General features: G+C 36.0%; 5 protein-coding genes across 5 annotated transcripts; 2 read left to right on the plus strand and 3 right to left on the minus strand.

Annotated features, from left to right (window-relative positions):
* Positions 1-12,129: 12,129 nt before the first annotated feature.
* LOC141673531 (uncharacterized) lies at positions 12,130-12,732 on the minus strand. The gene has a single exon (XM_074480281.1). The coding sequence runs from the start codon at positions 12,730-12,732 to the stop codon at positions 12,130-12,132; it is 603 nt and encodes a 200-aa protein (XP_074336382.1).
* A 4,790-nt stretch (positions 12,733-17,522) lies between these two features.
* Positions 17,523-19,230, minus strand: LOC141672161 (uncharacterized). The gene has a single exon (XM_074478666.1). It carries the CDS (start codon positions 18,979-18,981, stop codon positions 18,196-18,198), a length of 786 nt encoding a protein of 261 aa, XP_074334767.1. The 5' UTR covers positions 18,982-19,230; the 3' UTR covers positions 17,523-18,195.
* A 2,491-nt stretch (positions 19,231-21,721) lies between these two features.
* LOC141673532 (uncharacterized) lies at positions 21,722-23,182 on the plus strand. The gene is made up of 2 exons (XM_074480283.1): positions 21,722-22,576; positions 22,670-23,182. Exons 1-2 carry the CDS (start codon positions 21,722-21,724, stop codon positions 23,180-23,182), a joined length of 1,368 nt encoding a protein of 455 aa, XP_074336384.1.
* An 11,673-nt stretch (positions 23,183-34,855) lies between these two features.
* Positions 34,856-36,520, plus strand: LOC141673533 (uncharacterized). The gene is made up of 2 exons (XM_074480284.1): positions 34,856-35,689; positions 36,353-36,520. Exons 1-2 carry the CDS (start codon positions 34,856-34,858, stop codon positions 36,518-36,520), a joined length of 1,002 nt encoding a protein of 333 aa, XP_074336385.1.
* Positions 36,521-38,870: 2,350 nt separating this feature from the next.
* On the minus strand, positions 38,871-42,335 carry LOC141673534 (uncharacterized). Its single transcript, XM_074480285.1, has 10 exons — positions 42,318-42,335; positions 41,922-42,247; positions 41,434-41,761; positions 41,019-41,357; positions 40,739-40,879; positions 40,335-40,652; positions 40,161-40,246; positions 39,778-39,904; positions 39,178-39,677; positions 38,871-39,102 (listed from the first exon to the last, which is right to left on the minus strand). The coding sequence occupies exons 1-10, from the start codon at positions 42,333-42,335 to the stop codon at positions 38,871-38,873; spliced, it is 2,415 nt and encodes an 804-aa protein (XP_074336386.1).
* Between the last annotated feature and the right edge of the window lie 29,754 nt (positions 42,336-72,089).

The raw sequence follows: 72,089 nt of genomic DNA on the forward strand, positions 1-72,089 counted from the left end.
ATAGAAAGAGGCCCTCATGTTCTAATGAGAGCTGCAACAGGAAACGAGCCATCAGTTCCCAAGCCAAGGCATGAATGGTCTGATCCTGACATTGAAGAAGTCAGGAAGGATAAAAAGGCCATGAATATCCTGTTTAATGGAGTTGATGGAGATATGTTTGACAACATTATCAACTGCAAAACTGTCAAGGAAGTCTGGGATACAATACAAATCATCTGTGATGGTACTGAGCAAGTTAGAGAAAACAAGATGCAGCTCCTGATTCAGTAATATGAGCATTTTCATAATGAAGAAAGTGAGTCTCTCACTGACATCTTTAGTAGGTTTCAGAAACTACTAAATGCTATAAAGTTGCATGGAAGGGTCTTTCAGACAAAAGACTCCAATCTGAAATTCCTTAGATCTCTTCCAAAGGAATGGAAACCAATGACAGTCTCATTAAGAAACTCACATGATTATAAGGAGTTTACTTTGGAGAGACTGTATGGCATCCTGAAAACCTATGAGCTTGAAATAGAGCATGATGAAAGGATGGAGAGAGGAAAGAAGAAAGGAGGATCTATTGCACTAGTTGCTGAGTTGGAAAAGGAGAAGGAAGTAAAGATGGAAGCTGTTGAATCAACTTCAAGGGTCTGTGAGAACAAGGGTAAGGGGCTTGCAGTAGAAAGTAAAGATTCATTGAGCCAAGATGACATGGAGGACATTGATGAGCACCTAGCATTTCTTTCCAGGAGATTTTCCAAGCTCAAGTTCAAGAAGAACTTTGGAGCAGCCAAGCCAAATAGAAACATGGTGGATAAATCAAAATTCAAATATTTTAAATGTGGCTTAGCAGGACATTTTGCCAGTGAGTGTAGGAAGTCAGATTCCAGTAAGAAAAAGTTTGAGTCTGTGGATTATAAGTAAAAATACTTTGATCTACTCAAGCAAAAGGAAAGGGCTTTTATTACACAAGAAAATGACTGGGCAGCAGATGGTCTGGATGAAGATGAAGATGTCAGCTATGTTAATCTAGCCCTAATGGCCAAGTCTGATGAGACAGAAACAAGTTCCTCAAGCAATCAGGTAATTACTACAAACCTTGCACATTTATCTAAAGCTGAGTGTAATGATGCCATTAATGACATGTCTACAGAGTTATATCATTTGCGTGTTACACTTAAGTCTCTTACTAAAGAAAATGCTAAAATCAAAGAAAACAATTTGTTTTTGAGTGAGAGGAATAATGTGCTTGAGTCTCAGTTTATTGATTTTGAGAAATTAAGAATTGAGTGTAAGATTACTAAGGAGGAATTAACTGAGTCCTTGAAAAAGGAAGAAATTTTGAAGAAGCAGCTCGAGCATGAACAAGAGGTGATTAAGGCATAGAAAACATCCAGGGATGTCCATGCTCAAATCATCAAAGTTCAAGAAATCGAGTCCTTCTGTGATGAAGCCTGGAAAAAGAATAAATAGAAACTAGAACCTAATTTGGTAGATGGACTGCTAACAGATGTAGACTCGACGGATGATGAGGATCATCCGTCGGATAACAAAAAGTGTTATTCGTCGATTGATGAAAATCATCATCCGTCGGCTGTGAGCAAACCCGTCAGTAAAGCCAAACTAGTTAAGCTAAATGAGAAGTATGGGTCTGTTTCCAAGAACTTTATTTCAGGAGAGTCGAGTCAATTTAAGAAAGGGAAAAAGGCTAATGTTGGTCACATGACTGTCAAACAGTTAAGTGACAGACTTGAAAAGATTGAGGTAAAAATAGAGACTAAAAGGAAAAACAATAGGAATGGTAAAGTAGGGATTAACAAACATAATAACTACATACCTGATAAATATGCTCCTAGAAAAATCTGTGTCAAGTGTGGTAGTGTAAATCATCTGTCTGTTAATTGTAAATCTGCCATGCCTACTTCCATGTCTGTACAACCTCAATTTCCTATCATGAATTCCATGCATCCCATGCATGTTAATGCTATGTTTACATAGAACATGAATGCACAGTTTGCTAATATGCCATTTGCACCTAATCCTTATTATGTTGCATATAGTATGCCACAAATGCCATTTAGCATGCCTTACTGGAATAACATGTTTACACATAGCATGCCATTTCCTGTTAGTCATAATATGCATGATAATTCTGTTACAATGAATGGTTTCAAAGGCCCAACTCAAATGACTAAGGATGAATCTGAAATTCCCAAGTCAAAAGAGATAAAGTCTAAGAAACAGAAAAAGAAAGCTAACAAGGCAGGTCCCAAGGAAACTTGGGTACCAAAATCAACTTGATTTGATTTTGATGTGTGCAGGGAAATAGAAAGAATCTTTGGTACTTGGATAGTGGCTGTTCAAGACACATGAATGGTAATTCTACCCTGCTCACAGAGTTTAAGGAGAGAGCTGGCCCAAGTATTACTTTTGGAGATGACAGCAAAGGTTATACTGTGGGATATGTCTTAATTTCAAAGGACAATGTCATCATTGAGGAGGTTGCTTTAGTGGATGGTCTCAAACACAATCTTTTGAGTATCAGCCAGCTTTGTGATAAAGGCAATTCAGTAACCTTCAACTCAGAAGCCTGTATTGTGACTAATAAAAGAAGCAACAAAGTGGTTCTCACTGGTGTGAGAAAAGGAAATGTGTACCTAGCTGATTCCAACTCATCTAATGCAGAATTTGTGACTTGTCTTCTTAGTAAAGCAAGTCAGGATGAAAGTTGGCTATGGCACAAGAAGCTATCCCATTTAAACTTCAAGACCATGAATGAGCTAGTAAAGAAAGAACTGGTCAGAGGCATTCCTCTAGTGGAGTTTTCTAAGGATGGACTGTGTGATGCCTGCCAAAAAGGGAAGCAGATCAAAGCATCATTCATGAAGAAACTTGATTTAACAATTGAAGAGCCTTTGCAACTGCTTCACATGGATTTGTTTGGACCATTCAATGTATTGTCAATCTCAAGGAAAAGATTTTGCCTAGTAATTGTAGATGATTTCTCAAATTTCTCTTGGACATATTTCCTAAAGTCTAAAGATGAGGCTAGTGAAATCATCATCAATCACATAAGGCAAGTCAATAATCATCCTGATTTCAAGGTTAGAAGAATCAGGAGTGACAATGGAACTGAGTTCAAGAACTCTGTCATGAGAGCATTTTGTGAGGAAAATGGAATTCTGTATGAGTTTTCAGCAGCAAGGACATTACAACAAAATGGAGTAGTGGAAAGGAAGAACAGATCACTTATTGAAGCTGCAAGGACAATGCTTGAAAAATCTAAATTACCAACATATTTTTGGGCTGAAGCTGTAAATACTGCATGTTACACTCACAATATTTCTTTGGTTAATCAAGCAAGATGCATGACTCCCTATCAATTGTTCAAGAATAAGAATCCAACTCTAAACTTTCTTCATGTCTTTGGCTGCAAATGCTATATTCTGAGAAATTAAACTGATCAAAATGGGAAGTTTGATGCTAAAGAAGATGAAGGAATTTTTGTTGGATATGCTGTTGGTAAAGCATATAGAGTCTACAATCTGAGAACCAACATTGTTGTGGAATCAATATATGTTGTGTTTGATGATAAAAAGATTGAAGGACTGAAAGATGGAGATTACCATGAGAGCCTCAAATTCGACAATGTGGAGATGGTCAGTGATGACAGTGATGATGAAAGTGATCAAGAGAATGTATCTAAAGATAATGCAGATAAATCTACCACCAATGAAGCACAAAACTCAACATCTATCGAGTTGCATAATGCTTCATCTGTCGGAAGGCAATCTGCGTTATCCGTCGGGAGACAACCAGCTTCATCCGTCGGTGCTCAAAATTCACCATCCGTCGGGTTATCAAAAGAAGTAGGAAGTCAAGATAGATCACTTATAGAAAGTTCCCCTTTCTCAAATCAAAGATCCATAAACTCAGGGGGGGTTTCTAACAATCAAAACTCAATCACACATCAAGACAACAATGAGGTCTCTTCATCTAGAGCTAATCTACCTCAACAAAGGAAATGGAAAAAAGATCATCCATTTGAGCTTATCATTGGTGATGTTTCTTCTAGAGTTCAAACAAGAAGAGCAACTCAGGAAGAATGTCTTTACAGCAGCTTTCTTTCCAAGGAAGAACCAAAGAAGGTAGAAGAAGCTTTGTTGGATCCAGATTGGATTTTAGCTATGCAGGAGGAGCTAAACCAATTTGAAAGGAATAATGTGTGGAAGCTGGTACCCAAGCTTAAAGGAAAGAATCCAATAGACACCAAGTGGGTATTCAGAAACAAGATGGATGAAAATGGCATAGTTGTCAGGAATAAAGCTAGATTGGTTGCCAAAGGCTACTGTTAACAAGAAGGAATAGATTTTGATGAAACATTTGCTCCTGTTGCAAGACTTGAAGCCATCAGAATCTTCTTAGCCTATGCAACCCATGCCAATTTCAAAGTCTATCAAATGGATGTCAAAAGTGCCAATCTGAATGGAGATTTGGAGGAAGAAGTTTATGTCAGTCAACCTCCTGGTTTTGAAGATCCAAATTTTCCAGAATATGTCTATTATCTTCTGAAAGCACTTTATGGACTGAAGCAAGCACCTAGAGCTTGGTATGACACTTTATCAAAGTTCCTTTTGGAAAATTACTTCACAAGAGGTACTGTAGATAAAACTTTATTTTTCTGAAATGTTAATGGCTCTAGTATACTTGTTCAAATTTATGTAGATGATATTATTTTTGGCTCTACAGATGAGAAACTTTGCAAAAAGTTTTCCAAATTGATGCAAAGTAAGTATGAAATGAGTATGATGGGAGAACTAACTTACTTTCTTGGTTTACAAGTTAAGCAAGTTAGTGATGGAATATTCATTAGTCAAACTAAATATATTTTTGATCTTTTAAAGAAGTTTGATCTAATGGATTGCACATCTGCAAAAACTCTCATGGCCACTGCAACTAAGCTTGAATTAAACACTACTGGAAAGTCTGTGGATATTTCAAGTTATAGAGGCATGGTTGGCTCACTTCTATACTTAACAGCTAGTAGGCCAGATATAATATTTGCTACATGTTTATGTGCTAGATTTCAAGCTGATCCTAGAGAATCTCACTTAATAGCTATTAAGAGAATTTTCAGATATCTCAAAGGAACACCAAACCTTGGCATTTGGTACCCTAGAGATTCTGGTTTTAATCTAACTAGTTATTCAGATGCAGATTATGCAGGTTGTAGAATTGATAGAAAGAGTACAACAGGAACCTGTCAATTTCTAGGAAACAAGCTTGTGTCCTGGTTCAGTAAAAAGCAATATTCAGTTTCTACTTCTACAGCTGAAGCTGAATATATTGCTGCTGGCAGTTGCTGTGCACATATTTTATGGATGAGAAATCAATTGCTAGACTATGGTTTGCAAGTTGAGAGGATTCCTATTTTTTGTGATAACACAAGTGCAATTGCCATCACTGAAAAATCCAGTACAACATTCAAGGACAAAGCACATATATATCAAGTACCATTTCATAAGGGTACATGTAATGAATGGTACTGCGGAACTACATTTTGTTCCCAGTGAGAAGCAGCTTGCAGATATCTTTACCAAGCCACTGGATGAATCCACCTTTTCAAGGTTGGTAAGCGAGTTAGGTATGCTTAATTACTCTTAAATCTATCCGAGTTAATTTGCAAGTTGAAATGCAGCCAGAAATTTAGTTGATTTTTCAGTCTTGGATGAAATTTTGGCTAAGTCAAAATTTACATCTCGACGGATGACCCTTATCCATCGAGTTTGGTCATCCGTCGAAATACAATTTGCTAATAAAAATCAATTACTTTTCTGGAATATTTTATGTCTCGACGAATAACAGTTTATCCTCATCCGTCGAATCGTCTTAATCTTAGCCGTTAATTCCCTGAACATTATCCATCGAGTATACTTACAGTTTGTAAGCATAACACGACGGATAATGGATGGAATTTTTACAGTTTATTTTTAAACGGCTATTTTAGGCAATTTCTATTGGTTATTTATTTTACTTTATTATTTTTATTAGTTATTTTTGAGATAGTATAAAAGCTTATTTCATTGCAATTGTTTTTCTTTTATCATTCTCAAATTCAACTGCTCTAATTTCATTCTCTCTCAAAGCACTTACTCTCTTTCTCTCCAAGCTCTTATTCTCTAACAATGGCACCTGTTGTAAAGATTATGTCTCAAACTGGGTTCATTTATTAGAAGAACAATTTCACTGCATTAGTGAACAAGGGTATTCAGCAATCAGATGATTATCACAAGATGATGGACTTTGTGAAGAATTGCAAGCTCAATTTTGCCATGCTGGAATCACCCACAATCTTCTGTGAAGTTGTTGAAGAGATGTGGACCACTGCTACCTATAACTCTACAGATAAGACCATCACTCTAACCATCAAAGGTAAAGAATTCTGTATAAATAGTGATGTGATAAAAGCATGTTTTAAAATTCCTGATAACAATGTGACTTCACCACACACTGACACTGATATAATCAATATGCTCAATTCCATGCACTATGCACTTCCTACTTCTAAACTGAGTGATATTAGGAGAATGAGTCTTAGGAAAGATTGGAGTTTCTTGTGTGATTTAGTTACAAAGGTTTTCTCAGGAAAGATCAGTAATTTTGATTCAGTGAATATTTCCATGCTTAACATGCTATACATGCTAGTTACAGATAAATTTTATAATTTTAGTGATCTTGTCTTGTTTGAGTTAGGTTTCAAATTAGGGGAGTTAAATAAAAGAGGTAAAAATGTGTATTATGCTAGATTTCTTATGTTATTAGTTAACCACCTCTGTGAAGAGATTGTGCTTGAGAACCCAAACAACAAACTGGATTGTTGGGTTCAAGAGAGAAGGCTCATTGCAGACTTGAATAGGGCCAATCATCACAAGGATGTGCCAATGTTCTACTTTCCTGTAATGCAAGCACCTCAGGTAAGTGAGGTAAGTTCATCAATCCCTACAACTATTCCAACCTCCACAATTTCTTTGAGTTCAAGAGTAGCTATGGCAACTGTGTCAATGACCAAACAGTTGCCTACCAAAGCTTCCAAACCTACTATTATTTCAAAATCCAAATCAAAGAAAGCCCTCTCTGGTATCTCCCAAAAGATGCCAGTTGAAAAATCCACCAAAGCCAAAGAGGGGAGTGTGAAGGAGGGTAAGTTAGGTGAGGGAAGGGGTGAATATAAAAGAAATCCCAAGAATAAGGTTGGAGAGTTGAGTGAATCCCAGCCTAGCCACACTGCAGTTTCCCAACAAACTGCAGTGCTTAAAAAGGATAAAAGCTCATTTCTAGCTGCATCTTCCTAAAAGGATATAGCTATTGAACAAAGCTCTCAACCAAGAGCACAGGCCAAGAGGGTTAGGCACACAAGCTCACCCCAAACTTATTCCAGAAAGAAGAAATCAAAAACCTATGGGGATGCACAGGGTACACACACTGTGCAAACTGGTGCTAAACACAGTCACTGCACCTTCACAAATTCAGCTTGATGTGGCTCCAATAAATGTGGAGTCACAGCCAAAATCTCTAGTTATAGAAGCACCTCAAACACCATACTCACCAACAAATTCTCTGGATGTGGATATGATAAACACATCAATTCCTGATTCCCCTTCTTTAACTCTGTTAGGGAAGCCAAAATCTAGTGCAAGTGAGCATCATCTTTTAGATGATTTGTTGGCTCACTTGCCAATTCTTTCAGGAACTGTTGTGTCATCTGTGCCTAAAATATCTTCAATCAGCAGAGAGTCAACAATATTTTCTATTCCCAGCTCATTCATTTCTACTCTCTCGACAGATATTGCTCATCCGTCGAGTAGTGATTGTATCCCGACGGATAAGCCTAACAGCAGTTATCCGTCTGATAGCAAAACCACTCACTCGATGGATATTACTCATCCGTCGAGTATCTCTGCACAGCTTCAAACTTCAATTATTTCAAGTGCAGAAGATTTAGTGGTTGTACAGTCACTCTTAGGATTGAGAGAGAAGAGTATTTTGAGTGAGAGTCTGGGTTGCTCCCAGGAAAAAGGAGAGGAAATGAGTGAACATCTGCAATCCATTTCTTCAGGATTGACAAAAGTGAGTGAGAGGAGTCCCACCTTAGTAGGTAAAGGTGAGGGTGTGAGGGTGGGGAGCCAGGGTGAGACCCTGATGCAACAAAAGAGAGAAAATGAGAGAAATGCAGGTACTGGAGCAATAATGATGGATGTCATTGCTAGTGAGTCAATGAATGTCCAGGATGCAGACAGTTCTACTTCCCTTGATGCTGAGGCATTTACTCACCCTGTTCCAGCTTATCAAATTCTAGCTGAACAGGGCAATGACAATGCAGAAAGGATGCTCAATCTGGTGCATACCACCCAGTCTATGCAAAGGGCTAAGGATGTCATCACAGCTTTGCCTTCTACATCTGGTGATGTGGACTATGAGACTGGGGGTTCAGCTGATTTCTTTGGAGATGGGAGTGGGAATAGTGAAGATGAAGCAATGGACATAGGGGGAGAAGTAGGTTCAAGCTCAAGGTCAGGTATGCCATCATGGGCATTCTCCAAGAACTGTGATGAGCATTACTTCAAGACAACCCTGATCCAGTTAATCAATCAGACAAATACTGCTCTTCAAACCACTACCAATGCAAGCACCACGAAGCTCCTTTAGGAACATCTTGCCTCTCTGCAACTTCAGCAAATACAAGGCCTCCAGCATGCTAGAGATGTGGATTCTATGAAGGGTGATATTGAGGAGATGAAGAAGGCTATTTCAGACATGATATATTCTAAACTTCCAGAAGCTACAATGCTTGACATCAAGAGGCAATTAAGGAAAAATTCTGATCTGTCAACCAAGATAGATGCCTTGGATACAAGAATGTCAGCCATGGAAGCATCTTTGACTGCCATTCATCTCCATCAAGCCCAACAGACTAATCTACTTCAAAAACTGGTGGCAGCTCAAACCCCCTCCACAGCTCAACTTGATGATAACAAAAAGGGGGAGAAAGGACCAAGTGAGGGGGAGAAGCTTCATATACAAATCAGTAAAGTAATTGTGCCTTCAATTACTATCTCAAAGCCACCAGTCACAGATGGTATAGATCTGATTCAAGCAGCAGCAGCCAACTTGAAAGTTGCTGAGAAAGAAAAGTTGAGTTTGGTCAACTGGGAGAAGATTGATGAGGAGATACATAAGAAGTTTGAACTTGTCAAGGAGCCAGTTAAGTCAGCCATCCATCACTCTCAAGTCAAGCAAATTAGTGTGAATGAGATGAGCATGAACTATCTGGAGAGAGGACAATCTTCCTGCATCAAGTCTCCAAAGGCTGAAATGATTTTTAAACCAAGGGCAAACTACTCAAAATCATCCTTGAAGAACCCCTTGGACACTGTGTATGAGACACCCAAGCCTGATGAGAAGAAACTTCTGTCAAGATCAATTGTCTTCTATAAAGATCCAGCTGATTCAGTTTCTAAAAGGAGGATTGCTAAGATTTTCAGAAATGGGAAAGAAATTTGTGTGGTGGCTGGACACCCTCAATTTGCTCAAGGAAAGAGAGAAGAAAAAGCTAGATTGAAGCAGGAAAAGAAGCAGGTTGCTCTAGATGCTAAAAAGGCTAAACAGAAGAAAGAGCAGATTGCTATCTTGGCCAAGCTACATGCTGTAAATTTATCACAACAAATTCCCTCCCAACCATCTGAAGCTACTGAATCAAGGAAGTAAGTTGAAGAACAGAAGAAATCTCCACGAAAGAAAGAATTGGCTAAAAGAACTAAAAGGAGACTGGATATTGTTGACAAGGAATTGGAAGATCAATTTCCTAAGGTATCCACACCAACTACAACTCAGGCAACAAAGCCCTCTGTGGTATTTGAAGACATAAGGGTGGTGGATCCCTACAGGAATATTCATGGTGAACCTATTGTGCCCAAGGATGAGCCAATAGAATGGGAGAACATACCAATTCCAGACTTCAATCTACCAATCATTAGCAAGTCAAAAAGGACAAAGTTAAGAGCAGTCAAGAAAGTGAAGCTGTCACCTTTCAAATCCAAATCTATAGTCAAAGCTCAGCCTAAAGTCAATAGGGAGACTATCTGTACTTGTGTGACATCAAAGAATTTTTTGATCTAAATCTCTATCTGGATGAACTAGATGAAGTAAGAGGTATTGATGCATACAGGAACCTACCTGAAAGGTTAGTGTTCAAGTACAAAGGAGGAAAGGAGATTTAGTGGCCACTTCACAGGATTCTTCAAGAGAGCCAAGTTGTACTGATTAAAGTTTATTCATCCTTCAAGAAGAACTTTGGGTTCAATATCACTGCAAGAAGACTAGTATTGAAGAAGATTGAAGAACTAAGGAGTGTTAGCGCTAAAGATGCACTCCCAAAGACTCTAATCATCCCATACACAGGGAGAAGAGTGCATCTAAGGCCCTACTGGATGATGGAGTTCATAGATGACAAAGGTGTGAGAAGATTCTTCAAATTAGAAGACCAATTGAGCATCTCCGGTAATGAGACTCTCTTGGAAATGCAAGGAAAGCTAAATCTCTCAGAATCTGATAAATTGGAATTCCACAGGCAGCTCCAAAATCATATTGATAAAAACAACAGAAAGCTTGGAAGAAGATCCAGACCTTCAAGAAACTAGAAAAATCTGCTCAGGCTAGAGGAGCATCTTGAAAATAACTGTGAGCTAAACTTTGCACATTTTGTTATTTGAAGCACTTTTCAGTATTATCTACTTTCTTTTAAAGTTGTATGTTTAGGGTGTTTTGTTATCATCAAGTATCTCTTAATTTATGGCTACAATTCCAGTAGACATAAATTGGGGGAGATTGTTGTGCATATGTTGTGTACTTGATGTTTACTTAAACAAAACACCTAAGTAGATTTTACTTAGTGAAATAATGTAGCACTCGACGGATAAGAATTATAGTCCCGATGGATAACTCATTATAGTCCCGACGGATGATGACTTATTATCCATCGAGTGAGTAGCTTATGTAATAATGAGTCTGTAGCACATTTCTGCATACACCTTTTTATAGATTCTGAAGTAGCATATAAGTCATGTTAACTTCAACTAGATATACAGAATAGGTTATTTAATTGTACATAGATTATGTCTTGTAATTCTGCATAAATGAATTGAAGTCAAGTGCCAAAATAACTACCGACGGATGATTAACAAAGCAGTCGACGGATGATCAAATGGTTATCAACGGATGTTCAATATAGCAGTCGACGGATGATCAATGAAGCCATCAACGGATGATCATAAAATCGACGGATGATCATGTACTCAACGGATAAAGAATTCAAATATCAGTTGACAGTGACAGCATAGTCACATGCGTCGAAGTGTATGCAAATAAAATGGGGAAGCCTATTAACTGGGTAATAGAGAACAAAGTAGCAAAGCATTAGACCCGATAGTTTTTATAATGATCCTGTCTTTTGACTTTGTAATCTTGGTAATATATAAACCAAGAAGTAGCAAATAGAAACATAGATCTGAGATACAACAATAGAAAAATATTTGTAAGCAGAATTCTTAGCATTTCTCTGTATTCTCACTAGTTCAATATTTGTAAGCAGCTGTGTAACATTACACAAAGTTCTCTCGATATATAATATATATCTCTGGTGGAATCATTCAAATCCACCAGAAAGTTTTTAAAGACTCTTGTTTTTAATTACTTGTGTTTTGATTCACTTAAGTTTTATTCCGCATTGTGCTAATCAATACACTGATATTTATATTTGAGTTAGAAAATTTTATTTCTAGAAAAAGTTTCAAGAATTCCATTCAACCCCCTTCTGTAATTCTTGTCATATTGTAGAATTCTGATCACCTGATTCAGCAATTACATTATGAGCATAAGCAGTTTTAGTCTGTAGCTTTGGCTTTGGTTTTGGATTCCCAAAGAGTCTGTGCGAAGCCGGATACCCGTGCACATAGAAACACTTATCTTTGTTGTGCCCTGACATGTGACACACTTCACAAATCACAGAAGTATCAGTCACAGTTCGTTTACCAGTATTAACCTTCCCATGCCTGTTTGCCGAATAATATATCATATTACCCCTTGATTCTCCTAATTTCGCACAGATAAAGCAACAGAGTATGTAGACACTACACTGGTAGAACTAATATCCCTCTGATTCTCCTCTTGCAATAATAAACTATATGCAGCACTAAGACTTGGCACAAGTGTCATCAGCAGCAAATGACCTCTTATGGCAGTGTATTGATTAGATAGTCCCGTAAGAAATTGCGACAACCTAGTACTTTTACTCAGAACATCAAGTTTTTTATTAACTCCACATGTGTACTTTCTACAATCACAATGAGGTACCACAGAAAAGGCATCTAATTCATCATTTAGAGTTCTAAATTTTGTGAAGTACGCAGATTTCGACATATTGCCTTGATGCAGAGATGCAATTTCCTTTCTCAGATTAAACAATTTAGGAACATTTGTTTGAGCAAATCTTATCGCAAAATCATCCCAAATGTCCTTAGCTACCGTCATATACATTACACTTTGTCGTATCTCAGGTGAAACAGTGTTTAAAATCCATGAGATTACGATATCATTGCAACGATTCCAGTGTAAAAGTAAGGTAGCATTTGTAGGCTTAACATACAATCCATCAATAAAACCTAATTTAAGTTTAGATGACAACGCTATGCGCATAGATCGAAACCACTAGTTATAGTTTTGCTCATTCAATGTAATTGTGACTAGAATCAAACCTGGATGATCCGATGGATGAAGATAGTACGGATGAGATGCATCAATTATCTGCGCTTGTGTTATTGACGATGAATTATTGTAACAACCCAAATCCGGGGTCAAGATTTGGTGTCACGAAAATAATCTTTACATAAAATACAAGAATGTTCAATTAACCCCTTTAAACTGGATCGTTTACCGGTTATGATATAAAACAAGAATCTAATCTTCTACAACTTTCAACAACTAAAATACAAATGAGAATACCTTTGACCTAACGCTCTTGTCATATTCCTCTATATTCTTCAACTTCTTGCAGCGGAGATTTCTCTAACTTCTACTGTCTATCAAAGCTGTTCACTTTTATCCTTATCTGTTTCTGGCAGAAATAAAAATTTACAAAGCAAGAGTGAGCCAAAAATGCCCAGCAAGTATATATTTTGAGTTTCAAACATTAATATCAAAGAAAACTTCCGAACAAAATCTTAAAATAATTTTAAACCATTCTATTCACTTGAGTGAGTTGAGCGAATAAACGTTGGCTGTCACCAGCCTTTAACTAAAATCCAAAAATGACAAGCGATTCCCCGATTCATCTTCTGAATCAGGGTTTTGTCCGATTTTGGGAATCATAAAATCATTCGAGAGAGAATGCCGTTAATGGCGATCAACAACAAATTAGACTGGAAACTATTTCGCATCTATATTCTGCTGATCAGTCAGAATATAATGCAGATCTATATCTCAATATATAGATCCAGTCGGATATCCAGGCACTACGGCCCATCTCGAGGCACCAGTCATCCAGGTCCTCAAGATTAAGACACACTTAATCCTCAAAACATCATCATTATCCAGCCCATGGAGTATTTTGATGTCAAATCATTTTGAATTCAAAATATCCCAATTCAGGGTTCGCAAATAACCCGAAAGAATGGGTATTTGCTCACGAGAGCAATCGAATTACAGGAACAATAATGAAAGGAACGTGCATAATCAGAGTAATTGCAGCGAAATGTAAAACAATTAACTATTCTGAACTTTGAATAGGAGCGAATAAATATTTGCAGTATTTAAAAGAAAATTCAAGAATACTTACAGTATTTAAAAGAAAAATCCAGAATACTTGCCTCAATAAGCTTTAACCGCTATTGACTTTGGTTCGACTTTGATCGTTCGGCTTTATCGTCAAACTACTATCCTATTCTGGATACGATCCCAACATTCAGACCCTTCAGTTGGAACTTCGTTGATCTCGACGTCTAATCACTAGATCGTTCCTAGTCCGATGTCACGTCTTGGGTCTTCCGTTTAAACCTACAGGGTTGAAATACCCTAATTCAGATAACCGCTTAAGCTTAACATCAAATCGTTATCCTATTCTACCCATACGATTTCATCACCGAATTCATATTTATATGTATTATCGAAATACACATAGCAATTATGGTTCACATCTTCGAAACTCGGTTCAGTATTTATTTTCAGAAAATACGTATATTTGTTATTTCGAAAATAGGGTAATCGATTACTCACGAAATATCTTGTCAGGTCACGTAAATAGGTTTCATAAAGTTCAATTATATCCTCGTTCGACGTTACCGACAATTACAGGTTACGTTCCCGTATTTTCGGAATTTATTTTCCCGAAAATCGGGCAGCGTTTCCTCTATTTATCAGCCTACCCGTCAAAATCAAATCGACGTTAAATCACAACAACAGTCACAACATAATTCAATCCACAATCCAATTACCAAGTCCCAAACTCCGATTCGCTTAATTATTATTACTATTCGTATTTTGCATTTTTATTTGTATTTTTATTTTATTCGCATTTTCATTTCGCAACTAATTTACCAACTATTTTTATTTAATTAATAACGTAGGACTCAGATTAAAACCATCACGGTCCACCGTCGGCTCGCCGAAGCTCATCGCTGACGGCGATAAAATTCGCGGGTTTTCGTTTATTACGGACATCCGACACGAATTCCATCGATTAATTATTATAATATCCACACAAGAATCTTTTTATTTCACGAATTACAATCAAATGATTTCTGCAGAAAATTGAAATAAAAATATAATTAATAACAGTTTCGATTCAACGCAAGCACACGCGCACAACACCCGTCAACACAAGAGCTCGCACAACAGGGAATCACAGGGGGCATAACTGGAAAACAAAGCACGGCAAGAACTGAAAACACATCAGAACACACACATATATACGCAAAACACGCACACGCGCCGCCCAACTCACCACCATCTCGCCGTAAAACCGAGGAGAGGCGGAGATTCAAGGCAACACAGTAGCACCATCGACATATACACGCAAGCACACACCTTACAGTATACACACACACGCACTCTATACACACACCAAACGGAAACAAGCCGGAATATATAAAACGGCGACCGGAAGGAATAGGGTAAACGGAGGCAGAGGGGAAGCAATTGCGGTGAAAGAAAAGAAATTGAGAGATTGATGAATAAAGAGAGAGTAAGAGAAGAAATCGAGAGGGAGAAGAAGAGGGAAGAAGGAGAGAGAGGAGAGATAACACGAGAGAGAGAGAGAGATTGGAAGGATGAGAGAGATGAGGGTTGTAATTATCCTTTATGTTAATCATTTTTATTATAATTTCTGAATTCGTACCGAAATATAACAATTTAACGATCCATTTACGAGTAACATAACTCGAAAAATTTCCAAATTACCTTTAAAATTTATCAAAGTAATTAAAAATTTAATAAATAAAATTTTCATAATTTTTTGAAATATTTTTAATGATGCGTAACGTACCCGCATTTATCGATTATACGAATAAATGTGTGGGTGAATAAAGGCCAGAAAATTGTCAGAATCATTTTAAAATGCTTGAAATATTTGAAAGTTAATAAAATAAAATTTTCATTATCTTTGAAATATTTTGAAATTAATTATTGATTTTACAATTAAATGGAATCAGAAAATCATTTAAAATTAAATAATTGATAAAATATTGATTTCTAAATTTTATAAACCCCTAAAAATAATAAATAAAATTATAAAATAATAAAAATAATTTTAGAAATGATTTTAACATTTTTAAGAATAAATATTCAATAAAATCACTTTAAAATGAATTAAATGCATACAGCTCGACAATTATTACAAAATTAATCCTTGCGTCCAACAAATCACAATCAATTTTTAATACAACAACACATAACCAACAGACCCGTCACATATTTTATTTATATAATAATTCGATAATTACATTTACAGATTGGATCCGAAAATAGGTTACTTAGCCGCTAAGTAACTAAAATGACGATACGATTTTAATACAAAAATTGGATAATTATCAAAACATAGACTCTTATAAAATACTTTATACGAAATTAAGATGATAATGTCTCGCCTTTTGAGAATATGGATTTTTTATCGATATATAAAATGATTTGCGCATCGAAAATTTCACAGTGGGACTTGTACCGGTCAAACCGTACCCCGGATCGACAAAGTCAAAACACGGAAAGTGTTCAGAATTATCAAATTAGGTTAGGAAGGAATTTTCAGAAGAGTTTCAGGTTGTAAAAACGCAAAAACGATTGAAGTGAGACGATTTCTGATTCTAAAAATAAATTTGATAACTATGTAAGAATAATCATTATTAATTTTATAAATCCTTATAAAATTATATAATAGTCCAAAATTTACCAGAAAAATGCCAAAATTATCTATATTAAATTCTGGATAATTAAAAATTAAAATATCTACATTTTATCAGAAATAAACATCCAAATATTAATATCAATTATCAAATAATTCACCAAAATTCACATAAAAATCACATAATAATTATTTATTGATAAAGACAAGTACATAATATTTCCCAGGCGTTACAATTATTTCCAGTAGCTGCGTTCAAATATGATGGAGATGATGCCATTTCCGATTCAAATTTGCAGAAAAACCTCAACAGATTGTGTCAGAAAATGAGTAAAATACTAAACAATCGAATGAGATTACTCAAAAATTGTAAATGAATGATGTTCTCAACAGCGGAATAAACGACAGAGATCTGTGCCTCTGATACCATGTCAACTCCATTAACGGAGCTCAAGAAATATGAAGAAGAAGACTCTTTCTTTTATTGAATGAATGTGAGATAAGTTTTTTTTACATATCATTTGAATCTTAGCAGCTAAGTTTCTTTTTATGCTTTGGAGTATATGCTCCTCACTTATAGTACAGAAAATAGACAGCTAATTGACAGCTGTTATAATTAACTAATCTTGTACAAGAGTAGCTGTTGACTTTATTGATTGACTTGTTGACTGATCTTGCTGCCTTTGCTGGTTGATTTGCATAGTCTCATCACCCTATTGAAATTTGCTATATATATATGAAGACTACAAGACCCTTATAATTTTTCCGTATAAATGAAGCCCTCCTCTCTCTAAATTCCTGGATCGGTCGCTGCCTTTGCTTTAGTTCCTCTTAGAAGATGGGATTAAGCGTACGTCTTACTATCAGTCGGTCACATACTCACACGTTGCACACTCTTTCTAATAGGTATATGGATATGTTAGTTTAAGCTGAAGCCTTGACTCCTCTTGGTAGACTAGTAAGATTTTAATATATTTACTTCAATTTTGATTTGTGTTTGGCGCTAAAAATGCTCGTCGCAAGTTGCATCTTTGTTCAGAAATAAGTAAATAAGTGAAGTTGTTAATAGGCACAACCATTAGTTGAATAAAGTACCACACAAGTCACCTCATAACCTTACAATATAAATTCCACAGTTTTCCTAGAGCAATAATTTGCAGCGACTTGGTGTTATAATAGGAACTACTGATATTGATCCCGATGTAGCTTCCGAAAACAAACGTAGGATTGCTTGATTAGATTTAGATGCATCCACCCTATTGATGTATTTCAGTGACAAAATCGACTATTCCTCAACTTACAACCATCACATTCACTCTCTCCACTCCCTTGTCCATTCTACCCAAAATGGCTTTAGTTTCTCTATTATCAATATCTACTTAAAACAGCAATATATTACTTAATTAATTTTGGAAGAGTAAACAATGAATTCAAGTAAAGGATAGATCCCTCTCATGAATTCAAATTTTATGTTATATAGACCGATAGTTTGGCTTGCTTGGGCCAATATCCTTTTAATTCCTGTTCTTTCGATAACAAGAGGTTGAACGCTTTTTTCAGGCACGAACGCATATTTGTTAATAAAATCAACCAATGTTTCTTCCTCTGTCTTCTTAGTCTTCTTGACGACCAATAAGTCGGACGTAATGTAGGAATTTGTAATTGCATGATTTGATCATAAAAACGTCAAAGTTTCGATGAAAGCACTAGTGTACAAGTACTAGATTTTTTGATCACTCACAAGAACAGACACAAGAAACAAAAAATGTCTAATACAGGCCGGCAAATTCATTATTTCTCCCAGGAGAAATGTCAATTTCAATAAGACTGTCTTCTTCATCGTTAAAAAACTGGCTCCTTCTCTTCCCATCTAATGCAATCTCAATCAATTCTTCTCCCTTTTCACCCCACCTGAAAGTTTCTGATGCACCATCTGTCGACTCCCAGTTCATGTCCATCGCAAAATCATCATCCGATGAACAATCACTGTCTGATTTAGGATAATAAAGTGATAAGGAAGGATACCTCTCAATGCCCTTAAAGCGATTCTCATTTTTATCATTATCTTCTTCTTCGTCATCCTCGTAAATAATCTCCAATGGTGCTTTTACATTCCACTCAACAAACGAGTTCTCCACATTTTCAAATTTGAAATCGCATGAATCCAATGTATAAGTCTCATCATTTGAAAGCTCTGTATTCTTTGTAGTGGACATAACGTTTGTGTACATTTTACCCTCCTCCTCAGTCGGACATAGTGTGTATGCTTGGTTTGGTTTGGTTTTATAACTCGATTCATTGGATTGTAGTGCCTCCAAGGAGTGCGATTCTTTTTTATTGTCTTGAATTGCTCCTAATCTTAGAAGATAAACTAATAAAACTCCTGTCGAAACGAAAACTGGGGAGAAAACTATATTCAAGAAAATTGTAGGAAAATAAAGAAAGATCAGAATGTAGAGTGTAACGATGCTAGAAAAGAGATGATCATTTAAATCAACTGTTTGATCAAATGTAGAAACTGAATGAAGTTGAGATGATGATGACTTTAGCTCCATGAAAATTTAGTGAGAAAACAAGAAGAAAATGAAGAAAAGAATGAGAAGCAATGAAGGTGATGAAAAGTGAAAAAGGGAAGATGCTTTAAAGATTGTAAAAAAGATAGATAGTTATGGATTTATGGTGAAGAGATAAGAGAAAAAAGGTGGAAATGGAATGGTTTTAATGACTTTTTATCAAGGGAGGGGATAACTTGTGGGTTAGGGTGTTGCATGTGGTTTGGTGGGGTGGTGCGTTAGAGGAAAAGGGTTTGGAACAAGAAATATATATGAATGATATGAATGAATAATAGTGTCTAACTAATGTCTTTGCCCAGCTAATGAACTAAAAGGACCAGTTCAGTTTGACAAACTATGCCATTAGTTTCACTTGAATGGTTTATAGTTGCATGATTGTGGTATCTATGCCTAACTAGTAACTGTACATGTACAGTGATTTAACTGTTGATAGTTGGGTTTAATGTTGTTATTAATGCTCAGATTGCTCTGTGACAAAAGTTTAAATTATTGGACACATGATTAGGGGGTGTTTGACCCTAAATTTAGTTTGGTCAACATTATTTTATATATAGTGTCAATTCAAATTAATATTATCTTTAATAAAATAGTTACATAGATTTTTCTGCAATGGTTCGTCCGTTGATGTGCACTTAAACTCTATATAAACTAATAGAAGTTAAAATTATATCTTTTTTATATAATATATGTAACGAGTTTTTTATACAAAACTTTGGTCATGTCAAAATAATTTCAATTATTAATTTAATATATTAAAAAATAGAAGGTTGAGATTATATTTTATTAGAATAAGTATATATTATTAATACAATTATAAATTGAAAATGATTATATTATTCTACGAGTAATACTACCTTCCCAAAAAAATATCAAATGATGTGGCATACATATGGTGAATTTTGATTTATGGGCATATATTATATATGCGGGTCCCATTATTTTATTAGGAAAGTTTCTATGTACTTGACCCATTAGTATTTGGAAAAAAAAATTGGGCAACCCGAAATTAGAAAAATACACAATCTTAATATGAAAATATTTGGGGAACCTATCACTGGAGAATACTATTCAAATACCAATTGTGAAACAATATTTTAATACAATGTTAAAGAAAATATGATTAGAGATTTAATTAACCATTAATATGAAAAAAATACATTGTTTTACTATTGTTCAAAAATCAAAATATGATAAAATAATACAACAGTAGATAGAATATGATTATATATTGTAATATATAAAACTATAATTCAATTTCTCATTCGTATATTTCAATATATGCATATTTATTGTAGCAAAATTACAACAAACCAACAATAACAAAAATAATATTGAAACATAGTCGAAAATGACAAAATATATGTACATTAAAAAAATTTAGAATTAAATTTTAAAAATTTTTAGAAAATATAAAAAATAATAAAAATCGTATATCACACAGGTAATAAGCGAGTTATTAAAGATAAATTTTCAATCACCGCTTGAATCGATAGATAAATTAAATTACATAAGTCAACAATAGTCAGGACGTGTTTGCTAATAATAGCTTATTTCATTTTTATTATTAAAAAATTCATTTTCCCCTCCCTTTTTGACTTTTTTCTCTCACCTCGTTTCTTTATTCTTCGTTTCTTTTCAAAATAATTATAATTATAATAATAAGAAGTGGGTTTACAAATCATTATTAGATTTTAGAAATAAATTAATATCTTAAATCATTAAAATTTATTATTTTATATATACAAGTAACACTGACGACTGACGTTGGGCTTGCTTGCTTAAGTAGTGTTGGGCCAAGACATTACAGCCCAAATGAGTTATAATTAGAATAATTGTGAAACATAACGTAAAGCCCAAGAAGGCCCATTTTGTAAGAAAAACCCATTTGGGACTTGGTATAAATATAAGACAACAACCTCATTTGAAGGGGTTGGAAAATTAAAGTAAAGAGATCATATCCTAAAATTATAGTCTTAATAATATAATAATATTGTAGACTTATCATTTGGTGCTAGAAGGAGCTTTGCTTTACAGATCCAACTGGAATATGATTGTGGAAGAGCTTGATCCGGGAACGGCCGGACCAACTCAAGTGAAGGAGTTGACGGCAGAAATTGCCGCCGACCCCTCGACCTACGATGGTCGTGAGCTTCCCAAGCAACCGACATTAAAGCCGAAATATTTGTTTCCTCCACCTAAAGGCCCTCCTGAGGATCAGCCGGGGAGCTTAAAAGATACACGTCAAAGAGACAAGAAGAGAAAGTCCGTCTCAGATCAACGTTTCAGAGTACAAACCTCCAAAGGTAAGAAGGTTCTCTCAAGCGACATACGACTACATCTAGAAAAGAAAGAAAGGTTAAAGGCTCAAAACCAAGAAAATCCAGAAGAACCAGAAGAACCATTTGATTCAGATGTAGAGCTAGAACTGCTAGAACGTGAGACTCGGAGGCTGCAGGCCAAACTCGAGCGAAAACGTGAAATTCACCGTCGCCGTCGAGAGCTCTAACAAACAACAATACAAAATAAAGAACAAGATGATGAGTTTTATGATGAAGACGATGATGCTGAATATAAGTATGAGTCATCGGCAGAGTCGACATATTCACAACCGCGTGAACGTCGACAGCGGACAGTGTCATCCGTCGAGGTCTCGCGTCAAACTGAATCCACAGAGTCCATCTCCCATGAAGAATTTGCCAAAATGCAATAAGAAATCGCCCAAATGCCTAACATCATGAGGAATCAATCAGGATTTGAAACTGTCTCTGAAAGCCCTTTATCTATCGTCCTCGAGAAAGCGCGCATCGACAGGACATTAAAAACTCCTTCCCTCGATCACTTCGATGGATCTTCAGACCCGTTGGCATTTCTCAACACATTCGACGGACGAATGGTTTTCTTCGGCCACTCTAAAATCGTCCGTTGTCAGTTTTTCTCTACATGCCTTCAAGGCACAGCACTCCGATGGTATAGCAATTTGCCTCCTCGGTCCATCGATTCATGGGTAACCTTAAAAAGCAAATTCCAGGCCCGGTTCTCCAGTAACTACAAAGGCATCAAGGTCACAGCATATTTGATGATGATGCACCAACGCTCAGGTGAGAGCCTTCGCAGCTTTTTAACCCAATTCAGGGAAGAGATCGCCGAGATTCCAGATTTAATTGAACAAATGACCGTCAACTTCTTAACGACAGGTATCGATAAGTCACGACATGGATTACTCCTAGAAGAAATTTTTGAAAAAAGGACAAAGACTCTCCAAACAGCATTCCAAATTATCGAACATCGTATGATGCTACAAGAAGCAGTGAGCTGCATTCAGTCACCCCGACGCTCTTCAAGGCATGAACGTCGTCGTAGCTATAGCCCGCGATCTCCCGCGCGAGAGAGACGCCATGAGCGTCATCGAACACCACTGCCACGTGTGGATGATCGCCTTCTGAGGGATAGAAGGGAAAGGGACTGGCAACCCCGCACTCGACCAGAAAAAGAGTTCACTAAATTGAACACAGAGAAGACAAAAATTCTGGCAGTTCTAAAAACAGAACCAGACTACAGACCACCAAGGCCCATGAAGGCTGGTAGACCCCCCAGTTCCAGATATTGCGACTATCACGAGGATACCGATCACACTACAGAACAGTGCTTTCAACTTAGCAACCTCATATAGGGAAAGATCTGTCGGGGACAGTTAGTACATTACGTACAAGAAGAAGACAATCCTAGATATCACCATCGAGATGAAGAGGATCGGGTCATTGACGTCATATTTGGAGGAGCAGCTGCCGGAGGATTCTCTCACAACTCCAGGAAAACATACGCTCGAGAAATCTTCAACGTCAATCCCTCGACAGTTAAACGCCCTCGCGCGAACTCGACTCCGGTCATTTCCTTCTCCGATGATGATTATCATCCGGGGCTCATTGAGGGTCATCAAGATGCTCTTGTCATCACAACCCGAGTAGGAAATAATACTGTGAAAAAGATGTTGGTCGACAACGGAAGTTCTGTCGATGTTCTCTACCATCACACCTTTTCGTGGATGGATATCGGAGATCGACGACTCGAAAACTCCCGAGCACCGTTGTACGGATTTACCAGAAATGAGGTCCATGTAGTGGGGGCCATTGATATGCCAGTCCTCTTTGGCTCACCACCTTTGCCAAATTTGGAAGGTCGTTAAATTTCTTGTGATCAGTGCTTCTTCCAGCTTTAATGCCATCCTAGGTCGTACTACAATCACAGCCCTAAAGGCAATGACCTCAATCTCCCATTTGAAGATGAAATTTCCCACCGACTTCAGCATCGGAGAAATGATTAGAGATCAGGTGACCGCGAGACAGTGCTACTTGACAACAGTTTCCCCAAAGAAAAAGGGGGAGGAAGATCTAGGAGTTAACCAGGTACTCGAGATCGACCCCCGCAACTCAATTGAATCTACAAGCCAGAATTCATGCTTTCCTACAGAAGAGACTGAGGAGATCGAAGTGGTCATCGGCAACCCAACAAAGACAACCAAGGTGGGAAAAGGACTCCCTGAACATTTGAAGCAAGAGATCATTAACCTTGTTAGAGAATTCGTCGATATCTTCTCCTGGGACCCGAAAGACATGCCGGGAATTCCCGAGGTCGTCGCACGCCACTCCCTTCACATCAACAAAAACATTGCTCCAGTACGGCAGAAATGTTGAATATTCTCCGACGAAAAGAGGGCAGCTATCGATCAAGAAATTGACCGACTCCTCGAAGCTAAATTAATCGAGCCCGTCCAGTTCCCCGCATGGATTTCTAATATAGTTTTAGTCAAGAAACACAACGGAAAGTGGCGAATGTGTGTCGACTATTCTGACGTTAACAGAGCTTGCCCCAAAGATTTCTACCCATTCCCAAACATCGATCGGCTGATCGACTCTACAGCAGGAAATGAACTCCTTTCTTTTATGGATGCGTTTTCAGGGTACAATCAGATAAAAATGGACTCTCATGACTGGGAGCAAACGACATTTATTACTCATAGGGGGTATTCGGATATCGAGTCATGCCTTTCGGGCTAATAAATGTCGGCGCAACCTTTCAACAGATGATGGACACGATCTTTGGATCGCAAATAGGGAAGAATATGCTAATTTATGTGGATGATATGATAACTAAATCCAAACTCGTCGTTAACCACTCGTTTGACCTTCGTGAGACCTTTGAGAATGCCCGAAAACATAGCTTGCACCTTAATCCCAGCAAATACTCCTTCGGACTTACATCTGGAAAATTTCTTGGATTTCTGGTCACACAGCGAGGCATCGAGGCCGACCTCGCGCAGAAAAAAGATATTCTAGAAATGGACGATCCAAAATCCGTCAAAGACCTACAAAAGCTCATAGGATGCATAGCGGCCCTTCGAAGATTCATCCATCAGTCGTCCAAAAGGTGCCTCCCATTCTTCGCCATCATAAAAAAGGCTTCAAGATCAACACCATTCGAATGGAACAATGAGTGCAAATCTAGCTTCACGGAACTCAAAGAATTTCTGACAAATCCTCCCATCCTCACTCGGCCAATCCCGGGCGAAGCTATGCGTGTTTATCTGTCGGCATCCGACGAAATAGTCGCAGCTGTCCTTGTCCGAATCGACGAAGGAAATGAGGTTCCCGTATATTATATTAGTCACTCATTGCGTAATGCTGAAACTCGATATCCTCAAGTTGAAAAGCTCGTGTACGCCTTAGTCATCGTCAGCAGAAAGCTTCGACATTACTTTCAAGCAAGGGAAATACACGTGTTGACAAATGCACCTCTCAAAAGAATCTTGCACAAACCTGATATGACGAGAAGGCTCGCGGCATGGACTATTGAACTGAGCCAGTTCTACATCGAGTATAAGCCACGAACCGCCATAAAAGCTCAGGCCCTCTCAGATTTTGTAGCAGAATGCCAATTCAAGGCTAAACGGTCGAACCCCGAGGAATCTCAGCTACGACCATGGATATTGTTCGTTGATGGATCATCGACCATGAATTCGGGGGGAGCAGGGGTAATTCTTATCAGCCCAGAAGGATTTAAGATCCAGCAAGCCCTTAAGTTCGAATTCCAAGCAACAAATAACGTGGCCGAGTACGAGGCATTAATTGCATGTTTAAAACTGGCACCGGACCTTGAGGTAGACATTATCGACATATTTGGCGACTCCCAGCTGGTGGCCAAACAAATAAGCGGAGAGTTTAAAACTCACAATGAAAACATGGCTAAATACCTCACAATCACACAAGAGCTGCTCAAGAAATTCTCCTCATGGAAACTCTCAAATGTTGATAGAGCGGAAAACCAATGGGCAGATTCCCTCGCCAAATTAGCCTCATCTAATTTAAAAATAAATCTCGACCCGGTATATGTTGACACCCTGACATCCCCAGCTATCGACGCACCAGCAGTTCACTTCGTTCAGAATAATCCTGACTGGCGAAATCCTATTCTCGAGTATATCCTAGAAAATAAACTTCCCACAGAGAAAAATGAAGCTCATGCGGTCATGTTTAAGGCAAGGAACTATTGCATGATTGGTTCAGTGTTGTATCGACGCGCTTTAACTGAACCACTTCTCCGATGTTTAAGCCCTGAAGAGGCCGACCAGGCAATCCTCGAGGTTCACACGGGAATATGCGGCGAACATCCCGGGGAAAAGAGCTTAGCTCTCAAAATCATGAGACAAGGGATGTATTGGCCCACACTTCGAAAAGATTGTGAAAGTTATGTTCGCAAGTGTCAGGCATGCCAACAACATGGAAACGTGAGTCATCGACCCACGACAGAGCTCAACTTGATTCTCACCCCCTGTCCCTTCTATCAATGGAGGATCGACATCGTGGGACCTTTTTCATGGTCCAAAAGCCAGTGCCAGTACATCGTGGTCGCAGTCGACTATGCAACAAAGTGGATCGAGGCAAAACCTCTCTTCAAGATTAGAGAAAAAGAGATGATTGAATTTTTTATGGAATATGTGGTGTTTCGATTTGGAATCCCAAGGATTTTAGTCTCGGACAACGGAACGCAATTTGTAGGCGCACAGTTCGAAAAAGCCTTAAGCGATTTGAAAATCCAGCACATCAAAGCCTCGGTTGCGTACCCACGGGCCAATGGCCTTGCAGAAGTGACGAACAGAACCATCCTACAGGGGTTAAAGAAAAGAATAGAAGAAATTCCTCATTGTTGGGTTGATGAGCTCCCAAATGTGCTGTGGTCCTACAGAACAACTCCTCGAAGTGCAACAGGGGAAACACCTTTCTGCCTCGCATATGGCGTCGATGCTGTTTCGCCAGTCGAGATTAGTCTGATCTCCCCGAGGATCGAGGTCTTCAATACTTCTCTCAAATATCGAAGGCTTACGCTTTCACAATGACCTGCTTGAAGAAATAATAGAGGAATCTAGACTGTGCATGATCGCAAAACAGGAAAAGACAGCAAAATACTTCGACAAAAAAGTCAAAAACAAGCGACTCGAGGTTGGAGACCTTGTCCTTTGAGATTCCGCCGCGTCACAGCCCACCATCTCAGGGAAACTTAAACCAACATGGGAAGGCCCATACAAAGTGTCGAAGGTCGTCAGCGCAGGAACCTACGAGCTCTCGCACCTCGACGGTCAGCCAATTAAGAACGCCTGGAACGACATCCACCTCAAGAAATTTTACCAGTAGTGAGCTTTTGCATGTAATGCTTGAAACTTTATGGCCATAACGGTCCTACCAAAAACCAACCCTCGATGCAATGAGGGTCGTTATGAGATCCCCATCGAGGGACTTTAAGTTATGAAAGCTTTAAGTTAAAAAAAAACAAGTTATAATGAACTCCAATAGACTCCAAGTAATACAAAAATCTTACACTTATGCTCCTGTCACGAATTTTTTTGGTAAACTAGCATAAAATTCTCAAATATTGCAAACGGAGAGGATACACCAAACCGCAAAATCGATCTCTCGATTGATACCGCAAAATTCTCAGATAGATGACTAAATATCATAAAAACACACACCATATAGGAAAGATTAAGACAAATTTCTTAAACAGCTAAGGCCAAAAGCACCTCATTAAAAATACGACAGATAACGTATCATCAAACAAGAAACATCGCCGTCCAACACATAAATGAAAGTCTTCGAGTTATTTTGAAGAACATCAAGTGGAATTATCTCTATATTCTATCTTTAATAGATTCGACCGCAAGAGAAACTCAGTATTATAACAAATGTCAAATGAAACAAATATTCTTAATAACTACGAATTGAGTGCAATTTAACTATCACAACACAGATTTTTCAAACTAACATTTATGAAAAACCTACATTATTCATGAAAGAAAAAGTAACATTCCATGGATACGCAAAATTAGCACGATTACTTTAAATAAGGGCACCATGACACAATATATTCCTAGAAAACGAACTTTTTAACTACAGGAAGGTTATAACGCAACACAAACAGCTTAGACATGAACGCAAGTCAAACGAACATTTTAAGCACCTACGATAAAAAGATCTCCTTCATCACAACACACGGAATACCGTCAATTAAAACATGAAATCCACCGACCGCGATTAACAAGAAATATCATAAGTCTAAAGATCAATAACAGAAAAACCTAAGTTCACGACTTCACAGAAACCACAAACCCAAAGTCAATAAATAAAACTTAAAATCCATACATCATCTACGGGGCATTCCCCGCCTTCAAAGTTTATCCGGCTGCGAAGCAGCGAGGTCAGCAATGTAATCCTCAAACGAGTGCCCTGTGGTATCCAACCCCACCCCCTGCATCCTAGCAACGCAACGCCCATAACCATCTCCAAGGGCGTTAGCAATGTCCTCGATCCCTTTTTGGACTTCTGCCTTCAAAACAGTATTCTCATCGACAATCGGTTTGTACGACGCATTCATTCCGTTGACGTGGCGCTCCCAGTCTTCACATTTACTTCTTAGGTCATCGCGCTCTTTCTCAGCTTCTTGAAGCTTCCGCTCGAGCTCCGACACCTTCGCATCCTTCGACTGCCCTAAAACCTCCATTTCACCACCTTCTTGGTCAACGCGGTATTCGCAGTAACCAGTTCCATAGATCTTTTCTCCAACTCTGAATAACTCGTCCCAAGCTTTTTCTTCTCAGCCTTAAGAGCACTCACCTCCGCTTCCAGTCTCTTGCAAGCCTCATCATTACCATCAGCACGAAATTCTTCCACGATATGCATGAAATCTGTGAGGAACTATCGCAATCCACAAATTCAAAGTTAAAAAATAAAAAAAAAAGAAAGAGAGAGAAAAGAAGAATAACTCAATGAAAAACAATACAAGAAAACAAAATTCACATACCCTCCCGGCTCGACTCTTACACCTGTCAGCAAGATCATCCTGACGCCGACCATCGAAGGCAACCGCGTCTTGGGGAAGATGAAAGAGATTAAAAGCCCTCAGTGGCACAGTTGTTCCTCCTGTCCAGCGCTCGCTGGGTTGAATCTCGACCCTCACAGGCTCCTTTTTAGATCGATGCTCGGCAGTATTGGACATCAGGACCCTACTGTTGATCAATGTGATGGTCTTATTCACTCCGCTACCCGCCACAGCTGGCTCCACAAACTCTCCACCTCCTAGGTTAACATCCTCTACCTCACGACGCCCTCTCTTCCGAGGATTCAACTCCGCCAGATCAGCATCAGGCACAGTCTTCCCAGGATCCTCCACAACTTTGTTTCCTTGATCATCTAACAACTCGATGGACACAGAGTGCCCAGCTCCAGATGCCCCAACCCTAGAAGGACCAGGGTACATTCCATCGGCATTCTTCCTCGATGTACGCTGAACGAGCAACATCATAGCCTTATCCATCTCCTTCCTAACTCCGTTGTCTAAAATCTTCTGCAAAGAGGCTCCAGCCACTGAAACAAAGCAAAAGAAGGGAAAGAATTAACACGTGATACAAAAAAAGGGGGAGAGACAAGCAGTAATAATAAAAAATGACAGAAATAATTAATCGATTGGAAATCCCCTCTTACAATCATGCATTTCCAAAAAATCGGGTTCGTTTAACTGAAGATGTGTATACATCGATCTCAACCCGTGAAACTCATTCAAATACCTCGCATCGTACTTCTTGAGGTTATTTAAATAATCGATAGTAAGCTGACTCACTTTACAACATGGTTTTACAAACTCTAAATCAGGCCCCCAAAATACAACCACTTAGTATGGTACCCAAAATTGGAAGATCGAACACTGACAATTTTAACCCTCTTATAAGGACAGTCAAAATAAATCTGTCCGTCGTGGTATCTAACTGCATATATCGAAAAGAAAAGTTTAAAAGAAGGAGTCCTATTCCTATCACAGCAAAGAGCGACGAACCCACTAAGTTGGGCAATGAAGTTGGGCGTCAACTGACTAACCCCACATCCAATAGCCTCGAACATCGCCAAGAGAATATGGATGCATAGGCAACCGAAGTTCGAAATGAAAAAGTATCATCCGTATCCCGTGCTTCCCAAATTCTGGCATCATCCACACTCGCTCATCAGCTGTCGGTACTCGGTAGCGATACCCATTTGACAAATCCACATACGACTTTATCTTATTCAACGGAGGGTCCTTTGTAATATAATAACTCAAATAGTTTAAACTTGTTCTTCCCTCGAACTCTTCCCTACCCAACTGAAGACCATCTTCAACAACATGTCGTCTCTTTTCTAAGGTCCCGGGACTCGGGGGAGGCGAGGGAAGAGGCCCCATAGGAACACTCCCCAAGAACTCATCCTCGTTCATAAAATCAAAGGACCCACACTGCTCTAAGTCAGAAATCTCCAAGCTATTTAGATTCAAGAAGGACTCTTGATCACCTTCCTCGAGGGGTCGCTTACCGAGATCTCGATCAAAAACAGTATCGATGGAAGATGAACTAGATTGATCCATTGAACGATTGAAACCGAATAAACTAATTGAGAAAAGCAAGATGTAAAAAAGCAAAAAGTAATACAGTAGGAGGGAGGAAGACTTACAGGCGATTACTACAATAACCGAGGGTTTAAGGTGGAATAAGGATTATCCGGGTAGCCGCTGCGTTTTTGTTAAGAGGAATGGAAGCCGAACAGTTCAACTCTCCAATCAGTAATCCCCAGAAAATAAAAACCAAAATACTTATACGTTTCAAAAAAAAAAAAGAAGAGAAGAACTAAAGTAAAAGTAAAACAATATGCACAACACATTCATTCCTATTTCAATATCCCTGTCTTTATTTTCCTATTTTTTTCACTAACATTTATTTTTCTCATTATTTTATTCTTTTTACCACGTTTAGCTCATTTTCTCAATTCTCAGGTCCCCGAAATAAAAAACGCAAATCTAAAGAGAGTTGCTTAAACTGGGAGGGGGACAAATGTTGGGCCAAGACATTATAGCCCAAAGGAGTTATAATTATGATAACTGTGAAACATAATGTAAAAGCCAAGAAAACCCATTTTGTAAGAAAAACCTATTTGAGACTTGGTATAAATATAAGATAAAAACCTCATTTGAAGGGATTGAAAAATTAAAGTAAAGAAATCATTTCCTAAAATTATAGTCTTAATAATATAATATTGTAGACTTATCAACGAGTTAAATCAATAACCCAACGAATCCGAATTGGCTTAATCACAATGTCAAATCGGATTGTGTAATACAACATCACATCCTGCATCTTCATTTTGACTATCTATTGAGAAAAATTATATGCATAGTATATATTTATTTGTTTTGCGGCATAGAAACTAAGACTATTATTATAAAATAAATTTATGTATTACTAGTTAAAAGGACATGTTATCGATCGAGCACGCCTTGGCGAACTCATGATTCAGACAATGATATGAAATACTGGGGGATACTAATTTCTGGTGATGGGGTATTATCTTGAGGGGCACTATTGGTTTGCTTTGTAAGAATATTTTTTAACTTTCGCGTCATTCATATTTGTTGGCCCTTCTTTTCTTTGTGTTCTTCCATCAACTTTTTTCTTGATGCCAAAGTTGTCTGTTGATAGTTCGAATTTGTTTATTTTTGTTGTCTCTCAGGCTTATAATTATATATTTTTTAGGTTTTTCAATTTACACTCATGACCACATGTTAAATTTATAAATTTAACTTATTCTGATTTATTATTATTTATTATTATCCGTAAATCTCCCACATGCACAAAACCTAGATCAATCAGTATTATAAATTAAATTTTAGTGCTTATCATATGTACTCATATTTATTTGGCTACAAAAATTAAATATTATTTAGGGTGAAATTAACTATCTCTCTGCTAATTTTCTTTATTTCGAAACTATGTCTCTGCTAGTAACAATGTGAAATTTATAAAATCAACGCAATAACTCTGAATATTTGAAATAATGTGAAATGAATCGCATGGGATATACTCCATAAATGTATACAACCTTTTTAAGTTGTGGAATATGGACTGTGAGTCGGTTGATTGTGTCCAGGACCATATCTCTTGTGCATATACAGATGTATGTAATAATGATTGAGCACTTTAGGAACTTGGGGTCAACCATCAAATCTGCAGCTCCACTTTTAAATAAAACAGGACAATTCATATTTAATTAATTTATTGCAGTACATGAATGTATCCTATGTTGGCTCCCAAACATTTTTGGCACGTTTCAATTAAAATTTATTTAATTAAAACAGGGCAATTCATATTTAATTAATTTATTGCAGTACATGAATGTAACATAATGTTAGTACAGGTGTTCTGGCACATACGCTCGTGAAAATTGATATATACTCCCTTTATTTCACACATTTTTTAAATGCTTTAATCGTGTATTTTATATATTTTTTAATTTTGACTGAATAAAAATTATATAATTTTTGCTAAAATTCATTAAGGAAGATTTTAAAAAGAAGTTATTAAATTTAATATACATGATTAAACAACTTATATTATGTGCATAAAATCAAATGATAAAAAAATAGAGAGAGCATATGAATTGTATTTGTAAACGCAAATATACATAGCTGAAATGAATAAAAAGATGTTAAAATATTGAGAAATGCTCAGGTTCAAAAGATATTTCAAAAATTGTTCCAAAATTTTTATTTGTATTCATTATTGTCTCATTAATGTTATGAAACCTCGTGTATGAATAGGAATGCATACGAGTTCCAATAAAAATCCTAAAGTTAATTTTAGGAAAATTTTCTAAGTTAATGATTGACTTGAGTGTATTATATATATTATCAAATTACTTAATTTTCTAAATCAAAGACATGTGAAATATATGGTAAATAAATAATTAAGATTATTTATTTACTTATATTTATGATGACCTTAGAAAAAATATCATAAGATTAACTTTAGAATACTTATTCTCACAAAATTATGTCATGTGTTATTTTGAAACTATTTTTCCGTCAGAATTTTAAAATTATTTTTGATTATTTAATGTTGCTTTAAAAATATCGACCAAAGTTTTATTTTAACAATGTACATTTATTTTAGACCAATTACCGATAAGATTGACTAAATATTGGATAAAATTGAAGAAAAAATTATATATTTTTTGTAAGTCAACCAGAGTTAGATAAATATGCTCTCGTTCTTTCTCATCCTTATATTATGTAATAATTAATTTACTAACTCGTGATTTGCAACGGTCTTCTGAAATAATTTTTCGTTGTTTTGTATTTTTTATTCGATCTTGGTTATTTTAAAATTATGAATAATAAATAAATACAATTAGTTCGTTCTCTCGTTAAACATGTTTGCTCTCTAGGCCTTCTAAAATAATATTCGGTTCTTTTTGTATTTTTTTATCCTATTTTAGTCATTCTAAAATTATGAATGAGAAATAAATATAATAAATTTGTTCTCTCGTTAAATATATTTATTTCAATTACCCTCTCTCATTATTCACAAATCTAATATCATATAAATTTATTATTTATTAGTTAATAACCAATGTAATATTTTATCTATTTAATAATTAATAAATTTGAGAAAATTATAAAAACATGTTGAAATAGTATGAGAGACGCTATCTCGACGCCCTCGTCTTTTCATTTAAATAAGTATAATATAATATATGATATAACGATTTTAAAAAATATTGAGAAAATATATTTGTATATACTTGTCTTTATAATTTCAATAGGCTAAAAATTAAAAGATTTTTTTAGAAAAATATATAGTAAGTTGATTTTCGAAGTAATGGTATAAAAAGAAACTTAAGTGGATATCAAGATGATAAGTTGATTTAAAAAGGGAAAAGTTTTAGGAGAATATTATTATGTTAAGTTGATTTCAAAACTTTTGTAATGGAAGATGTTGTAGAAATTTTAGGTTGAATATTACGAATGATGATAAATTTAAAGAAACTCGTCTTTGTAAATTTTAATATTTCATAGGCTAAAAATTAAAAAAAAAAGTTGTAGAAATTTTAGGAGAATATTATGAATGATGATAGATTTATAAATACTTGTCTTTGTAAATTGCAATATTTCATTTGCTAAAAAATTAAAAGAAAGATAAAAAATATAGGGCTTTTATATATATATATATATGTTGTATATATATATTTCACAAATAATGTAAAGATAAATTTTATTTACAAATATACCTTATTTCTCTCTCAATTTTCAAAAATACATTATTTCTGTTTGAGCCCAATTGAATCCCATTCCCTCTGCACTCCCGCGCTCCGATCTCAGCGGTTGTTCTTCCTCACTCCCGCAGTCCGTCATCATCAACTAACCCTCTGTCATCATCAACTAGCATCTAAACGCTTTAACAAGGTATAATCTTGGTTTCTAAAATTTCAATTCTAGTTGCATTTAGTTAATTCGATTTTGTAGATTTGATTTGATTTGATTTGTAGATTTAAGTTATGTATTGCTTACGATTTCAGATTTCAGTATGATTTTCAGTTTTGAGATTACAATAGTTTTGTAGATGTTGATTTCATAAGTTTGTGTTGCATATATGTATATTCGAATGTTACTCTGAGTTGCAATTGAAGTTTATTCTGATTAGAATCATCATTGTTGTATTTAGTTGTTATTGAATTTTATTATCCATTTCTGTATTTAGTTGCTAGCTGCAAATCGGTTGATTTCAGTTGCAATTGAGGTTTCTAAAGTTGATTTAGTTGATGATTTAGTTGTTTTTGCACTCATTGAAGTTGCAATCAGGATTTAGAATTATTTTTGGAGGCTTTTAGAAGGATCATTGTTAAAATTGATTAGGTTGATTAGAAGGTTGGATATTAGGATGTTAAGTTGCATATAGTGTTGCTAATGTTTAATCAACATTATAATTCTTTATGCACACACGAGACCATTATGAAATACATTGTTTGTTGTATATTGTTGAATTTGGTTGATTGCAATTGCAATTGGTTATTGATTTTTGGTATTATTTTCTGAAGTATAAATAGAAAATATCGCGGTCATAATACAACATGGTGGCCAATGGAATGAAAATCAGAACTACATCAACTTTAAGGTATGCGGATTGTTGAATCCAAGCAACTGCAGTTATAATAACTTGGTAGGACTTATTCTCAATGAACTGATGTTGTCTACAGAACCATCTACAACAAAAATCGAGTATCAAGTTAGAGATAGTTATCCTCCATTTGATATTGCTAATGATTGTCAACTTATGTTTTATATTGAGTTGAAGAAAAGAGAACCATAATTTATAAGATATCCTCTGTGTTTGACAATCGGAGAAAGTAATGCCCAAGACACTATTACGTCACCGAGGAGTGGAACAACAAGTGATTATGTGTGTATTGAAGCCGTGCAACATGAAGTTGCAACATTAAGTTCACTTACTGAAATGGATAGCGAAATGATTGCAAATTATATTGACTATGCGAAACTCATATCTGGTCAACTTGTGGATATCTCAAATGAGTTTGAAAATATTGGAGATGCAACTCACATTGAGAAGAAGTTTGTCATTAGCAACAAGCAACATGAACATATTGAATTGGATCAAATATACAAAGACAGAGAAACACTGAAGATAGTTATGAGTCATTATGCCATTCGCAACAATTTTCAGTTTCCTGTAAAAAAGACTTGCCAGAAGGAGTATTTGGTTGCTTGCCTCGACAAAAATTGCAGCTGGATGATGCGAGCATCACGAAATGGAAAAACAAGTCAGTTCATAATACGGAAATTGGTTGACACTCACACCTGTGATCTGGAGTTGAGATTTAAAGATCAAAGGCAAGTCATTGCAACCGTCATTGCAGACATCATAAAAAACAAATATACCAATATCAAAACAAAATACACAGTTGCGGATATAATAAGAGACATGAAGCATGGTTATAAAGTGCAGGTGAAGTACGGCAAAGCTTGGAGATCCAAGGAAAAAGCACAAGAAATTGTTAGAGGCAACGCAACCAAATCTTATGCTCAACTGGTGTCATATTTGTATATGTTGCATCAAACAAATCCCGGATCAAATGTTAGTTTTAAAGTGGGAGACGATGGGTGTTTCTTATACGTCTTTGTTGCATTGAATGCTTCAATGAAAGGATGGCCTCATTGCATACCGGTTGTGATTGTTGATGGTACCTTTCTAAAATCAGCTCATAGAGGTACATTATTGGTGGCAGCAACTCAAGACGTAGGGGGTAAGATCTTTCCATTGGCATTTGCTGTAGTCAATTCATAAAATGATGATTTTGGGGACTGGTTTTTTGACAAGTTCAGACATGCTTATGGATTGAGAGGAGACATGACTATAATATCTGATCGTCATGAGAGCATAATAAAAGCTGTCAGCAAAGTGTATCCGGAGATACCACATGGATTTTGCATCTTTCATCTCCTGAGCAACATTAAAAGTAAGTTCAAGAAGAACTCAAAAAATGTTAAAGACTCTTTCTTCTCAGCGGCAAATACATACACTATTAAAAAGTTTGAGTATCACATGAGAGAACTTGATAAGGTTGAAAACAGAATAAGAACATTTTTGGAAGAAGTTGGGTATAACAAACGGGCAAGAGTTCATTCACCAAATAACAGGTACTCAAACTTAACATCCAACATTGCTGAATCTGTAAATTATGTAATCATAGCAATTCGAGAACTCCCAATTTGTACTATGCTAGAGAGTTTGCGTGCTTTGATCCAAAAATGGAGTTGGAGCAATAGAAATATAGCAAATGCAACCTTGACAAGACTGCCTAATAAGTTTGAAGATATCTTGAAAGATAATTACCTATACTCCATTAATTTGACAATAAGATTTTAAATTTTAGAGTTTTTTTAATATATTGAGTATTGAGAAGCAGTGACTTATTTATTCATATGTGTACAGGTGCATCTGACAAATGATATTTTGTTTGAAGTTCGCAATGATGATAGAAAAGCTATAGTTGATATTAGTTTGAGAACCTGCAAATGCAATAGATTTCAACTGGACCAACTTCTTTGTGCTCATACAATTGCTATTTTACAAAAGGCTAATCATGATCCATATGATTAATGTTCACCATATTTCACAAAGGAAGCAATAATTCATGCATATGAAGAGACAGTGTTCCCTGTTGGTCACGAAGACACGTGGGAAGTACCCGAAAATATCAAGTCAATAGCACTATATCCTCCACAAGGACGAGTAAGAGTGGGCAGACCAAAAAAAAGAAGATACAAATCTTCTTGGGAGATGAATGCAAAACAGCGTGAACAAGTCAAATGCAGGAGTTGCAATCAATATGGACATAATAGGAGAACTTGTTGAAATCCTCCACTCAGACTTGCTTGAATTAGTTACTTTATATGATTACATTGATTATTTTTTCTCAAGCAAAGACATAATTCTCGTTTTATAGTACACAGAATAGAACTACTAGTTTTTTATATTTGACTTTGAGGTTAAGGTATCAAGTGACTTTCAGTTGCATTTGAAGTTGATTTTTGTTGCATATTAGCATTATAATGTCTGTTAAACATTAGCAACAGTGAATGCTACACTATATGCAAATATCACCTAATTTGCAACCTTGTGATAAACTTTACTCTATTTCTAAAATTTAAAGTGTAGCTTCATTAGGAGCTGAAAGGCATATGTCATAGCCTATTTGTTTATTCGAGGATTTAACTCAACTCAAATAAAAATGTAACAAGTAAATAGTGGATCTACCGTCAGAGAGATCTCACAAAGTAACATCTATCAAAGGATTCAGAAACAATGTTCATCTACAAACTTGAGGAATTACTTCACTGGAAGAAGTTCAAGAAATTGATCAAGCCTCAGTGATACAAATCAAGATTGTGGATTTAATCAAGTGACAGAGATCTCGTCAGGGTATCAGAGAATTACAAGGATTTAATCTGAAGAAAATCAAGTTGTCAAAGTCAAGACATGAAGAAACGTCATGGAAGTTAGTCACTCATGAACCAAACAGTACATCGAGTGTCAACATTGAAGTGGTGGAATTGATTCATAATTCTCAGTGATTTTCAGAAGATTTTCAGAAGAGTGGTTGCTGCTCAAGATTAGTATTAATTCTCTATTAATTAAGTACGTCATATAATTTAATTAAGAAAATAAATTATATCTGCAAAGATTAATTTATTGGTTAATTAAATTAATTGATTAATTAATTCTGAATTAATATTAAGAATTTTCAGAATTTTAATTGGATTAAAATCAGTTTTAATTCAGCAAGACAATTGAAATTGAACTAGCATGACAATCTGGATTGTCATACCGATTGTCATGCCAAGTCATTTCAATTGTCTCACCGAAAGTTCTACTGGAAGGAGATTGTCTTGCCAGCTCAGTTTGATAGTCTTGCTAGTTCATTTGATAGTCATACTGATTGTCATGGTAGCACAAATGATTGTCTCACCGATTGTCTTGCTAGTACAAGTGATTGTCATGCCGATTGTCATTCCAGTTCAAATGATTCTGTTGATTGAATTATAAATAGAACAGAAGCGGCAGAAGACTTTTATCCATTCTCAACAAACCAAGAACACAGCAGAAAAAGAAGAAGCATAATATTTCATTTTCATCTGCTAAATTCAAGATCACAATTTCTAGTTTCCAAGTTAAATCCAAACAACTAGAAATCATTCTCTTGTTCTTGTGTAACTATCTAGAGGATCAAAATCCGTAGAACTTAATCTCAAATTGCGTTTAGCATTTGAATCTTTTTATTGCAAAAATAGAAAAAGTTCATGTCGAATTTATTCTAGATTTGTGATAATTAATTTGAGATTAATCCCTTGTAATCGATACCGTTGTTGTAACACCTTTCAAGTTTAATAATATTTTTATTTAACTTGAATTTTGTTTCAATTTTTTATCCCGCACTAAATTCGATTATTCGGTATTGTTTGTATTCAACCCCCCTTCTACAAACACATTGGGACCTAACAGGAGCCCCTGCGGGGCCACCTATCCAAATGAATTCAATCTTATCATGCCAGTGCATGATAATCCTTATAAGAATGTATAAATCTACAATGCAACAACACATGCAACATTATATGCAATTAAATACCCAATTATAGTCCTAAATTGTTGAAGTTGCTACTATGCAACTTCATAATCCAATATCTAACATCATATGCAACTTAGTAAATAAATATGCAACTTCAGCAACTTTGACAATTTATGATTTTAATATGAAACTTAGTGCCTGATATGCAACTAACAACTGAATACAAACAAAATAATTCGTAAACGAACACATACATAAGTTTTCAAACCATATCATTTACATAATTCTTAATTCCATCATATCAAATCATGTTACATCCCTAAGTACCATTACACAGTTCCTTTCAAGTACTTAGTGGCGCAAAACAAAATTAACACAAGAAATTTATTTCATAGATCTCATCTTTCTATTCTTCGTTATGGTCTTTATCGCCTTCTTATCTCCTTTTGTATCATCTCCCTCGCTCTCGTAACCATATATCTGTTTATCCATGCCATATGAGTAAAACAGGAAAGCAAGTCTGCTTCTTTGAGCGCCAATATCCAAGTCTGCTTGGGGAATTTCCTTCTTATCAGCAAGATACTCAGCAAACGAAACCATGTATATACCACTATCACTACAGCAAACATAACATAATATAATTATACAAGTTCTACAAACTTTAACAAACTTAAAAAGTCATGCGACTTACATAGATGATGACTTAACGCAGTTATGATTCAATACCAGTCCAAGAGGATCAGCATCTGACTTGTTCAAATAAGCCTTGGATGAGAAATCAATATCATCACGTTCGTAGAAGCCAGTAATCCTCATATAGTAAGGTAGTAACTTGCAAAATGGACGCAAATTTTTAATAAGAATCTCCCTCACATCATCACATTTTAAGGTGTTATACACATGAACTTCCCTATTTGCAAACCTAAGTCTTCCAAGAAGCCAATGTTTTTGCTCTCGAATGAATACAGGAAACAGGACATCAGCAACCAAAGCCCAATGAGTATTGTAACGAATGTCATCGCCCATCATAACTCTAGCAATCTCTTCCTTAATATTAACTGTAAAATTGTTCTTCTTGACACATGCATCATACATGGTAGAAACTCTATTCTGAAAGGTGGAATCCATTGAAAGAAGTTCAAAATTTTTCTTAACCTTCTTCCTTAAATGGTAAAAGAACACATCAACATGCTGCACAAAAGAATAAAAGGACATTTTATCAATATAAACAAGAATATTGTAGTACAATTTGAGTAATGCAACCTCATATTCAACAATCATTAGAACTTACAGAGTTCATGAGACCTTTGCTACCGTACGCCCAAATATGGAACCAAGTTTTCTGGGATACCAAATCAACCCCTAGATTCGGAGCCGGGTTGATCTTGTTGTCTTGTTTTGAATAGAATGTTGTCGCACTACAAAAATTTAAAAGACACAAACATTAAAATCAACCTAAAACTCAATATACATATACAGAAACAACTATAAAAGCCTTACTTTTTCTTTGTAATCATGCCATGATCCAACCATTCCATGAACTCTCCAGTAATATTAAAGTCTGGCAATTCTCCAATCTTACCATCCAATGCAGAAATTCCTTTAACAGTCTTGAACACTTCTTGAATAGCTAAGGAGTCAGTACTTTTCCCCGATGTCGAACCAAAATTTTACAAAAAAGGAGACTGTAAATATGAAGGGAGCTTAACCATCCGTTTAGGATTAGCAGGAGTTGGCTGAATAGGTTCAGTAAAAGTTCCCTGTAACAAAATAAATAAAATTTACTGATTTCACAGGATTATACATAAATTAGAAATATTTACAGCGGACAAATTTATTAGCATTTACCAATATGGGATTCCCTATTTTGCTGGCACTTTGCACAACCAACTCCAAATCACTCAATTCTTTGTCAGAGAGGTTACCAAAAAAATTATCATCAGCTCCGTCAACTCCTGCATCTTTTGAATCTCTTATTGCAACATTTTCATCCTTCTCTGCAGTCTTTACAAGGTTCCCTGCAACTTCTCCATCAGCTGCTGCAACCTCTGTGTCAACTATAGCAACCTTAGTTGCAACCTCTGCAACCTTAACTGAGACATCTTCATTTGCAGCAACCTCTCTTGCAACCACATTTTGGGGACAAGGGTCCCATCCTTTTGTATCCTGCATGACATAATGAATAACATAATTATGCACTTATATAATATGACAATAATTCAATAGGAACAAAAGAAATCAATGATGCAAACCTGATCAAAATCCTTTATAATTGGAGCATCTTTTTCAGGAAAGCTAGCACGGTAAAATGATTCATGTATGGGATTGGATAAATCATCTCCAGTGTAATTATCAAAAAGAACATCATCATCATTTTCATTCTTCCTCCTAACCTGAGAAATTTAATTAGTTTTGCATAAAATATCATCAGTAATGGAGTTTTTGAATCAAAAAAGGTATTCCAAATTAATATAAAGGATCAACTATATTGATTTAAAAAAGGTTACTGAAACTAAAAAACAAGATACATACTTCTTTCATGATAGTTTCTTGCAAGTTTGAGAAGACCGATTCAAAATATGAACGAATCTCGGTCATAGTTGTCTTCAAAGAATTAACCTCAATAGTAAGATTATTCTGATGAGTTTCAAATGTGCAAAGTTTCCTCTGCATTTCAACGAGAGACATGTTATCTTCATGTGCATTTGCATGTGAAGAAGACATCCTCAAAAGCGGGGTTGGGGGGTTGACAAAGTCATCATCGCTGTTGTCATTATCCTGAACACTCCGCTGATTGGAAGTTGGAAACAATTCCTCCAACTTAAGTTCCTTAATCTCACTTGCAGTAGCAGTTAGGTTGCTCAATTCTAGCTGCACAAATAAAAACAAATGAATAAAACATTATTATATAATTGAAACGAGAGCAAGGTAAATTTATTAGTTATACCTCTTTTACGCTCAATGACAGTGTAGTATACACATCCTCAAACTTCGCATTACCATCATTTGACCAGCTAAGCATACATGGAATACATCCACTATTTGCATCACAATACTTTTCATTCAAATATGGACAACACTCGTAGAACCACAGTTGAAAAGCATAGGGAAAACCATTCAAACGATAATAGTTGTCTTTGGAACCTGTTCTTACATTACATTTCAGTGACTCTAAGGTTGTCTTATAAATTTCCCTACCCCATGAAAACTGATCAAAATCTCCCCTATCCAACATATCAAGGTCACCCTTAGGAATCACAGAATCACTACTGGAGCTAAGAAAAAAATGGTGAAGTAAATACAATTTTGCAAACTTAATTGCATCCTCATCAGTTTCCATTCTTTTTGAAAAAAGGACTATTTGACAGACTCTTGGTTATACTATTAGCACCATGATAATATTGCTTGACAAATTGATTCTCAGACCTAAAAAACCTTTTCTTATATAAAGCACCAACGCAACCCAAACCAGTGATAAACGCAAATTCACGCATGCCAAAACGAAGCTTTGTCCCAGCAATACCAATCCAAATTTCAAGAGGGTTTGGTTGTTTCAACTGTCTAAGCAAGAGGTTATGGATAAGTTGGTATTGGATTTTAAAAGATCTTAAATGGGTAAAATGGCCAAAACAGGACGCACGAAGATCGTCAAGCTGCTTTAAAGATAATGTTTGCAGTAAATCACTAATTAGATCATACTTATTATTGGTGTTAATTTTCGCTGTCCCATGCTCTTTAACAGGAATAACATAATGCATCCCCTGTAAAATAGAAAATAATGAATACAAACATATAATCAACACCATACTAGTATGCAAAAAAATGCAGTACCTTAGGAGGTGGAATCATGTTATCTTGAATTGTAAAGTTCGTCTTCTTCCATTTCCCCTTTCCCCTTTAACTTTGACTTTTTCATTGCAACTTCCTTTAGGCTCATCTTAGATTTCCCCTTTGAAGCAGAAGCACACTCCGAAGGAGTCCTAGACACCGAAGAGAACCTCGCATGCACCATTATAAACCTACAATGCCATAATACATGCAACACAGTACTATCATTTGTAACATTACATGCAACTTAGTACCCACTTATAGTCGTAAATGTAACTTAAAATGTTAGGTCACACACACTGTAGAAGGGGGTTGAATACAGTGTCTAGCACAATCAAATCGAATTAAGAACACAAGTATGAAACACATAATAATCTTATTAATAAAACAGTATTACAATGGAACCGTCCTCTCTCAGTGATGAAAAAATATCACGAGAGCTGCTAGGATTACAATGAATAATATTCTCAAATTGGATAACACATATAGTGTAAATCTTATATTGTGTTTATTTAGACACACAGTTACAAGATAATCTTCTAATTGATATCGAACAAAAGTCTGCATCCTAAAACATATCAACTAGTTATCTTTTCTTCCAAGTATTCTATTCTTCATAAAATTCTTCTCCATGCATATCTCTTCTTGTTTTAATCTCGATCTTCTTTCCTTTCAATCAACCACCTTCCTTATCTGAAAGTCTCCTTAAGTCCTGATATTATCTTCTGATAACTTAAGTTTTGATAACTTAAGTTCTGATATCTTAAGTTCTGACTTCAGTATAAGTACTGATTTCCAGTTAAGTCCTGATTTGTCCTGTTAGTTAAGATCTGAAAACTAAACACAAATCATTATTAGACATGACATCGCAAATATATCTAACAATCTCCCCCAACTTGTAAATTAGCATAATATACAAGTTTAACATATATTTGATGATGTCAAAAACATTAAGTACAAATGCATATGAGAATTTGACTAGATAACTATAACTTACAGTCCTTACAGCTTTACCATCCTTAAAGTTTGATATCAGCTTCAGTCTGTATATCCTTCAGAATTTAAGCAGTTGTAGATCTTTGACTTGGATTCAGTATGTGATCTCTTTAATATCAGGAGTTGTTCTAAGTTATTCATCTAGATAAAATATCACACATGTCTGTAGTAACATCACGCTAATTCTACTAAACTTTCAATTTCTGCTAATGCCATCACTTCCTTCAACTTGCTAACCGCTTTGATTTCGGATCTGAAAATCATGCTAGAGCTTGACTCAATCTAATTGGATTTGATCTCCATTTAACTAACCATTAGTTGGTAAAGTTGATCAATTAACTCTTTTAACTGATCACTTAAACCAGTGCTGACTAGCTAACTGGAATAAAAGACCAATTATATAAAGTCGGTTTGGGCATAATAACTTTCTCAAGAACCGAGATTGCAGCTATTTGGTGTACTGATGAGAACGACAATATACTTTTTTATCCTTAAATTTAGGGTAATTTCTGAAAATTTGGGCAGCACTTCCCCTATGTCATCGACTACCAGTCGGACTCAAGCCGACACCATCAATCAATCAAAGCATCCATAATCATACCCATCCACTTCCATCAACCAAATTCATCAATTCAACATATTAGAATACACCACGCTGATCATCAGATGTACTATTAATAAAACATATGTCTTTTAATTGGAATCTTGCACAAAGACAGGTAGCATACATGATATCAGGTCTACTAGCAGTTAGATAGAGTAGTGAGCCAATCATACCTCTGTAATCAGTAATATCTACTGATATACCAGTATCCTTATCCAATTTTATTGCAGTGGCCATGAGAGTGGATGCACTTGAACAATCTTGCATTCCAAATTTCTTCAGCAAATTTCTGGTATACTTGGATTGACAAATGAAAGTGCCTTCTTCATTCTGCTTGACTTGAAGGCCCAGAAAATAGCTAAGTTCCCCCATCATACTCATTTGATATCTTGACTGCATCAGTTTGGCAAACTTCTTGCAAAGTCTGTCATTTGTAGAACCAAAAATGTTATCATCAACATATATCTGCACGAGTAAGTCCTTTCCATGGTTGAGATAGAATAAGGTTTTGTCAATAGTTCCTCTGTTAAATCCAATTTCTAGAAGAAACTGAGCTAAAGTCTCATACCATGCTCTTGGAGCTTGCTTAAGGCCATAAAGTGCTTTTTCAAGCCTGTAGACATGATTTGGAAATTTGGAATCTACAAAGCCTGGAGGTTGTTCAACATATACTTCCTCTTCCAATTCTACATAGAGAAAAGCACTTTTCACATCCATTTGAAAGACTGTAAACTTTGTGAGCAGCATAAGCTAAAAATATCCTTATGGCTTCCAATCTAGCAACTGGTGCAAATGTTTCATCATAATCAATTCCCTCATGTTGAGAATATCCTTTTGCAACCAGCCTTGCTTTATTCCTTGTAATTATGCCATCACTATCAGTTTTGTTTCTGAACACCCACTTTGTACCAACAACAGATCTATTCTTTGGTCTTGGCACTAGGGTCCAGACTTTGTTTCTTTCAAATTCATTTAACTCTTCCTGCATTGCTTGCACCCAATCAGCATCTTGAAGAGCTTCTTCCACTTTCTTTGGTTCAGTCTAAGAAAGAAAAGAATTATAGAGACATTCATTTGAAGTAGCTGTTCTAGTTCTGACACCTGCATCAGGATTTCCAATTATTAAATCAGGTGTATGTGATTTAGTCCACTTCCTTGCAGATGGAAGGTTTTCTCTAGAACTGGATGCTCCCCTATGATCCATGCTATCTTCATCAACATTTTCTGATGCTCCCCCTGAAATTATGCTCTCTGAGTTGGATCCTTCAGAAATTGAGTTTCCAGAATTATCAGAACTTGGCTCATCAGAACTTGATGAATCAGAACGTGAAGAGCCAGTTGTAGATTCTGATGCTTCTTGAGATGTGATTCTATCTTCAGTATGCTCCCCCTGCATAGGTGCATCTTCCTTTGGCGTAGTCACCACAATTTCAATAACATCAGAATTTAATCCATCAGAGTTTGCAGTATCAGGATTTAGACTGTCAGGATTTTCAGTATCAGAATTTAAGTCTTCATTTTCAAATCTCAGCTGATCATGATCATTGAAATCTTCAAGTCCAGTAATCTTCTTATCATCAAAGGAGACATTGATAGATTCCATGACAACCCTTGTTCTTAAATTGTAGACTCTGAAGGCTTTTGTGGAAAGTGGATATCCAACAAAAATTCCTTCATCAGCTTTTAAATCAAATTTGGATAATTGTTCAGGATGAGTCTTAAGAATAAAACACTTGCATCCAAATACATGAAAATACTTCATATTTGGCTTCTTTTTCTTCACCATCTCATATGGTGTCTTTCCATGCTTGTTAATGAGTGTAGCATTCTGAGTAAAACAAGCAGTCTGTACAGCTTCAGCCCAAAAATAGGTTGGTAGCTTTGCTTCATCAAGCATTGTTCGTGCAGCTTCAATAAGAGTTCTATTCTTTCTTTCAACAACTCCATTTTGCTGTGGAGTTCCAGGAGCAGAAAATTCCTGCTTGATTCCATGGTCTTTGCAGAACTCTTCTATGATCAAATTCTTGAACTCAGTACCATTATCACTTCTTATGATCTTCAAAGAATCTTTGACCAATTTATCCAGTTGCTTGACATGATCAATCAAGATAGATGCAGTTTCACTTTTTGTGTGCAAGAAATACACCCATGTGTATCTGGTGAACTCATCCACTATGGCCATAGCATATTTCTTCTTTGCAATAGACATGACATTCACTGGACCAAATAGATCAACATGTAGTAGGTGATAAGGCTCAAGAATTGATGATTCAGTCTTGTTCTTGAATGAAGATTTTCTTTATTTTGCCTTCTGACATGAATCACAAAGGCCATCAGGAGCAAATACTGATTTTGGCAGTCCTCTCACAAGATCTTTCTTGACTAGTTCATTTATATTTTTGAAATTTAAATGAGAGAGTTTCTTGTGCCAATTCCAGCTTTCTTCAATTGATGCTCTACTTAACAGACAGATTGCAGAACCATCAGAACTTATTGAAAGTCTGGCTTCATAAATGGTACCATGCCTGTAACCTTTCAGGACCACTTTGCCTGTAGATTTGCTTACAACTTCGCAGTGTTCTTCAAAGAAATCCACATGATAACCTCTGTCACAGATTTGACTAACACTCAGCAGATTATGTTTAAGTCCTGAGATCATAGCTACTTCTTTAATGATGACATTCCCAAGATTGATATTTCCATATCCCAGTGTTTTTCCAATATTTCCATCTCCATAAGAAACACTTGGGCCAGCTTTCTCCACAAAGTCTGATAGCAGGGCGTTATTTCCAGTCATATGTCCTGAGCATCCACTGTCCAGAACTAGGATGTTTTTCCTGTTGCCCTGCAATCACAAAGACCACTAACGATTAATTTTAAGGACCCAGACTTGCTTGGATCCTTTGGCCTTATTAAGTTTGTTAACATTTACAGCGGATTTAGCATCAGAGTTTATGTTAACATTTTTCTTATCAGCATTTACACTATCAGACTTTGTATCAGAACTTACACTAGAAGGAACAATGTTAACTTTCTTTAAAGAAGGTTTTATTTGATAATAATCATAGTACAAACTATGATATTCCTTACAAGTATAAATGGAATGCCATAAACTACCACAATGAAAACAAGGATTTTGTGGCCTATATCTAACAGACTAACTCTTAACTCCTGACTTTGAAGGTAAGGAGTTTATGTTCTTATTCTTCCTGCAAAAAGAAGCCAAATTGTTAGAACTTCCACAGTTATGACATGTTTTTCTAGGAGCATTAGAAACAGGCTTATAATCATTACTTTTATTTACACCTTCCTTTCCATTCCTATTTTTCCTAGGTGACTTTACCTTGTTTACATTCTTAACATCTTTCAGCTTATGCTTAAGTTGTTTCTTTGTCATTAAGCCTACGTTTACTTCAGTTGACTTTTCCTGTTTTAGTTTGTCTGAAGTTAATTCCTCTTTAACTTCTGATTTTTCATTATCAGACTTTACAGCTACAAACTTAACAGGTTTTACCTTTGGCTTTTGTTTAACAACTATAAGCTTAATTTCTACAGTTCTTTTATCATTTTTATCATCTCCATAACCTAAGCCCTCTTTCCAGTTTCCACTACATAACAAATTCTGAGTTGTTCTGCCAGAGTTAGTCCAAGTCCTGATAATCTCTCTTTCCTTTTCTAACTCATTTTTTAGAGATTCATTCATTTTAAGTACTTCATCCCTAACATAGAAAACATCATCTCTATATTTCTGAGTTTGATGGAACATGACTAACTCTTTTTCTAAATAATCATTCCTCTTTTTACAGGAAAGATTTTCAGAAGTTAATCTTTCACATGTTAAAGTTTGATCTCTATAACTAATGAACATGGTTTTAAAATTTCTTTCCCTTCCTGAATTTTCTGTATGCAATCCTTGTGATTTCTTTCACCATAAGAGCACACAGCTTCATCATCTCTTCATCAGCATCTATCTCAGGCAAGCTTTCAGTTTCTGAGTCATCATTACTATCAGAACTTGATGACTCAGTATGAGACTTTGTGATGAGCGCTTTTCCCTTGCCTTTCCTTGAGGTAGCTATTTTGGGGGATTCTTCCTCAGCCTTAAGAGCAATTGTCCTTGACTTTCCTCCTTTCCTCTTGCTTCTTTGTTCCATCTCAAGTTCATGAGTCTTGAGCATCTCATAAATTTCATCAAGAGTTGTTTCTTCAAGATTATAGTTGTCTCTTATAATTGTGGCCTTCAAATCCCAACTTTCAGAAAGAGCTAACAGGAATTTAAGGTTTGAATCTTCAAGATCATACTCCTTATCAACTAGTGACAAATCATTCAAGAGTTTGACGAATCTGTCATATAAATCATTCAATGACTCATTAGGCTTTGAGTCAAAGTGTTCATACTCTTGAGTGAGTATAGTCTTCCTGTTCTTCTTAATTGAATCAGTTCCCTGGCATCTTGTCTCCAAGGCATCCCATATCTCCTTTGCAGTCTTGCAGTTAATTACCCTGTTTGACATTACATTATCAATGGCACTATGCAGCAAGTGTCGTACCTTAGCATCCTTAGCAATTGATGCGATATCTTTAGCAGTGTAGTACTCTTCTCCTTTGGTACAGACTTTGCTGCTTCACCTGCAACTGTAACATCGATTTTGGTTGGCTTGTGAGGTCCTTCATCGATTCTGTCAAGATATTCTGGATCTGTAGCTTCCAGAAATATAGTCATCCTCACCTTCCATATGGGATATTCAGATGGTTTCAGTATGGGAACTCTAATAGCCTCATATCGACTATGGATTTGTGTCTTTGGAGGTTCTTCAGTTTTGGTGGGCTTGGTTGGAGTTTCTGCTTCAGACATGATTGTTTTTGGATTTTAAACTGTTTGTGTGTTAACAGATAGGTTCTGATACCACTTGTTAGGTCACACACACTGTAGAAGGAGGTTGAATACAGTGTATAGCACAATCAAATCGAATTCAAAGAACACAATTAACAGAAAACATACTTTATTAAAATCTGTTACAATGTAGAATTATCCTCTCTCAGTGATGAATAAAATACTACGAGAGCTGCTAGGGTTATAATGAATGTTATTCTCGATAATGATAACACATGTAGTGTAAACCCTATGTCTGTGTTTATATACTACACAGTTACAAGATAATCGCTAATTGATATGGAATATAATTCTGCTTCCTAAAATATATCAATCAGATATCTTTTCTTTCAAGTATTCTATTCTTCATAGAATTCCTTCTTCATGCATATCTTTTCTTGCGTTTGTCTTGATCTTCTTTCCTTTCAATCAGCCGCCTTCCTTATTTGAAAGTTTCCTTAAGTCCTGATATTATCTCCTGATAAATATCTCCTGAACCTTAAGTACTGATAACTTAAGTTCTGTCTTCAGTATAAATGCTGATTTTCAGTTAAGTACTGATTTGTCCTCTTTAAGTAAGATCTGAAAACTAAACACAAATCATATTAGACATGACATTATCAAATATATCTAACATTTAAAATAACATAATTCTTGTGTACTAGTTTTGGTTAATATGTTGCTTGCATAGTTAATACGTGTATGCTTAATTCTAAAAAAAAAGTGAACCCTATATTAATTAATCCTGCTAAGATGTGTTAAAAAGAAATAAAGTTAGACAATTATTAATGTAGTTTTGGAATTAAATTTATAAGCATGAATTTTAGCTACCAATATGAGTTATTTGAATCAAATGAAGAAGGTTGTTTTATTATTAGAATATAATTGTGATCTTTACTTTTTATTGAGTAGCTTGGTCATTGACAACAATTGCCATGCATGTATCGTTAGTTGAAATTAAGACAACATATATGGATTATCATGAGTAGAGTATATGCTCATTAATTGTTACATGACTAAGTGATGTGCTAATTAATTAATTACTTATTTGTTTCGATTTAATTTATATAGAGGATTTGTTCGTGTTATTTTTAGAGTTATTGTCGCATTCGAGGTAAGTGATTTTTCATTGCTCACTTAAATTATAATCTCTGCTTTGTAATTTATATATTTGATTTGATTCCGAAATTTGTAATATCCATCGAATCATCGAATATAGAGTCGTGTCGCTGGCATAGTGTGATCATAATTTAGAACTGTGGGAATAAAATATTTTTGTTCTGTTAAAGATTATTTGATCGATTTAGAAATTCAGAATTTTTGAACTTATTGAAAATAATATTTTGGAGGCGTCATACGATGGTTACTTATTGGGCTTTGCAACTCATTATTTTAACATATTTCAGGTTTGGCTTTGGAAGCTAAATATGTGAACTACGTGGATTTTGATGATATTTGATTTAGATGCAATTTATTGGAAAAGACCTATCGTAATTATCGAATAAATTTGAGTTATCTATTAGACATTTATTTATCGGATTTGTGGAGCTGCGTCTTCGATTTTATGATTTTGATTTAATAGGTTTGACCGCTGCTTGACTTTTGTGGATATTTTATCTAATAAAATTGTACTTTATTTAAGTTTTTATTTAGAATTAATAGTCCGGAACTGCGGGTTGTTACAAATAATGTTTACTCTCTCTTATTTCAAACTATTGATCATTTGTAAACAAGAGGCCTACGTATGGTTCGTAGAGAACAAGTTACTCGGATAGGCTTGGTTTTGGTCCATTCCATCTAGGCCCAGATTCATTAACCGTTGGGCCATTTGTAAAAAGCCCATATTAATTTATCCATGGCCCAAGGCCAATTAGATTGTAATAGGCTGTCGAGGAGTTAGGCAAATATATCTCGTTGGTGAGGCATGTGCACACCTGTAGGCATGGCCTCACATGCGACCCATTAGAGTGGTCATGCGATGTGCCGTATAGAGAGTACGTGCGATCACAGGAGACCTGCCCACGTATAGCGATCCTTCCCCCCATGCGACCCCTTAAGGCCTGGTCATGGGTCTTCAAGTCAAATAAAGAATATTTATATAAGTCGATAGCGAATCATCTCTTTTTAGGGCTAGCCTTTCATGTCTTTAATCCTTGTATTGTAACAGATATTGTTTTTATGTGATGTGATCTCAAAAATATGTAGTGAATATTGACCTCGAATTGATCTTTCCAAGTATGATATAGTGTTGCAAGGACTCTACGATGTGGCCCTAGAATCATGTAGTCATATGTTGTTGTAATTATATTTTCTGTTCAGAATGCACGTGAGTTTGTACTCCAACTGGTCTCTTCAAGTCCCTTTATTATTTGAGGAGAAAACTCATCTCTTGTTGAGAAGTGGACAGGACTCCCTTCTGATAATATAGGGGCAGGCTGCCCCTCATGGTGATATGGTGGGAGGCCACCCCTCCTAGTAATTTGAGGACATATGTGATATGAGAAGAGGAATCCCCTCTTAGTAGTATGAGAACCCCTCTTGTTGAGAGGTAAACATCACTCATATCTCGTTGAGAGGTGGACAGGACTCCCTTCATGATGGAGAGGTGGATAAGACTCCAATATGTTAAGAGGTAGACATGACTCTCTTTCTTGATATATTTCCAAATGTTAGCTTGTAGGCCTTGGTCAATATAGCGAGACACGACTCTGGTCAATATACCGGTACGAGAGTTCAACTATATTTTTGGACCCAATTATTTCAGCCCAATAATATTAACAATTCTCGTAATGGGTCTGCTTAGAGCCCATATCAATTTTCGGGCATAATAAAAACCATGAATTTGTTGAAGGGAAGAACAGACACGAGATCAATGCAACTTTATAATGATGCAGCAAAATGGTTGAATAAAATTTACATCGAGCAAGAGGTCTTTTGAAGACAGCGATGCAAGCAGTTGTGGTTATGTGAGGGGGATTCAAATAGTAAGTTCTTTGATGCTTCTACCAAGGCTCATATGAAGGCTAATAAGATCAACGCGTTAATTAACAATGAAGGGGCTATAGTTGGATGGGGATCAGGATTGGAGGAAATAATGATAGATTATTTTAAAAATCTTTTCACAGCAACAAATACGGATGGGGTAGAAGTAGTTCATTGTGTCCATAGATGCATCATAGATGAGCAAAATAATGAGATGTTTACACCAATTGAGTCAAGTAAAGTAAAGGCTACCCTTTTCACTATGCACCTTGATAAATCTCAGGGACAGATGGAATAGCTTCGGATTTTATCAAAAATTTTAGAGTATTGTGGCTGATGACATAGTGCAACTAGTTAAGCATGTTTTGTGACTGGAAAGTTTGAGAGCTTGTTAATGAATATGATTCTTGAAGCTGATAATCAGGAGTTCAATCTTTATGCTGTAATTAAGGTCCTGGAATATCTCTATTTGGCTTATTATATGGCACCTATCTGTTAGAGGATTTTATTATAAAATTAAAACTTTATTTTCTGCACTGATGTAGCTGCTATGCAGTATAAAATAAGTTCATGCCTATCAATAAAATATATCTCTCTATATTCTACAATCATGTTTTCTCTTACATACTAGTCTGAAGTCTTATATGTCAAACAAAGTGGTATCAGAGCAATAGTCTTAAGGGACATGTGCTATTAAAAACAAACTGTCAAACACATCTCCTCAACACACACCTCAAAGAAACACAAACACACACACAGGAAGAAAATCTCTGATTCAGAATAGATTCGGAACATTTCAACAGCATTGCACCACCTGAGTTTGATGGTGAAAACTATCATATATGAGCGGCTAGAATGGAAGCATACTTTGAGGCAAATGATCTGTGGGAACCAGTAGAAGAGGATTACGAACTTTATCATTTGATTGATAATCCAACCATGGCTCAATTAAGGTATTATAAGGAAAGGAAGACGAAAAAATCGAAGGCAAGAGCTACTTTGTTTACTTCTGTCTCATCAGATATATTCACACGGATTATGACAATGAAGACAACTTTTGAAATCTGGAATTTTCTTAAAAGCGAATACAAAGGAGATGAAAGAATTAAAGGAATGCAAGTGTTGAATCTAGTCAGAGAATTTGAGATTCAAAGAATGAAATAATCTGAAACAATCAAGGTATATTTAGATAGACTTATTGTAATTTCTAATAAAGTTAAACTCCTTGGTAAAGAATGTCCAGATTCTAGAATTGTTCAAAAGATACTAGTTACACTTCCTGAGAAATTCGAAGTTACGATTTCATCGTTGGAAAACTCTAAAGAACTGTCAAACATTACGTTAGTAGAGTTGTTAAAAGCATTAAAGGCACAAGAACAAAGGAGGTTTACGAGGGAGGAAGGATCTATGGAAGGTGCTTATCAAGCCAAATCATTCAGCAAAAATGGTGGGAAAACAAAAATTGGCAGGATAAAATCAACAAACCTGGAGATTTATCAAGCAATGAAAGCAATCAAAATATCAACCCTCAGATCTTTCCACCTTACTCCTATTGCAAAAAAAACTAATCATCCTCCAAACAGATGTTGATGGAGACCAGATGTTAAATGTCATAAATGCGGTCAGTTAGGGCACATGGAAAGGATTCGCAAGTCTCAACAAGAGGAAGCCAAGGCTGCTGAAAATAAATATCAAGATGAGGAGCAGTTGTTTGTAGCATCATGTTTTTCTGCTCAGAATACAACAAAAAGTTGGCTTATAGATAGTGGTTGTACAAATCACATGACATATAATCGAGAACTCTTCAGAGATCTTGATGAGGCTGTTGTTTTTAAGGTCAGAGTTGGAAATTGAGCATATATTGCAGTAAAAGGCAAAGGAACAATTGAAATTCAGTGTCATACAGGTTCGAAATTTATTCCTGATATCTTATATTTTCCCGAAATTAATCAGAACCTGTTGAGTGTTTCTCAATTGACAGAAAAAGGTTACAAGGTGATTTTTGATGACAACAATTGTGTTATTAAAGATGCAAGAGGTGTAGATATTTTCAAAGTTCCGATGAAAGGTAAAAGTTTCGTCCTGGATTTGACAAATGAAGAGCAGGCTGGTGTACACAAAGAGGATAATAACACAATGTTGTGGCATAAAAGATTGGGGCACTTTCATCATGCTTTTCTACTGTTTATGGAGAAGAATAACATGGCGAGAGGGTTGCCTGCATTAGGAGATGAGCCACCTAAATGTGTTGCATGTCTGTATGAAAAAAAAATAGACTCCCTTTCCTATAAAATAATTCTTGGAGGGCCACAGAGAAGCTGCAACTGATACACACAGACGTGGCAGGACCAATGAGTACACCATCTTTAAATGGAAGTAAGTACTATATTACGTTTATTGATGACTATTCGAGAATGTGCTGGATATATTTTATGAAACAAAAATCTGAAGTTGCCGATATTTTTGGTACTTTTAAGGCTTTGGTTGAGACTCAGAGTAAAAGCAAAATTATGATGATCAGATCTAATAATGGAACTGAATATACCTCTGAAAAGTTCAATAAGTTTTGTAGAGATGCAGGAATTGAACATCAGTTGACAGCACCTTATACTCCTCAACATAATGGTGTTGTGGAGATAAAAAATTGGACAATCATGGAGATGGGAAGCTGTTTACTTCATGACAAAGGGATGCCAAAGAAATTTTGGGTTGAGGCTGCGCATACATCAGTTTTCTTGCTAAACAGATTGCCAACAAAAGCTTTAAGGAAGATGACTCCAGTTAAAGTATAGACAAACCCAAATTTTCTAATTTGAAAATATTATGTTGTCTATGTTTCTCTCATATTCCTCAAGTTAAGAGAGACAAGTTGGATATGAAATCAGATGCTGGAATATTTGCTGGTTACACTCCAAATGCCTACAGGATCTATCAACCATAGAATAACCAAATTAAAATCAGCAAAGATGTTCATTTTCTTGAGTCGGAAAAATGGAATTGGGAAAATGATGAGCAAGTCAAGATCCAAGAGGATGATAATGTGGATGATGATCATGTTAGAGGAACTAGGCTACTTTCAGAGATTTATCAAAAATGCAATGTCGCTTTGATGGAACACGCAGACAAAGCGGATGCAATTGATCAGAAGTGGGTAGTTGCAATGAAGGAGGAACTTAAAATGATTGAAAAAAAATCAGACATAGGAGTTGGTGGACAGGCCTAAATATAAAAAAGCTATAGGAGTCAAGCGGGTTTATAGAACCAAGTTCAATTTCGATGGTTTTGTAAACAAGTACAAGGCACGACTTGTTGTTAAGGGGTATGCTCAGATATATGGGGTGGACTTTTCGGAAACATTTGCTCCAGTTGCGAGGATGGAAACTATAAGGATGTTGTTGGCTCTAGCTGCACAAAAGGGCTGGACATGAGTACACCAAATGGACGTCAAATCAGCATTTTTGAATGGTTTATTGGATGAAGAAATTTTTGTCGAACAACCAGAATGGTTTGTGTTAGATATGAATACAACACAGAGGGGGGGTGAATGTGTTTTAGCTTAAATGTTTACTTTTTGGTTTTTCTCTGAGTTTAGCAGTTGATTGTTATCAATGATTTTGTGGAGTAGATGTTAAACATAAATAACAATGCAAATATGTAGAACAAAGATCTTCAAAACTCACTTAATTTTATATTAAAAATCAAGCAGTGTTTTGCTACAAAATCTCTAAGTTCTTGTTTTAGAACTTAGCTTCTTTCTTGAGAGAGAATACTAGATTTTCTATCTTGATTGTTTTACTTAACTAGAGGACCAGTGTTAACTTTATAACTCAGTTAACTGCTGGTTTACACAGTGGATAATAAACATGCTATTAGCTTTTCTAAACTGTCACTTATCATTTCTATTTATAGAAAAACAAATCTTCCATTTCTGGCTTAGCATATCTTTAGCATCCCGTGATTACTTTAATCTCCTCTGTCAGTTAATCTTTGTCATTGATCTTGCACATCTCTCAAGCTGCTTTTTGTAGACTTGTCAATCCAGTTATGTGAATTGTTTGTTGATTTGCAACCTTGGATATTAAACTGTTCTGCAATTCTGTACTTAGAGAAATTTCTTCACTTCGAGATCTCCAATTAAGTTATAGAGAACTCAACATCTCGATAGGCATGTTGGCTTGTCGATATCTCTGAAACTTCTTTGTTGACTTGACTTATCGACAACTCTGAGTTCTCTAGTGAATTTTGGTTTATCGATAACTCAGAGTTCTCTAATGAACTTTGGCTTATCGATAACTCAGAGTTCTCTAATGAATGTACATTTGTCGATATCTCTGAGTTCTCGAATAGGTATCTGACTTATCGATATCTCCAATAGCATTTCCTGAGTTCTCGATAGACAATTCCTGAGTTCTCGATAGGTCTTTCTGAGTTCTCGAATGACTTCTCTATAACACTAATTATGTGACTTGTAGAGATCTTGACTTAGAATGTTTTTCACCAAACAGAATTATTCAACTCCAAGCTTCTTCATAATTCTTCTGAGGCATGATCTTCTTGATCTTCTTCCAGATAGAATTCTTAGGCTTGACACTGTTTAGAGAAAAATGCTCTAGTCTGCTCCATTTACATTTTACAGACATTAAGTGTTACAAGTATAAATTACAGATTAAGGTTACAATACAACTAATCTTAGGGTTGTCAATATGACTTAGTCTTGTTATGATACAGGCATGTCTTGCACAACAATCTCCCCCAATTTGTGAGAAGATTTCTTATCACAAATTAATGCCTTTTAACAAGACTAACCCCAAGTTAAAGAATGAAAATAAAATAATACAAAAGCTGATACAACACTTGTACAATGAATATTTGACAGTTTACAATAATTAAGTAAAGACTGAGCTGTCTGATTATTTCTCAATTATGTTCTTAATTTGCACAAGTATTTCCAATTCTTCTAAGATGGGGGTGTCAGTTAGAGCCTCTATTATTTTCAGCAAATCTGGATTAGGATAACTAGCTAACATCTATATCCTGTATCTTGATAAAGAGCTGGCTTTTATATTTAGAAATCTTCCATCCTTTGATATTTTGTTCTTGCCTGCTGCCTTCAACTCTTCTGATCTTCTGATATACTCAGATCATAGATGTTGATGATTTTTATTAGCTCCAGTAATCTTTGACATCATCTATTATATATTACAATCTCCCCCAACTTGTTCATTATGAAATTATGCACAAGTTCTGATTGATGATGTCAAAACTTTATCCAAATGCAGAAACCAAAACCAATCTTCCCATCAGGTCTTCTTTTGTTGAGTTGCATTTAGATTTATTCAACATCCATTAACTGTTTTGGCATTTAGATATATTCTCCCCCTTTTTGACATTATCTCCAGGAAGAAAGATCCAGCTAAATGCACATTGTTCAAGCTGCTGTCATTGTCCATTTGGAGCACTGTCTGCAGCTTCAAGCTTCATTGAGATTCATGGTGATAAGTTTTAAAAAATAGAAGTTTCACTTACATCTGCAGAAAAGGTCTGTTAGTGATAAAAGTCCTAAGCTCTCTGTTCTTTTGAATAAGTAGTCTCAGAAAATCTCACTGCACTAGTCTCATGACTTTTGAGAGTCAGAGTTCCTTCACAAGGATTACTAAATCCATACATTCATCTACCTCTCCTTTTTCCAGGAAGGATCCTGCCTCTCTTATTATGTGTTTTTCACTCAGTCTTTTCTCTTATACTCACATGAAAGGCTCAAATGTTGTTTGACCTACAGAAATAAGAGGTGGATGAGAAGAGGTAATCTGTGATCATATGATTAGAGAAGACCATATAGGGATAATCATACTCATTTCACCAGAAAAATGAGTGCATTAGCATCTATGACTGGGGTCACAGTTTGACTCACAGATTGCTCTGTGGTTGTGACAGTGTGTTGTCCTCCACTTGTAGTGGGAACCTCCATTGGAATTGGAGAGGATTTGAATGGGTTACTGTCATGTACACCAGCCTCAAACCTTTGTGCACCTTGCAGAGCACTGTCACATAAATGTGATAAGATTTCCCTTCTTATGACATTGTCATAGGCAATTATTCTTCTAGCTTTGACTGCTGAGACAGCTTCTGCTAGAGTTATGAGGGGAGTTGTTCCTTCTTGAGGAACCTCCAATTGAATTGGAGAGGATTTAGATAGCTCCCCCTCAGGAGTACTACCCTCAAACCTTTCAGTCTGTGAAGACTGTTTGTGCACATGAAGGTGCAAGAGAAACATTCATGAAATATTCTGTAAACTAATAAACTTTCATGTTTGGTGGATTCTTTTCTCAAACAACCGAACCAATCTGAAGGTCATCAAGAAATTGTTGTCCTTTTATAAAACATGTGGCTTTTGAGAGTCACCTGAGTGGGATTGTGTTTGAGTTTGTGTTTGAGTTTGTGTTTGTGTTGATGTGCTTAGGTAAACCACAGTTTGGTTTTGAGGTGTTTTAGCTGCAGTTTTAGCACTAATACTTGTGAATTGATTATTTGAATTCCCTGTTGATGTCTTGTATTAGACCTGAAATGCATTGAGCAACTGTATTTCTTTGGAGTTTCATTAGACAAATACATTATAAGATATTTTAGTTGCAAGCATTATTGCAGAGAAGACAAAATTTAATATAGATATAAGCACATAGTAATTATTACACAAACAAGAGATTTCAAAACAAGAATCAGAACTTTCATTAAATATGGAAACATAGTACATTAAGACATAGATTTAACGAGTAAATCCTAATCCTGACTACTCTAATTCAGACTCCTTCTTCTCGGCCTCCAACCTCCTTGCCCTGCGCTGGTAAGCCCTGGACATGGAGTGTGCAAGAGAGATGATCCTCTCCTGCAACTCCAAAGCAGCAAGGCGTTGCTGCTCAGCCACCCTGGCTCGTCTCTCCTGCTCAAAAGAGGCTTCCATCTCAAAGAAAAGAATGTCGATTTGATCATCCCACGAGAGTTCGTAAAAGACCTCAAGTGGAATATCAAAGGGGCTATAAACAACCCCCTTGAGGCGGACACGAAGTCCGAAAGGATCAAAATACACTAGATCATCATCCAAATGATGGACCGGTTGATAAGCTCCATTAACAAGTCTGTAGAAGACTGGGGCATCCATTTGAATGAGAGAGAGAGAGAGAGATGAACAGAAGGTGAGTTTGAAATTTGATGTTTGTTGAGAGTAGGAGAGTGATGAGTGATAAAGAGTGAAGCGTTTTAATTTATAGAGGGTGTAAAGATAGAAACCAAGAGACTCTTGAGTTGCCCGGATAATAAGAGTAATAATCACATAAGCCTACTAGACAGCTAGAAATGACTAGTGACTATTCCCCATGCAAGTACTCAAGAATATTAGTTTATTTTAAAGAGTAACTATTCCCCATGCAAATAAGCACGTACTCCCTACACAAAAAGTAACTCTCCCTATCAGCAAACAATCAGATAAAATTATCACTATCAGCATACTCAAAATAACAAAAATAATGTACTAGTCTACTAACATTGGACTAACATATTTCCATGTAAGCAAGAAATCATATAAGCATGTAAATGTGTCAATAAGTCAGAGAAATTTAGAGACAAAGTATGTCAAAAGTATTTTTATGAACAGAATTTATGAATTAAATTTGTTCAGTTTTTCATACTTTTTGCTTCTTTTGATCTGTTTTTTATTAAGTTCACATACTGAAGATATGACGTAATAAATATTCAGTTTACTTAGAATTTTGAGAAATTCCAAGTTAAGATTAATGGAGAAGTCTGGGTATTTATAGAAAAAGTAAAATACATATCGAGAAGTCAAATAAACGTTTGATTTTAAACTTATCAAGAAGTAATTTTGAATTTGAAAGAAGTACATTTGATAAGTCATTTTATTAATTCTTTTCGAGAACTAAGAAATGATTTATCGAGAACTCTGATAAATGCCCAGTTTGTCCGAAAATGGACTAAAAATGATTCTAATTTATTTGAATTGAATCAAATTAAAATCAGAATAAATTTTCCAAAAGTATTTGTCTAAAATAATTCATTGAATTAAATTATTTTAGTTCTGAGTTATTGATAAGTCTCAAAATATCCTTGTCGAGAACTCTGTGAATTAACACTATTAGAGAACTCTACATGGTCTTATCGATAAGTCATAATAGAGTTTATCGAGAAGTCATTCGAGAAGTCTGTAAATAGACTTATCGAGGACTCACTCGAGAACTCTAAAATGACTTGTCGATATCGAGAACTCAGTTCTCTATACCTTTGAGTACTGTTATTCTGCCTTGTGTTAATTTTACACATTAAAGATGTAAATTAACAACTAAGCAGTTTACTTAGAATTTGAAATATTCTAAGTTAATTTTTGAGTTTTTAAAGAAAAATAAATATACAGAGACTCTGAAATATTTATAATTCATATTTTAGTTAATTTCCAATTAAATCAAAATAGGTTGATTTATTAGAAATTAATCTGCTGCAAGACATTAGCTGAGTTCTTGCCTTAGGATGAAGAATTGAGCATTCCAATTTCACTCACAAGTCTAGTGAAGGTTGCTTCATCCAAAGGTTTAGTAAAAATGTCATCTAATTGTTTCTCTGTTGGAACAAAAATGAGCTCAATGGTACCATTTGCAGCATGTTCCCTGATAAAATGGTACCTAACATCAATGTGCTTTGTTCTAGAATGATTAACTGGATTAGCTATTATAAATATGGCACTAGTATTGTCACACATAATAGGAATTTTGTGTAACACTAGACCATAGTCCATTAGCTGATTTCTAATCCAAAGCACCTGAGCACAACAACTTCCAGCAGCTATATATTCAGCCTCATCTGTGGAGGTTGACAAAGATTGTTGTTTCTTACTATACCAGGACACAAGTCTTTGACCAAGAAATTGACAGCTTCTACTAGTACTTTTCATATCAACCCTGCATCTAGCAAAATTTGCATCTGTATATCCAACAACTTCAAAACCAGTTCCCTAAGGATACCATAGTCCCAAGTTTGGAGTTCCCTTTAAGTATCTGAAAATCCTTTTGACAGCCATCAAATGTGATTCCTTTGGATTGGCTTGAAATCTGGCACATAGACAAGTAGAAAACATGATGTCTGGTCTACTGACAGTCAAATACAGCAATGATCCAATCATCCCTCTATAGCTTGAAATATCCACACTCTTGCCTTTCTTGTCTTCACCCAACTTCGTTGCAGTAGACATTGGTGTAGATGCTGGTGAGCTATCCACCATACCAAATTTCTTCAATAAGTCATTCACATATTTGGTTTGGCTGATGAAAATACCATCACTTCTTTGACTAACTTGAAGGCCAAGGAAGTAACTCAATTCTCCCATCATGCTCATTTCATACTCACTCTGCATTAGCCTAGAGAATCTTTGACAAAGCTTTTCATTTGTAGATCCAAAGATGATATCATCCACATAGATTTGAACTAGGATCATATCTTCACCATGCTTCTTATAAAAGAGAGTCTTATCAATAGTACCTCTAGTAAAACCATGTTTGAGTAGAAATTCTGATAGTGTGTCATACCAGGCTCTAGGTGCCTATTTTAATCCATATAGAGCATTAAGTAATTTGTAAACAAAGTTAGGAAATTCCGGATCTTCAAAGCCAGGTGGGTGTTGCACATAAACTTCTTCTTCTAGTTCACCATTGAGAAAAGCACTCTTGACATCCATTTGATACACCTTGATATTTGAGTGTGCAGCAAATGCCAGAAAAATTCTTATTGCTTCTAGTCTTGCAATAGGAGCAAAAGTCTCATCATAGTCAATTCCCTCTTCTTGTGAGTAGCCTTTAGCAACCAGCCTTGCTTTGTTTCTAGTAACAATTCCATTTTCATCCATTTTGTTCCTGTACACCCACTTAGTTCCAATTATGCTTCTGTTCTTTGGTGCAGGGACTAATTTCCAAACTTTGTTTCTCTCAAACTGATCCAGCTCCTCCTGCATGGCACATATCCAGTCAGGATCCAATAGGGCTTCTTTAGTTTTCTTGGGCTCTACTTGAGATAGAAAACATGCATGTAGGCATTCATTAGCAGTTGCACTTCTAGTTCTCACACCAGCTGAGGGATCACCAATAATAGCTTCTACTGTATGACTCCTGTCCCACTTTCTGGTGTGTGTCTGTTGACTAGTGCCTTCATCATTTTCTTCAGTATTACCATTACTGTCATTGCCATTCTCTCCTTCTCCCCCTGAGTTTGTGCCATCAAATTCAGGTGTCTGAAGAGAGCTTTCATTCCTATGATTTTGTTCAGAGGTCTCTTCATTTGTCATTTGTTGTGCCATAGCTTCATCTTCCTCATCAGAATCACTATCAATGGTTAGATTCTCAAATGCAAGGGCTTCAGCATCATTTACATCAAGGCATTTTAAGCCTGGACACTTGTCATCATCAAAAGTCACATATGTGCTTTCCATAATTTTCTTTTGATCAATCACATAAACTTTGTAGGCTGTTCTTTCCAATGAATATCCCATAAAAATTGCTTTAAAAGCTTTATAGTCAAATTTTCCCACATATTTAAAGTTGTATTTTAGAATATAACACTTGCTTCCAAACACATGTAGATGTTTCACTGTAGGCTTTCTGTTAGACATGATTGAGTAAGGTGGTTTGCCATAAGCTTTATTGATGAGATATCTGTTTTGAGTGTATCATGCAGTATTAACAGCCTCTTCCCAAAAACTAGTTGGCAACTGAGCATCTTGTAGCAAAGTTCTAGCAGCTTCAATTAATGTTCTATTTTTCCTCTCAACTACTCCATTCTTTTGAGGTGTTCTAGCTGCTGAAAATTCTTGAACAACGCCTTTGCTTTTGCAGAATTCACTTAATGTTGAGTTTCTGAATTCTGTTCCATTATCACTCCTCAATCTTTTCACACTAACTTTTCCTTCAGCTTGCTTCTCAATTTTCTTGATGTGCTCAATTATAATGTTTGGAGTTTCATCTTTAGAGTACATGAACTCAACCCAAGTGTATCTTGAAAAATCATCAACCATGACAAGGGCATATTTGTTCCTTGAAATGGACAAGACATTTACTGGCCCAAACAAGTCCATGTGAATAAGTTGCAGAGGTGCACTTATAGAATTCACAGATTTTGACTTGTGACTTGATCTTTTCATTTTTCCTTTCTGACAAGCTTCACAAACTTCCAGTTGAGCAAATTCCAGATTGGGCATGTCTCTCACAAGCTCCTTCTTGACTAGGGTGTTGATTGCTTTGAAATTCAAGTGAGATAGCTTTTTATGTCGCAGTTTGCTTTGCTCTTCTGATGCCTTGGTGTAGAAACAACACACTCCTTCCTTATTTGTTGAGTCTAAGTCTGCAACAAACAAGCTTCCCTTTCTTACTCTTTTAAGAGCAATTTCACCAGTCTTTTTGCTAATAAAAACACAATCTTCTTTGTTGAAAACAACTTGAAAACCTCTATCTGCAAATTGACTAACACTTAGAAGATTTACTTCTAATCCAGCAACTAGTGTTATATCTTCAATGACAGCATTTCTAGAAACAACCTTGCCATATCCCATTGTGAATCCTTTGATGTTGTCTCCAAAGGTCACCAAAGGGCCAACCATCTCCTCAAATTGTGATAGCAGGGCCTTATCACCTGTCATATGCCTGGAACATCCACTATCAATGATCCATATGACCTTCTTTCCTTTGTCCTGCACACAATGAGGATTAAGTGTGTTTAGCTACCCAAGCTGTGTTGGGTACTTTCTTCTTGTTAACTGATTTTGCAGAAGTAGAATGAGAATTTTCAGATAAAATGGAATTCATAGGCTGTTGAGCCTTTTCCCTTTCAGATATAGAACCAATTTTTGATTCTATGACATCAGTTCTCAATTTGTGGAAACTCTTCATCACTTTCATGTTGCAGGGAATGCAGTCAAACTTGTCACAGAATGAATAGGGATCATTAGCCTTGGCTTCTTTGTACTTGCAGACTCCTTCAGGTGGATTGCTAACAACCTTTTTACAAAGATGAGTTAGGTGATTCATTGATCCACATTTCGCACACCTCTTTCTAGGAGCATCTGCAACATAAGAAAAGTTATTGCTTTTGCTTATCCCAATCTTTCCATTTCTATTCTTCTTTTTCTTTTTGACCTCTTCAGCTTTAATCTCCTTCACAAGCTCCTTAGTTTCTTGATTGGCTTTTGGTGTTTCAACAGGGATGGAAGACTGAGTTGTCTCATCATTTTTCTTTTGCTTGTCCTCATCAGCTATCTCCTGTTTGATGATCAACTCTTCTTCACTGGAGTTCACCTCACATGCCTTGAACAAAGGTGATTCAACTTTCTTCAACATTATTGGAACATTCTCAGCTTTAGTTGATTTTTCTTTGTCACTGACAGACTTCTTTTTACTGTTCAAACCCTCATAGTCAAGACCAATGGCAATGTTTGCACAAGGCTTGTTCTTTTCATGATATTGGCCAATCAACTCAGAAGCATTTTTGAAGGATTTCAACTTCACTTCATTGGAGCCTTTCTCTCAACACTGCTTCAATTTCACTTGCATACTTTAATTTATTCTTTAAGTATGCAATTTCTTGTTTAGCAGCATCAAGCTCAACCAGCAATAATTCAGCCTCTTGTTTTTCACTCTCAAGTTGTTCATTGATCTTCTTCAATCTGCTAACTTCCTCATTTGCAGCAACCATGCTTGTATGAATATGAAACATTTATGTGCTCATCTTTTCAACAGTTTCCTTATATTGACTCACATTTAAATCAATTGTGGTAAGAGTTGGTACCTGTGATTTAGAAGATGAAGAATCTCCTTGCTCCAAGGCCATGAATGCATAGTTTCCAACTTCTTCATCTTCATCATTATCTGAATCATCCCAGCTCTTGCCCTCAGCAATATAAGCTTTCCCTTGTTGCTTCTTTATAAGAGCATCATACTTTGCTTCCAATTCAAGATAGGCTTTATCTTTCTTTGCCTTCTTGGGTTTCCTACATTCTGTAGCAAAATGGCCCAACTCATCACAGTTAAAGCACCTTATTTTTGATCTATCAACAGATCCACTTTTGTAGCCAGTTTTGCTATCAGGAGTGTACTTCCCTTTTCCTTTCCAGCTGCTGTCTTTGTTGAAGGACTGTCCTTTGCTCTTGAAAAATCTTGGTTTCTTTACTCTAATATTAGAGAATTTTCTAGCCAAGTAAGCCATTGATTTGTCTAGCTCATCAAGAGTGTAGAACTCACCTTCTTCATCCAATTCCAATATGACTTGCTCTTCAGTGTCATTGACTCTTTTCTCACTTGTAGAAATTGCTGGAGTTGGGGATCTTTGCTCATCATTAGAAGTCTGGCCATCATTCACAATCAGTGCACTTGAGCCATCCATTACATATCCTTGACCAGCCCTTAATGACTTCTTTTGAATCATTTCAAGTTCATAAGTTTTCAGAACCCCATAGAGCACTTCCAGTGTGATTCTACTCAGATCCCTTCCTTCTCTGATTGCAGAGATTTTCTGTTCTAAGTGATCAGGGAGAGTAAGCAAGAACTTCAAATTCACTTCTTCGACATCATAAAATTTATCATGAAGCTGCAAGTCATTTATCATCTTATTAAACCTTTCAAACACATCAGTAATACCCTCATTTGGTTTAGCCATAAAACCCTCATACTGAGAAATCAATATCCTTCTTTGATTTGACCTAACCTCCTCAGTTCCTTCACAAAGTATTTCAATCTTTTCCCAGATCTGTTTAGCAGTGTCACAGTTGACAATGTTATTATACATTACATTGTCAAGTGACTCAATTAGTATCAGTTGCAAAGCACTGTCTAGGGAAACTTTCTCTCTTTCAGGTTCAGTATACTCAGAAGGATCCTTGGGAGCATAATGAGCTGGAATAACCATATCTCCATATGTGGTTTCCTCAACTCTAACTACAGGAGTGAAGGGCCCATTCTTGAGGATACCAATGTAAAGATGATTGGCCATTCTTATAAACAGCAACATTTTCTTTTTCCATAAAGTGTAATTGGCCTTATCAAAGGGAGGAATCTTGATACTGCTGATTTTCTGTGTATTCATTTTTCCAAGATCTAATCTGTTTACTTTCAGATTTGGCTCTGATACCACTTGTTAGATATGAATACAACACAGAGGGGGGGTGAATGTGTTTTAGCTTAAATGTTTACTTTTTGGTTTTGCTCTGAGTTTAGCAGTTGATTGTTATCAATGATTTTGTGGAGTAGATGTTAAACATAAATAACAATGCAAATATGTAGAACAAAGATCTTCAAAACTCACTTAATTTTATATTAAAAATCAAGCAGTGTTTTGCTACAAAATCTCTAAGTTCTTGTTTTAGAACTTAGCTTCTTTCTTAAGAGAGAATATTAGATTTTTTATCTTGATTGTTCTACTTAACTAGAGGACCAGTATTAACTTTATAACTCAGTTAACTGCTGGTTTACACAGTGGATAATAAACATGCTATTAGCTTTTCTAAACTGTCACTTGTCATTTCTATTTATAGAAAAGCAAATCTTCCATTTATGGCTTAGCATATCTTTAGCATCCCGTGATTACTTTAATCTCCTCTGTCAGTTAATCTTTGTCATTGATCTTGCACATCTCTCAAGCTGCTTTTTGTAGACTTGTCAATCCAGCTATATAAATTGTTTGTTGATTTGCAACCTTGGATATTAAACTGTTCTGTAATTCTGTACTTAGAAAAATTTCTTCACTTCGAGATCTCCAATTAAGCTGTAGAGAACTCGACATCTCGATAGGCATGTTGGCTTGTCGATATCTCTGAAACTTCATTGTTGACTTGACTTATCGACAACTCTGAGTTCTCTAGTGAATTTTGGTTTATCGATAACTCAGAGTTCTCTAATGGACTTTGACTTATCGATAACTCAGAGTTCTCTAATGAATGTACACTTGTCGATATCTCTGAGTTCTCGAATAGGTATCTGACTTATTGATATCTCCAATAGCATTTCCTGAGTTCTCGATAGGTCTTTCTGAGTTCTCGAATGACTTCTCTATAACACTAATTATGTGACTTGTAGAGATCTTGACTTAGAATGTTTTTCACCAAATAGAATTATTCAACTCCAAGCTTCTTCATAATTCTTCTGAGGCATAATCTTCTTGACCTTCTTCCAGATAGAATTCTTAGGCTTGACACTGTTTAGAGAAAAATGCTCCAGTCTGCTCCATTTACATTTTACAGACATTAAGTGTTACAAGTATAAATTACAGATTAAGGTTACAATACAACTAATCTTAGGGTTGTCAATATGACTTAGTCTTGTTATGATACAGGCATGTCTGGCACAACAGTTTATTTGTAAAGGACAAGAGGACAAGGTATATCGACTGATAAAGGCCTTGTATGGCTATAGACAAGGTCCAAGGACGTGGTACAGCAGAATCGACACTCATTTATTAAGTTTGGGTTTCACTAAAAGTCTAAGTGAAGCCACACTTTATGTCAAGAAATCGGATAACAAAATTCTGGTTGTATCATTATACACTGATGATTTGCTTGTAACAGGTAGCAACTTGAATCAGATAGACCGCTTTAAAGAAGAAATAAAACATGCGTTCGAGATGACAAATCTCGGAAAGATGTCATTTTCTCTTGGCATGGAAGTGCAGCAAAATACGAATGAGATTTTCATATGTCAAAAGAAATACGCCAAGGAAATTCTGAAGAAGTTTAATATGGATGAATGCAAGTTTTCTGCGACCCTGATGAATAACAAAGAGAGATTATGTGAAAAAGATGGTGCTCCTAAAGTTGATGAAGGGCTCTACAGAAGCTTAATCGGATGTTTGATGTATCTAACCATAATAAGGCCAGATATTATGAATGATGTGAGTATCCTTTCAAGGTATATGAATTGTGCTAGTGAAATTCACTTACAAGCAGGTAAAAGAATTTTACGATATGTTAAAGGTACAACTGATTTTGGGATAAAGTTTAGTCAAGTTCAAAATTTCCGACTCCATGGTTATGTTGATAGCAATTTAGCTGGATGTGAAGATGACATGAAAAGCACATTAGGTTATTATTTTAGCTTTGGTTCTGGAATGTTCTCCTGGAGTTCAAAGAAATAGGAAATAACAGCCCAATCCACAGCTAAAGCTGAGTTTGTAGCTGCTATTGTTGTTAATCAAGCCTTATGGTTAGGGAAACTGATGATGGACTTGCACATGGAGCAACAGGAAGGTACGACTATATTTGTGGACAACCAAGCTGCAATTTCAATTGCCGATAAACCAGTGTTTCATGACAAGACAAAGCATTTTAAAATTAAGTTCTATTTTCTAAGAGAAGTCCAGAGAGAAGGGGAGGTGCAATTGATTCACTGCAATTCATAAGATCAAAGTGCCGACATTCTCATAAAGGCACTTCCGAAAAATAAATATGATTTCCTGAGACATAAGCTTGGTGTTTGCAGCTCCAGAATCAAGGAGGAGTGTTAATGAATATGATTCTTGAAGATGATAATCAGGAGTTCAACCTTTATGCTGTAATTAAGGTCCTGGAATATCTCTATTTGGCTGATTATATGGCACCTATCTGTTAGAGGATTTTATTGTAAAATTAAACTTGATTTATTGCACCGATGTAGATGCTATGTAGTATAAAATAAGTTCATGCCTATCGAGAAAATATATCGCTCTATATTCTACAATCATGTTTTATCTTACATACTAGTCTGAAGTCTTATATGTCCAACAAAGCTGCATTAATAATACCAACATAGCCTTAATCCCGAAGAACTGCGCCCCATTTCTCTATGCAACGTATCTTATAAGATTGCTTCGAAAGTTCTAGCTAATAGGCTAAAAAAGTCATTGATAGAGTGATATCAGAGACCCAAAGTGCTTTTATTCTAGGGAGATTAATATCTAAAAATATAATTATTTCATATGGAATCATGCACTACATGAAGAGGAGAGAAAATGGTAAAACAGGGTGGATGGCGCTCAAAATGGATATGAGCAAAATGTATGATAGGGGGGATTGAATTTTCTGCGAGCAATGATTGAAAACTAGGGTTTGATAATAAGCCGATCAATCTGTTCTCATAGTGCGTCATTTCAGTCTGATACAGAATTACTCATTCAGGTATGGAGTTTGGTTTGATCACGCCTGGTCGAGGGATTAGACTAGGAGATCTACTCTTCTCTTATCTTTTCCTCATCAGTATAAAAGCACTTTCAGGTCTGATTCAAAAGAATGAAAGAAAAAAAGTAATAAAGGAAATTAAGGTAGCAAGAGATGCTCTAGTTTTATCACACATGTTTTTCGCCGATGACAGTTATATTTACTGTTAAGCAAATGGGGAAACTGCTATTATGGTACTCAATATGCTTCAAATTTATGAAATTTCCTCCGGGAAAAAATTGAACGCAACGAAATTGAGTGTTTTCTTTAGTTCTAATATGAAGCAAGAGAAGAGTGATGAAATTTGCAATGTTCTGCAATGCAATGAAGCAGATGAAAACACAACCTATATGATCTTCCTAACATTGTAGGAGAATTAAGAATGATGTCCTTGGATACTTAAAAAACCGAATGCAGAAACAAATTGAAGGTTACGGCAAAAAGCTTTTCTTAAAAGGTGGAAAGAAAATTATCTTGAAAATAATGGCACAGACGCTACCAAACTATGTTATGAGTCTTTTTCTGCTACCAAAGCAACTGTGTAATAAAATGGAAAATTGGATAAGCAAATTTTGGTGGAGAAATTCAGTAAACAAAAAGAAATGAATACATTGGATGCCTTGGGATCGTATGAGTACAAAGAAGTTTAAGGGTGGATTTGTGTTTTGTAGATTGCATGAGTTTATTTTGGCTTTTATAGGCAAACAAGGTTGGAGATTGATTACGAAACCAGATTGCTTAGTAAGTAAAACCTATAAGGCATGATATTACCCTGAAGGTAATTTTCTTACTACTTCTATTGGTAGCAACCCGAGTTATATTTAGCGATGCATAATCGAAACTCTAGTACATGTTAAAACTTCACACTGGCCATCGAGTTGGTTTTGATATTGATGTAGAAATTGTCCATGATCCATGACTTCCTTGTGTGAATGACCCTTACGTTCATACAACACATGAAGCTCTCAATGGTAAGAAAGTGGATTCCCTAATGTTAACGGGTAAAATTGTTAGAAAATTGGATTTTAGATCATAATTTTATTATGTTCTTGATGATAATCCTAAAATCTAATGATTGGAAGTTGTTCCATGATATGTGAACTTAAACTTTTATATATGGATCTAAGTATTTTCTTAGTAAAATCCATAGAGAAATAGAGTTGAAACTAGTAGCTTGTAAAAGTTTGAAATGGAGAATGTGTCATTTATCCCACATTGAAAATAAATAAAGTGAGGATTTTATTTATTTGTGATTTATTTTTTTTTAATTAGAATTAATTTATCAGTCGGGCTGGGTTATTGTTTCTGTTGGGCTTGGTTACTTTGAGTAGGCTGAGTCAAATTCAATGAATCTGGACATGTACCTGATAATATATATTCATAATTGAAAACAATAAAACTAATTTAATGTGTGGATTAAATACAAAAGTTGTTACATTTTTATTTAAATTCAAAATCAGCAGTTTTGATTTATGTATTAAATGAGCAGTTTTGATTTCTGAAATTAAAGTCTATTAAAGTCTATTAATGTCAGGGTGGTCAGTTACACTTAGCCTCTACTATAAATAGAGGCCTAAGTTGTTGATGAAAATACCACACCTACATTCTCTTCTTCTCCTCTCTGCTCTCTTTTCTATCCCAAAACACAAGTTCTGAGCTTCTGATTTTTCCGGCAACTGAGGTGTTAGTTGAAGTTGGATTTGTTGTTGCTGTGAACATCAAGTCCAAAGCTGTTTTATCTTAGAGAAGACATTACAAGCATCCCAACGCAGCAGGTGGGGGCAATTATCTCTTCAAGAGTAGTCAGGGCTTTGAGCAAGGCCTGATGACTCAGCTGGTTTTATTTTGGTTTCTATTACATTGTACCTGTTGGCTACCACTGCTTTTCTGTTTGTTTATCATTGTGTTAAAGCTATGGTTACCGGTACGCTTTCGTTTCTTTCTTTGTTCTTTTAGTTACCGATATGCATGTTGTTTACCTATATATTTTGTTTCGTTAATTGTTATCTTGGCCTTGGCTTACTAAATATGTTATATAACTGTCTCTATATTGCTGTAATAGTGAATATTTCCAACATTCTTGAAGAGATAATTAGTTATATAGTATTTAGCGTAATAATAGTTAATGAAGCTGAGGTTCCCGTTTGTGGTGGTAGTAGTTTGAGTGCAAGTGCTGAGGTCATTAATTCAACCACTTATAGCTTTCCATAAGCTGTTGAATTAACTGGTTTACCGGAGAAATTCAACGGTGGCATCGGCTTTTCTCGCTGGCAAAAAAGGATGAAATTGTGGTTGACTATAAAGGGTTTGTGGCCAATTGTGGAATATGAGAAACCGGTTGTAGATCAAGAGAAGGCTGAAACGGTTAAGGCTTTTGCGAAGTGGGCTGAGAAGGATGGGGTGGCTTAGGCGCCCATTTTGGCTGCTCTAACAAACACATTGTTTGATGGCTATTCTTCTGATTCCTACTCCGCAAAACTCTTATGGGAGAAGCTGGACCAAACACATAATACTGACTCACAAGGTCCGGAAAAGTATTCTGTTGCAAGGTTCCTTGAGTTCAAGCTGATGGAAAATAAGTCCATAACTGAGCAAGTGCATGAGTTCGAGATGATAGTGCATGCTTTGAAGGAGTCTGGAATGGACCTCCCTGAGAAGTTCAAGGTTATGAGCATGATTGAAAAGCTCCCGAAGTGTTGGGAAAAGTTCTCTCTCTCTCCATGAAAAGATAAAAATGAGAGATCACCTGGACCAACCTTATGCTGGACATCTCGGTCCAAGAACAATACTAGTCCGAATAGGGACATGTGATGCCAACTGAGCACGGTACCTCGAAGGTAAACGTAGCAACTGTAGGACAGAAAAGGAAGGTTGTTGCTAAGAAAGTTAATAGTAATAAACCTAAGAGTGACAAGGACAAGGCCAAGAAACCCAAGGCAAACAAACCATGTTGGTCTTGTGGGCAGATTGGGCACTGAAGTAGGGACTGCCCTACAAAGAAAGTGAAGAAAACCGAGGTGGTAGCTCTAGCGAATGCTGTGCTTGGAACTGCAAGTGGGCCCGTAGTGAACATGGTTGTTGGTAAGGCTATGGCTT

Source organism: Apium graveolens, chromosome 7 (assembly GCF_009905375.1).
Source record: "Apium graveolens cultivar Ventura chromosome 7, ASM990537v1, whole genome shotgun sequence".
NCBI classification, from domain to species: domain Eukaryota; kingdom Viridiplantae; phylum Streptophyta; class Magnoliopsida; order Apiales; family Apiaceae; genus Apium; species Apium graveolens.

Excerpts from the sequence above, each read along its gene's own strand:
- LOC141673531 (XM_074480281.1), bottom strand. The coding sequence starts at position 12,732 with ATGCGCATAGCGTTGTCATCTAAACTTAAATTAGGTTTTATTGATGGA.
- LOC141672161 (XM_074478666.1), bottom strand. The coding sequence starts at position 18,981 with ATGGAGCTAAAGTCATCATCATCTCAACTTCATTCAGTTTCTACATTT.
- LOC141673532 (XM_074480283.1), top strand. The coding sequence starts at position 21,722 with ATGCCTAACATCATGAGGAATCAATCAGGATTTGAAACTGTCTCTGAA. Across the intron at positions 22,577-22,669 it reads GACCACCAAGGCCCATGAAG|GGAAAGATCTGTCGGGGACA; the intron begins GCTGGTAGACCC and ends AACCTCATATAG.
- LOC141673533 (XM_074480284.1), top strand. The coding sequence starts at position 34,856 with ATGGATAGCGAAATGATTGCAAATTATATTGACTATGCGAAACTCATA. Across the intron at positions 35,690-36,352 it reads TCTTTCCATTGGCATTTGCT|GTGCATCTGACAAATGATAT; the intron begins GTAGTCAATTCA and ends ATATGTGTACAG.
- LOC141673534 (XM_074480285.1), bottom strand. Across the intron at positions 40,880-41,018 it reads AAGAAACTATCATGAAAGAA|GTTAGGAGGAAGAATGAAAA; the intron begins GTATGTATCTTG and ends TAAATTTCTCAG. Across the intron at positions 39,678-39,777 it reads GCAAAGGTCTCATGAACTCT|CATGTTGATGTGTTCTTTTA; the intron begins GTAAGTTCTAAT and ends TCTTTTGTGCAG.